The sequence below is a fragment of the Uloborus diversus genome, chromosome 6 (genome assembly GCF_026930045.1).
Source record: "Uloborus diversus isolate 005 chromosome 6, Udiv.v.3.1, whole genome shotgun sequence".
NCBI lineage: Eukaryota > Metazoa > Arthropoda > Arachnida > Araneae > Uloboridae > Uloborus > Uloborus diversus.
In genome coordinates this window covers 109,804,355-109,876,443 of record NC_072736.1, presented here as the reverse complement: position 1 = coordinate 109,876,443, position 72,089 = coordinate 109,804,355, and the positions used below count along the sequence as shown (strand labels likewise).

At 34.5% G+C, this 72,089-nt stretch overlaps 3 protein-coding genes across 3 annotated transcripts in view; all 3 read right to left on the bottom strand.

The window, feature by feature from the left end:
* Positions 1–1,022, bottom strand: part of LOC129224593 (pantetheinase-like) — a 1,555-nt gene extending 533 nt beyond the window's left edge. Inside the window, exon 1 of the mRNA XM_054859077.1 lies at positions 1–1,022. This exon is cut by the window's left edge and continues 533 nt beyond it. Coding sequence (XP_054715052.1) covers positions 1–989 — 989 coding nt within the window. The 5' untranslated portion in view covers positions 990–1,022.
* A 17,232-nt stretch (positions 1,023–18,254) lies between these two features.
* LOC129225297 (U1-hexatoxin-Iw1e-like) lies at positions 18,255–29,625 on the bottom strand. Its single transcript, XM_054859886.1, has 4 exons — positions 29,551–29,625; positions 26,827–26,935; positions 20,054–20,166; positions 18,255–18,380 (listed from the first exon to the last, which is right to left on the bottom strand). The coding sequence occupies exons 1-4, from the start codon at positions 29,593–29,595 to the stop codon at positions 18,336–18,338; spliced, it is 312 nt and encodes a 103-aa protein (XP_054715861.1). The 5' UTR covers positions 29,596–29,625; the 3' UTR covers positions 18,255–18,335.
* Positions 29,626–38,015: 8,390 nt separating this feature from the next.
* On the bottom strand, positions 38,016–51,760 carry LOC129225232 (uncharacterized). The gene is made up of 4 exons (XM_054859807.1): positions 51,650–51,760; positions 49,311–49,419; positions 44,175–44,287; positions 38,016–38,144 (listed from the first exon to the last, which is right to left on the bottom strand). Exons 1-4 carry the CDS (start codon positions 51,692–51,694, stop codon positions 38,097–38,099), a joined length of 315 nt encoding a protein of 104 aa, XP_054715782.1. The 5' UTR covers positions 51,695–51,760; the 3' UTR covers positions 38,016–38,096.
* Positions 51,761–72,089: the final 20,329 nt, after the last annotated feature.

Below are 72,089 nucleotides of genomic sequence, written 5' to 3'. Positions count from 1 at the left end.
TCAGACGTGAATCTTCCCCGCAGTTCCAAATAGCGAAACACTGTCTTGGAATTCGGTGGTAGCAACGCACAAGGTTTTTCTTCAAATGGATCACACCTTATCAGAAGACATGTTTCTTCACACCAATGGTAATAACCATAAACATTATTCATCCCACTAAAAGCTGTCAAATAAAAATCTTCCTGCATATCATCAGCTGTATATGTAAGGGAACAACAAAATTCGTTGCTGCAAGCTTCTAATTTTCCACTGGGTTTATCCAGTTTCACAAGTGTATAGTTTTCCATTTGGGACTCGAAGCATCGGTAATCTGTATACAAGTTGCCAGCTGCTCCAACAGCTTTGTCGTAGCATATTTCTGGAAAATTCATTCCTGTTTCTTGTTTTGTATTGATAGATGATTTTCCAATTACAGTAATGGAGGAATTGGTATCTACCTCCGCGCCCTCTCGTAGTTTCACGTTAGCTACCAATAATTTTGATTCACCATCTGGATCATAAGTATACACCAATGCACCATCTGTTTTGGAGAATATACCACTTCCCAATGATCCTAATCCTGGTGTCTGAGTATTAGCAGCGAGAAAGTTTACTTTATTAGCTAAAGCCCACGACTGTTGCCACTCCGGAGAGTTCAGGGGTAAAATGTCATCGAACCAAAAAGTTGGAAACAGAAGTGTATCTATGCCTTGCGCTGCTAACATGACTGATTCGTCAAAAACTGAATCGAAACACACGATCATACCAAATACACCAAAATCTGTTTTAAATGACACAAGCTCAGGTTCTTCTGGGGAATTTAAAAGTTCGAAATATGGATGTCTCTTGTGATACTTAGCCACTAAATTTCCTTCCCGATCGAAAGCCACATCTGTGTTGTACATGAATACTTCATCGGGTGGACATTTTACAGAACATCCTTCAACTTTTTCAGAATCACAGGTGCCTTCACAAGGCTGAATGTCTCCCATTTGTGCTACTACGTACATCTTGTTGTTTCTTGCTAGGCAGCTAAGAGTTTGTAAAATCGGTCGATCTTTAATCTCTTCCACGCATGGGTTGAAAACCTTTTTCTTAGGATCGGGTATGTATTCCATAAATGGGCGCATATTTTTTCTATCATCTTCCTCTATGTAGGGAATTATGCCATATTCATTGAATACAATAATATCTGTGCCCTGAAAGAAACGAAACCAAGAAGTTGTTTTAGTTTCTTATTAGAGTATTAGAGTGTTATTAATATTATTGTTTGCAAGATAAAGAGTGCATTCCAAGAAGGGAAATTCCGACTTCAAGAGCGAACATTTACGGACCGATAGAACCCTTCTAAACAATTAATTTTCGTCACGCAGGGAGTAAATTAAGAAGTAAATTACTAGGCGGCGGTTTTATTTAACGTTTATCAGACAACCATAATCCTTCAAAAAAAGAAAAGAAAGAAAGTGTGCATTTAGCATCACTTTTGTTTTTTTTTTCTCTGTAGTTTTTTTTAAATTTGTGTTTTGGTTAAACTTTTACATACATTGCCTACCAGGGGAGAAGGGGGAGATTTCCGTACCCCAAAATGTTCTTATTCCATTCTAAAGAGCATTTTTCTTTTTTTTTTTTCTTTTTTGTTTTATTTTGTTTTGTTTTTTGCGTAAAATGAAGATTGTTTCAATTTTTGCAGTTATAATCAGAACAGTAGTCATAACCTATAAGCGTTTCTAATTTAGTAAAAATCCTAGAATCCTAGTCTTAACTCCATTCAATAACTAAGTCCAGGTAAACTGTACACAATGTAGTCCTGCACATAATGTAACCAGACTATAGACCGCGAATTCCAAATAGAGTTTTCAAACGTCCCTTGCAACTCTTTACCTACATCCGCAGAGCTGCATTGCTATAGAGGTATCCTTATGGTAGCGAATTTTTTCCTTGGGGGGGGGGAGGACAAGAATAAATGCATCTCTTTTCAAGGCCTAAATGCTGATGAAGACCCTCTTGAGTTTCCGAAGGAAGCCTTGAAAGGGAAGAAAGGAGAGAAAGAGTATCCGTCACAACTTTTGGGCCAACCTTACTGTGTCGTGGTCACAACTTCACGGGTTTTGACTATTATTATTTTTTTATATTTATTCAATACGCCATCCCTTTGTACATACTCAACAGTGTTAAATTTATCAAATTATGGGATGACGTATGTGAAAATTTAGAAACAAACCACATGGGTAACATTCAATTTTGATATACACAGAAGAAAATAGTTTTGTTCAAAAAAAAAAAAAAATATATATATATACATATATTTATATATATATGCATACACCCACATACATACACACACAGATATATATATATATATATATATATAGAGAGAGAGAGAGCAGGGTTGGCAAGGTTTTGGACACTACGGTAAAAACCCTGGTTTTTACCGTCCTGTCCAAAACCCTTGAGTCCAAAACTGTCCGAAAGTGTCCAAAACTATATTTTTAGATAAATTGTATTCTGTGAGAAAACATCAAAACAGAATAAAAATTATCAAAGTAATGTTTTATATTGAACATTAATTCAATGAGAACATTCAACTTTTTTATGCAGCTGATTTATATCTAGTTACATAGAAGTTGAATTCTTGATTAAAATCAATTTGTATGCATGAGTTTATTTAGTTATTATTATTATTATTTTGATATTAGTAACCTAATTTCCCTATGTTTATGCGTGTGTGTAAATGAAAGCAGGGTTGGCAAGGTTAGGAACAAGGTTGCCATACTGTTCAAAACCCTTGTGTCCAAAAGTGTCCAAAACTACTTTTTGAGAAACTATATTTTGTAAGAAAATATAAAAACAGAACAAAATGTGTCAAAATTATTTATTTATTTATTTTTTTGACTATTTAATATATTTATTTTATGCGAATATTTAAGTATAAATAGAATATAAATATATATGCAGCTTATTTATGCAGCTGATTTTAATCTAGTTACGTAAAAATTGAATTCTTCATTAAAAATTCCTCATTTGTATGCAAGAGATTTTTTTTCCATAAACCAAATTTTTCGACATTTATGCATGTGTGCAAAAGAAAGTGTTCAAAACATAGTGCAATAATTGATTTAAATGCAATAAATTACAATTTTTTAGTTACAGAATGTACTATATTTAAAATATGAACTAAAAAAGAATAGCACAAGTTTTATAACATAAGTATTTAATCATCAATGTCTTGTTCTTTAATCTATGATTTAAAGAACAACTTTTGTTAAAACATCATGTGAAACTTATTTGCAAAAACCATTTAATTTTTTTTTTTTTGCACCTAAATATTGCATTTAATAACATTCCTTTGAGTTATAAATGGAACTGAAATTAGCTGTCTTGGTAGTGTTGTGAATTTCCTTTCATAACTCTATCAACTGTTACTAAAGGAAGTTCTTATGTAATAGTTATTGGATTTCTTTAGTAAAATACTTTTTAAATGAACATTTTTTAGAAAAATATTATCCAATACTCATTAATTAAACCTCATTAATATCTATGTTTATGCATTAAGAATATTGCAGTAAATACGACTTAACTTATTTACTTTAGCATAGTTTTGGATTAACCTAATATTTAACTTTAGCATAGTTTTGGACAGTTTAAGACAGTTTAGGACACTTTTGGACAGTTTTAGACAGTTTTGGACGGTAAAAACCACCTGTCCTGTCCTAAACCAGTTTTGGACAGTCCAAAACCCAACCCTGATATACAGTGACTCCCAAAAGTGTTCGTACACCTACGACTTTCAATGAAATTGGCCATTATCCATTGGTTAGAATTAATATTTCGGAATAATTATTTTATTGTAAGATCTATGATTTGTTTTTAACAAAACTACATGAAAATTTTTAATAAAACATTAAAACATGATTTTTAAAAAATCAAAAACCAAAGATTGCCGGAAATTTTATCTCACAAAAGTCTTCGTACACTTTGAAAAAATGTCAAAAAATAGGTAAATAACCTAACTTTTTACAAAGTTATTATTTAGTAGAATATCATGCAGTATCAGCAACAGCTTTAAAGCGTCTGGGAATAGATTTCATTGTTTTTTCCTTCTTTTTTATGCAATTTCTGAGTAAGTGTTCAGCCGCTCCTCGAGTCTTACTGTTTCTAGTTCGCTTTTCGTTTCAATGGTGTATTTTCGTAATCTAGCCGCCAGATATCTCCAAATATGTTCCATTAAGTTTAAATCTGGCGATTGAGGAGATATTTCTAAGTTTAAGGACATTTTTTGAGGCACTAAAAGCAAACGTGTACTTCTTAAAGTTATATTGATAAAAAACAAAGTTGTTTCCGATTACTAAATTTTGGTCTAATAGTTTAAAATTGTTTTTTAAAATATTTAAATGAACAGCATGATTCATTATTTCTACTAAAAATTCTAAATTTCCAAGTTCTGATGCAGTTATGCACCCTCACACAAGAACACCTTCACCGTCCTGATTAGCTGATCCAACTAAGTTCTTAAGATTAAATTCCTCATTTTTTTTCCCATTGACAGATATACAACAATTTAACCCAAAATATGAAATTTATTTTCATCTATAAGTAAGACGTTGTTCCAAAACGTTTTGAGCTTATTTATCACTGATTTTACGACGGGAAGCGTAAGCTTACTGTTTTTCGCACGAACAAGAAAATTTTTGCGTGAAGAGGTCCTCTTTAATCCAGCTAATCAGAGAACTTGGCGAACAATTTTAGGTGAAAATTAAACATAAAATGTTTCATTCAATTCTGCAGAAACTTTTTCAGCACTCAAATGTGTATTTTTCATGATTTTTTTAACTGTAAACCTCCGATCACGCTTTGTTAAGTTTGCCAGTTGACCTTTTTCTTACCTTGTTTTCGATCCGATTCTTGTCTTTAAATCATTTTATCAAGCACTTCACCATAGAATGGTATAAAATAACTAATTTAGAGACATTTTAAACCAATTTATGTCTACTGTGATGGGAAAAAACCAAATTTCGAATCGTGTTTGTTGTTTTCTACGCATACCTGCCATTAAAAAAAAAAAAGCAGAATATTAGGGAATAAATAAACAAAAAATTAAAGGCAAATGACTTTATAGTGTCATTACAATGCAAAAACAATAAAAAAACCACTTATGATAATTTTAATCATGAAATTATTCGAAAATATTTCAGTGTACGATGACTTTTGTGGTGTATTTTTTCTGTTTCTTCGTTTTTTGACCCATTTCAAAAATAAAATCTGGCAATATTTTGAAAAAAAAACCGCTGAGTTTTATTCAGAATGGCATAGGAATTACGTGAAAAAAAATTGGACTTCATATTCGAATTCAGTTTTGCGTTATTTAGGTTTTCCTACAAAATTTCAAGGTGTACGAACACTTTTGGGAGCCACTGTATATATATATAGAGAGAGAGAGAAAAAGAAATAAGAAATAAAACGAAAATAATAAAATAAAAATAAATCTCAATTTTTGTCTCTTTTAATTGCTTGTAAAATGCTTACTGACGAAATAAAAAAATATTAGAAAAGAGGTACAGTTAATTGTATTGAAATTAAAAAAAATATATATTCAAAAGTAAAATGTTCGTTATAAGTTAAAAAAGAAATAAGTTCGGTAATTTTCTTTTTTTTGCTGAAGGAAACGAATAATAATTTTTTTAAGTCTTGAGTCCCACTGCCTGAAGAACGAAGATGGAATGAGGAAGTGTGAATAAAATGTTGAATGTAATGCTGAATATTTCCGGTTGCTTTGTATCTGCAGAGATAAATATTTTTAATATGGAATCTTTTTAAGTAAAAAAGGAAAGGGCCACATGGCCAGTAAAGAAAAATACTTCATGTCTATTTAAATTCAAAGGAGTAAATTGAACTTTTGAGCGGATTTTGTAGATTTCTCTTCCTGTTAAGTCTTGATCCCAACATTCTTGCCAAGCAGTCAGTAGATCTTGTAATAATTTCTGTTTTGCCAAACTTCTTGAATATGGTAAAGATTGTTGTTTTGTTGGTATTAATTAATAATCCATTTGCTGTTTGATTTGGCAGGAACTCTGCTCTATTTTTTCCAATAGAGTTTGAATGAACTTTAATTCAAGAAATTTTTATGGAACCGTGATTTATTAGTTGATGTTGGATTTCAGCTACTTTTCACTTTTCACTCCAGAGTACCCCCTACCACTATTTGTAGCTTAACCAGTTGACTGGGACCCTGAAGACAACTCTGATTTTTTGAACCAGACCAGAAACCGAGCAATCACTTGTCTAGTACCCCCCAGTGGTATCATTTCACTTGGAGGACTTTGTGACCACGAGCATATCTAACGTCCCCCCAGTCACTATTAATGAAGACGGTGGATCTTTGATCCGGCGAGGATCGAATCCTGAACCCTCCGGTCACAAGTCCGACGCCTTACCGATCAGGCCATCACGGCCCTGATTTCAGCTACTAACGAGTTTGATGGGTTTAGATTGCTAATTGATTTAATGGCTGATTGGCTATCACTGATAACTTGATGGTAAAAAATTATGTACGACAGCATGATTTATTGCTTCTTTTATTGCAAACGCTTCTGCTTGAAAAATAGAGTTGGAGACATTTAAAATATAGGAGGTTTCCTCAGTTAGAGTTGTGTTCTTTAAAATAAGGAAAGAAGTAGTCTTAGCTTGTTTTGTTTTCGATTCATCTGTACAGTAAATGAAGTTAGGATGTTTTGTGCTAGAATTGTCCAAGTTTAGTGAGTTTATTTGTAATAATGAGGTGTTAAGGAAACAGTAGGATGGAATAAATATGTTTCAAGTTTCTTTTCAAAGGAAGATGCTCGAAGATGATTATTATTATTGCAAAATGGATGCTTGAAGGGTGAATTTTGATAACGAACAATTTAAAATTTTAATGTAAGTTGAATTTATTGCTTCGTACTGCAGCAATAAACTCTTCGTTGGTGTTGTAAATTCACGTTTGTAAAATCCTAAAACTATCCTTTTTTTTTGTTAGAAAAATATCAAGGAATTCAAACAATGGAAATTTACCGATCTTGTTTTTGATTACTGAAAACAGTATTTTGCACAATTTATGCTACTTGAAGTTAATCCTATGAGTTTTTTTTTTTTTTTTTTTGTTTCCTCGCAAAAGGCAATGTGGAGTCTCTTACTTACTTTTTCAGCAGCAACTTTAGCCGCCTTTTCGTAGAATTCGAGGTTGCTAGCAATAATGGTCTTAGGCTCCCCCGGAAATTCGCCTCTTGGTCTGTGCTCAAAAACAGCTGCGGTAAAGTAATCTTTACCGAGTGCTGCCACAGGTAGCAGGATGAAAACTGCACAGAGAATGATTTTACCTGGAAAAAAATGAGAATGTAAAACAAAGACCTGTTTCCAAAATTCCGTTTTTTTTTTTTTCAAAGCTACGACATTACTCTAACGCAGAGTCTCTTAAATTGTGTTCCACGGAACCCCAGGGCTCCATGGAGATCACTAAAGGGGGTTCCACGAAACTGTTTTTTTTTTTTTTTTTTTTTTTTTTTTTTTACAAAACGGTGTTACGTAAAAATTAGGTTTTAGGTTAATGTCTATTGAGAATTTTCTGCTGAGAAAATATCAATCGTGGATTAAAAACACTAGTCAATGTATGACCTCCAATTATGTCAGCCCTATAAAATGACTTTTTCATTGAAATGGTAAATGATCCTTCCTTGCACCAGAAATTTCAATTAATACCATCCAGTGAAATTCTGGTGCAATTTTATGGATGAATGTCCTCAATCGCCACGAAATTTTTTGTTTGCATTTTTACTACTTGCTACTAAATTTATGTTTTCAACTTATCAGTCAACCAAAACTAAAATATCACCACAGACATACTGCTGAACCTGATCTGAAAATGCAACTTTTAAGCTTTGTCAAGAAAACCTGTATCTATCAGAGTAAAAAAGGCAACTCTACTCATATCATTTAAATAAAAACTTAAAATATTTTTTTTTGAAACGAGTTGTAGATAGTATTCAGAAAAAATCGAGTTTATTTTAAATTAGTGTTTTAAGTCGAAAAATATTTTTTTTAATCAAAAAAGCTTTTTTATTGAAAATAAACCATTCCCCTAGAATGTTGCATGCAAAATATACTACCAAGGATAACACAGGGGCTCCACAAAGAAAATAAACATTCAAAAGGGTTCCACTTATCAAACAAATTAAGGAACGCTGTTCTAACGGATAGAGAAGACTGAAGTTTATCTAATACGTTAAAAAATCAATGTTTCCAATGATTTAATATATACTACATGCAAAATACCAGGCAAGCCAATTATAACATTCACTGATTGCAGTTTCGTTCTTGTTAGGACTCATCAGTTTGGAATAGTGAATAACCAAGTCGGCGCAGATGTCATCTTATTGAAGTTATGATAGTTTACTACATTTACTCACTCAAACCTTTAACATAAATCGCTTACGTTTTCTTTTATTAATTCATTCATTTACGTTCCTTCATTTAGTAATTTATATATTTATTCATTTTCATTCACTTATTTTCTTATTCATTCATTCTTTCACCCGCTCATTAATTTTTCTTCGTATTAATTGATTTATTTATTAAATTATTCGTTTATTCTTTCATTATTTCAATTATTTACTTTTTATTTTTCACTTTGCCCCATGAAAAAAAAAAAAGGAAAAAACTTCCACTTTTTTTTGAGACTCAAATTTACTGCCAAAAATAAAAAATAATGTTTCAACGCAAGTTTTATCATAAAATGCAATATTCTTTCTTTGTGTTCTGTAATTTTCAAAACAAATTTCTAATTTTTTCATTTTATAAAAACACAGCCATCTGAACCATTTCACTTTGCCCCACGTTCTCCTACTACTTTTAGTCACTGAAATTGATAGAATAAGTAAGAAAAAAATGTGGAGCGAGGAAAAAAAAAACTTTCTTTTTCCCAACGATTAGTTTTTAATTAATTTCTTAAAATGACCTGTTTTGAAAATAAGGCGCGGTCTTTCTGACGTCACAAATCATGTACTTTGGCGCATCTCCGCAGTTACAAAAAGTATTCAAATTTAGGGAATAAGATAAGTATACAGTAATATACATAAATAAACAGCATTGCCAAACCCCCCAATCATGGAAAACTACTAAAAATAATCACAAAATCCAAGTAAAAGATGTGGTATGCAATCATTATAATGGTGTTCTCTTTCTTTCTTTTTTCAATATTATTTATTACTTTTTTTTTTTGAGAAATCATATTGCTTATTGTTCTCACTTGGTCTTTGAATGGCGTTCCTATGATTTTATTTTTACGCCAGCACCTTCTGCAGCGCCAACGTCGACCGGCCCCTCCCAATGCTGCTCCTCTAGCGAAAACCGTTTCCAGGTTGCGTCCATATCCTACACACAAGCGAATACATACGCACACCTACACACACACACACGAATACATACACACACCATCACACACGCACACACACACACACTCATGCCTGCACACAGACACAAACACACACACCTACACACACAAACACACATTCGTGATTGCGAAAAACATAATTTGGATTCAAGATGTCAAAATTCAAATTATTATTATTATTTTTTTGAGCGATCAAGATTGCTTGTTGTTCTCACTTGACTGTCAGCTTTCTTTGATGTTATCGTTCCTTTTTCAGCTTGGACCAAAGCCTCTGCAGCACCAACGCAGACCGACGCGGCTTCTCTGGTCCTGAGCACTGTCCCCCATCGCCGCAGTACATTTCTGCTGGGGGTGGCGTCCATGTCCTACACACACATGCTCATAGACATACACACCCACACACGCGTGCGCCTTTACACACATACACACACACTACTGTCTGACCATCGTTTTCATGGAAAGGCTAATATCCGGTTTATAGGCGGAAATGGACGTATCTATTAGTTTATAGGGGTGTTAGTTGATTTGCTACACATATGCACTTTTGCCTCTCTATTATTTAGCTTTAGTTTTGTAAAAATAAAAATTTGCTCTCAGCAACATATTTTTAATCTAAAGTACATTCGATCTATATCCTTACGGCAAAAATTCATTGATTTATTTATTCACAACAAAGTTTTGAGTTTACCATTTTGCTTTTACGTTCCTGAACGAAATGAAAATATTTTCTTTTCTTTTTGTTGTTTCCAGGGTAACTATTTTTGTTTTCCCTTATCTTATTTTAGAGAATGCAATAAATGAATAAAGCACTAGTGATATTATAAAACTCGTGCATAAAAAAAAAGTCTTTACTTGGCAGATAGCCAAATTACATACAATCCGCGGTCAAACAGTATTAGGAGGAGGAGGGATATGCTTTGGGGGGGGGGGAGCCGTTTCTAGAAACAATAACTCAAATGAGTAGGATCTTGTCGCAACTCGTCATTGCGAAAAACATAATTTGAATTTAAGGTTTCAGAATTCAAATTAGAGTTGATTGGGGTTAGCGGTTCACAGGTCTTTTTTTTTTTATTTTGAAAGGAAAATTTTTTTGCGTGAACGAGCAAAAATCTCTAAGGGTCGATCAAAGCTTTTTGCGGATTGGTGCGGTGTCGGTTCGCCGAACCACCGGTTAAGAATCGCTGCTGTAACAGGGCTGTAGCTAACCACTGATATAGGGCAGGGCAATTGACTTGAATTGCAGGTCTCTCCGAAAAATGATATAATAATTCCACCCGAAAAAATATATATTTACCTTGTTTTTTTATGACATTTAGCCATAATGTTCGCTGATTTACATCAGCAGAAATTTGAAGAAAACTTATTTTTTCCTTATTTTTATATCTAGACGTGCAAAAAGGTATACAACATGTTTGAGGCATTATTAAAGTGATCACATTTCAAAAAAAAAAAAAAAAAAAAAAAGGAAGAAAACCGCATTAATCTTTAAAGCGCTTCGATGTATTCTAAAGAAGAAAAAAAAAAATACAAAGAGACAAAAATTTTACAAGAGATTTAATTCGAGCAAACGATTATAACCAAAAAGCAAAAGATGAAAACAATTCTAAATATCAGACAATATTTGCGAAGCAAATGTTTGAATTGCTTGGATTCATCGTCATAGCAACGCCTTCCTTGTAATTGCCGCCAGGTAGCGTTGTTTGTGTAACGGTGGAGGAACTCTTTTTGAGGAAAAGTGGTTAGGCATTTAAGAAAAATCCCTGTGATTCAGTTACGGTTCATTGATTTGCAATGTTTCCCCCTCTCCTGCAGAGCAGACACGCCTTCTTCTTTTTGAGCGCCTTGGATGGCGAATATGCGGAGAAGGCGAATTTGGGGTAGAATCCCTTTACTATTCAGAAGCCAAATAATTTAAATGCTAATCTTGTTCGTAGAAATAATTAAGTTTAACGATATTAAATGAAGATTCGATCGTGAAGAATGATAAGCCCCTATAGAGCTAAGGGGGCAGTTTCATACCATAATTACCGATGGATTTTCAATAGTATCATAATAATTTCATAATTACTTAATAATTCATAATACTCTTAATAATTTCATAATTAAGAGTAACGTCACTTACCCATGTTTGAGTTGACAAAGCAAAATGACGGTGGGCAGGAAAGGCAAACAGACTATCATATCAATCTTTGTACTTAATGATAACGACATTGATAGGAATGCCATTAAAAGCAAAAATTGATAGCACGGGTTAAAGCTCTCCGATCATCTTGAAAATTATTATTATTGTTTCAGTTTAATATTAATTTATTTTCTGAAACAGACTATTTTTAGACAGAAATTTCAGTCGATAAAGTAAGCTACTCCTGACTGAATATTTGTGTTACTGTCAAAAGTCCTATGAGACATCGGGGGGAAAGACTAAATGTTTCCAGTGAATCACCGGTGAAAGTATTCATTCTCCATCTTCAGGCTATCACGATCACATATATAAATAGTATAAGCTGCGGTTGTTTGAGGGGCAGGGGACGCTCCCCCCAACTTTTTTTTTAATGTAAATATAAATGTAAAAATAATGTGAATGTAATGTAAATTGTTTTTTAACGAACTTTTCTTTAAGTGAGTCCCACAAATCCCGAAGAAAAGTTCCCCAAAATGTGTTTTTTACTTCCTTTTACAAAAAAGGAAGTATTGTAATAAAAAAAAAATCACTCAAAAATCGACCTTAATTTCCATTTTGCTCACCCCCGAATGAATGTTGAGTTTCTTTTTTTTGATTCGACCACACGTGGATAAGTGCCTAAGAACGTATAGACACGCGAAATATCCATTTTGACGATTCCCGAGTTAATTGCAACGAGTTTTCTCGTGACGTCTGTATGTACATATGTATGGGTCATTCCATACAGATTCATCGGATGAGTGCGCTCGACCATTTTTAATTTTTTTGAAACTCATATCCCAAAAAGATGCATATGAATGATGTTTAAAACCACTTTTATTTTTTCTCTAACCTTAACCTTTGATTTTTATGGGTCATCAAAAGTGATTTTCGCAGTCAAAAATGGGACTTTTAGACTTTTGCATTTTGGACAAAATCTATTTGAATTACATTTATGGCAGTTAATTTTACGCTTTGATGTTAAAGTGCATAAGATGATAGTCTCACATGCTGAATTACGTAGCTGTAACTTAATAATTAAAATAATGGCAACAGGTTAAAATTCAAGGTCAAATGTAAAATTTTTACTCATTTCAAAGGGTCATAACTCGCTTAGGGGACGGACACACAAAATGAAATATGGCAAAAACTAATCACTGGAGTCACACTAATGGGAAAATATAGAAGTAATTGTGTGTTTGTTTAGCTTTTATAAATTACAGCCCCTCAAAGATCAGAAAATTGAGAAAAATGACATTTTTAGACCCCTGTAAACCAAAAGGGGATGGAATTAAAAATGAAATTTCTTGGCCAATTGAATATTCCATTCAAGTACTATACATGTTATATATATTGTTTTGTGTATTTGGTTTGTAAAAATGATACAGGTCTTTGAAATCGAGCAATTTTGCTAGTTAATTCACGCACTAAAACAGAAATAAAGAGTGTGAAAACTTCATTGCACCTTCTTAAATTACGCATATTGTGCCCTATATAATACATTATACTGAAAAAACGTATTGCAATTTTCAAAATAATTATTTTAATTTGATAACTTCGAAATATTTGGACATAAATCAGTAGTTCATACATGATTGACAGCTTAAGTAGTTAATTTATAGACTATCTACACACACAAATTTTCAATACATACAAACATACGCTCTGTACATTAACTTATGTAACTTGCCTAAACACGTGCAAAAGCATTATCTACATAGTTGAAAGGGAAAAAAAAGGTGCGTTTTTCATTTCTTGCTTCAGTGTAATTTTAAGAAAATGAACTCGCACAGTAGTACTATAGTTCTGGTGGTGACACAGCATGTGGCGTACTGAAATACTTTACTCAAATACGCAACAAAAATAGAAAGAACTTTCTTAATTTATGTAATCACGAAACGGGTGTCAACTTGAGAGCTGAATGGCATTTCTATGCAATATCACACGGTAGTGGACATTGTAACAGAATCAGAAGAACCGTAAAAAGAATTGATACTACTAAGACTAGCTTGCAAAGAACTACTAGACGTTACATTTTAATTCCTACAGAAATGTATACCTTCCGCATTTTTGCTACTAAACATTGCATGTATCCTTGTGAGCATTCAGTATATTAAACTAGCTGAAAAAATGCTGCAAGAAAGGTTTGACTCTGCGAATAAAATTCCCAATACAACATTTAATCACTGATTTATGCCACCGTATTTAAATATTATCGCTGTAAAATTATTGTCCCCTAGCAATAGATATGAAGAATAGTGTGTTACTAAAAAGACTATGAAAGGAAAATGCCCATTATTGTCAAGAACGTTATTACATAGCTTCTGCTGATCACTAAATTTAGAATTCCTGTCATTGTCTTGCTCCTAGAACATTTTCCAAGTATCAAATTATGAATGTGCCTTGGTAAAGCATTTTAAAACGCTACATACTTGAGTCCCCATTACAACTATAGGACTACTAGGTGAGTTCATTTTTTCAAAACTACACTCAAACAAGAAATAAAAAACGCACTTTTTAAAATTTAAATTTTGTATGTATAATGTTTTTGCATATGTTTAAGGCAATTTAGATATGTTAATGTACAGAGCATATAACTGTGTGTATTGAAAATTTGTGTGTGTAGATAGTCTGTAAATTAACCACTTAAGCTTTCAATCAAGTATGAACTACTCATTCATGTCCAAATATTTCTAAGTTATCAAATTAAAATAGTTTTTTTTTTAATACTTAAAATATGATTTTTCAGTATAATATATTATATAGGCCATTTAAGAAAGTGCAATGAAGTTTTCACACTTTTTATTTCTCATTTAGTGCGTAAATTAAATAGCAAAATTGCTCAATTTCAAAGGCCTGTATCTTTTTTACAAACCAAATACACAAAACAATATATATAACATGTATAGTACTTGAATGGAATATTCAATTATCCAAGAAATTTCATTTTTAATTCCATCCCCTTTTGGTTTACAGGGGTCTAAAAATGTCATTTTTCTCAATTTTCTGATCTTTGAGGGGCTGTAATTTGTAAAGGGTAAACAAACACACAATTACAGCTATATTTTCTCATTAGTGTGACTCCAGTGATTAGTTTTTGCCATATTTCATTTTGTGTTTCCGTCCCCTAAGCGAGTTATGACCGTTTGAAACAAGTAAAAATTTTACATTTGACCTTGAACTTTAACCTGTTGCCAATATCTCAATTATTAAGTTACAGCCACGTAACTCAGCATGTGAGATTATCATCTTATGCACTTTAACATCAAAGCGTAAAATTAACTGCCATAAATGTAATTCAAATAGATTTTGGCCAAAATGCAAAGGTCTAAAAGTCCCATTTTTGACTGCGAAAATTACTTTTTACTTTACCCCTAAAAAATCAAGTGTTAAGGTTAGAGAAAAAAAAAAAGAGGTTTTAAACATCATTCATATGCATCTTTTTGGGATATGAGTTTCAAAAAAATTAAAAATGGTCGAGCGCACTCATCCGTTGAATCTGTATGGAATGATCCGTATGTATGTGTGTATATATGTCGCATAAATCAAGAACGGTATGTCCTAGAAAATTGAAATTTGGTACGTAGACTCCTAGTGGAGTCTAATTGTGCACCTCCCCTTTTGGTTGCATTCGGGTGTTTCTAAGGGGGTCTTTTGCCCCTTTTTGCGAGGAAATCATTGTTAATTTCGATGTAAACTCAAGTGGTGTTACAATTTGGCGGACACTTGGCAATATATCGTCAGTGTTTTTTTCGCCAAGTTTTGTCGCCAACTTGGCGACGAATTTGGCGATTTTTTTTTTTAAATCTGCTTTCAATTTGGCCATTGTTGGTGATATTTAGAGAGTAAACTATTGAATCACATTAAAATTGCCAATTATGGGAAAATGACATTGAATTGGAGTAAAAGGAAGTCATGTGAGGCACACATCAGCTCGTTTTTTTTTCTCCCATTCACAACACTGCATATAAGCAAGGGTGAATTTAGCTTCTGGGCGTATAGGAATAGTTTTTCGAATTGTGAGTCCCAAACGCAGCTTTAGGCTATCTTTAGTCACTGAAGGAAGGGGGGCATGACACCCATGAACCCCCCTCCCCTTCTGGATCCGTGTCAGTTTACTATAAGCAGAGCTGCCAACTTTTTAAAATCTAAATTCGTAGCAGAGTTTTGCTTTGGGGGGGGGGCGGTCAAACGACTCGTTTCATAGCAAATGTAACAGACGTAATGAATAAGTTACGTTAGTAAGATCTAGAAGGTACCTCCTCCCCCCCCCCCCTATTTTCAAAACCAAACTGACAAATTTAAGGTGGAGAGGGGGGGGGACAGTTATCGAGATATTTTGAAAGTTGTTTTTAGTGTTAGGTTATTTCTAAGTTTTGCGACAATTTTTAAACAACGTGTTTTCCACATGACGTTAAGTTGGAGTTTGTTCATTTTAGAGTACGTTCTGAATTTGTTCGTTCCAAATAAGTTCTTTTTGTGTTGAACAATTGAACATATGAACAAAAAGAAAAGGCGCCCTAGCATCAAAATGGGCCAAGACTAAGTGAAAGGAAAGAATCCCTGGAATTGGGAAATTCTTTTTTTTTGCATGATAATTTTTTCTACGTGTGATATTGTTTGCCTTACTTTTGTTTTTTTTTTTTTTTTAGAAAAAAAATCTGCACATGGAGGGGGGGGGGGACTAAAATTCTAAAAACGTTCTGAAAAGCAGACCTGAAATTGTTTGGTTTGTATGTGTGTGCCATTTTTGAGGGAGTGGCAAATGAAGAAGTTTGGCAAAAATTACGAGGATATTGGTTTACTGAATGATCTTTCACGATAAATTTACATTAGGACAAGTTACAGTTAATTTTGAAAAAAATATTTAATTTTTAATTATTTTATCATTCGGTATGACAAATTATTTTTGTTTAAGCAAAAATTTGAACATTAGTTGGCAGAAAAGCATTATTAACTAAATAGTTACTAATGTGGACAATATCTGTATTGATGGAAAATTTTTTAGGGTTATAAAAAAAGAAGACATCTACCGAGCAAGCTAGAAATAATTTTTCACATTCTATTCAAGCATTAATGCAGCGCTGATCCATGATCCATTCCTTCCAGCTCTCCCTCAATTTTTAAGGAGATTTCTTTTAAGAGGAAACCAGTCTTTACTATATTTTCGCCGTAGATGACATTTTTTGAAGAAACAGTCCCATCAAAACCGTTATTCTGACGGGAATACCTTCCGTAACAAATTTTACACATGGATAGTTGAATTGGGTAAAAAAAAATTGAGATCCGTATCCGTATCCGCGGGTCTACTTTTTTAACGATCCGGCACATCATTAGTAGTTAGTAGAAACTACGATTCTTTCGTAGCAGTTGGCAACTCTGACTATAAGGAATGTATGGCCAACTAACTGCCTCCCCATCGAAGAAATTTTGGCTTGTTTTGACCAGTTCTCCTCCAAGGAGAAAAATCAGGCTGCGTTGTGATCACTGCCGTCTCGATACCCAATTATTCGCGCCGTGGTTGTAGGTACTATTGTTGAAATTTTAACTTATTTTTACAATATTAAAATCCTTAGCTCTTGTCTTCGAAGTAAAATATTATCTTACATCAGTGGCGGCGATTCAGGGGAGGGGGGCACCTGCACCCCTGCCCCCTTTTTATGCTTTTTTTTCTTTTTCCAATTTAGTAACCAAAACTAGAAATTATAAAACAAGCAAAAATGCCGAAATTCACATATTCAGATCATAATTATTTGTTTTACTTTATATATCTGTTTACGAAACATTATTCAGCACAAGCAGTAACTTTTAGTTTATGTATTCGTTGTTTTGATATTAGTAAATCAATTGTTTTACTTAAACAATCCATACTTGCTTAATGAAATTATTAACAAGTGTTTGTGACATCTTAAAATACTTCGGGGTAAATAATGTAAGTCTATTTCATGTCTGTGTGTTTCTTCGGATATTGTGCACTAAATTCATCAAGATTTTAAGAAAAACGTGAATTAAGCTATTGGATTTACATCAATTACCACTCATCTGCTCTCAAAACCAGCGTTAGCAAATACCATACCGACAGCTCAGTTATCTCATCCAGAGTCTGCAATTTCGTACATGTCTGATTGGGACTCTGCTGGTGAGATAAATCTAATTTAGCTACCTGTTTTTTGGCACTCTCAGCTTCAATGAGATGACATCTGCCTCCAGCTGGGTCTATTCCCTATTCCAGACTGATGAGTCCATAACAAGGACGAAACTGCAGTTTCTGGTTGGGATAACGGGATGTCGGTGTATTGCATGTAGTTCTGCCTTATAATTCCCCCCACCCCCCACCCCAATAAAGTTTGGCAAAATTACTTTTCAATTTGACAATTTATTCTCTGCTGTAGAACTTACTTTCTTCAATTCGTGAATTATGAATACAGCAACAGTGGTCTCGCAGATATTTTCTTTTAAATTTTACCACAGGCACAGCCGTGGCGGTAGTGTGTTTATAAAAATGATTAATAATCACTGTATTTGATAATAATGTGAATATCTGACAGGTTTTTGAGTCTTTGACATTTTCATCAGGTTTTTGACAGTTTTCTACTGGTTTTTGACGTCAAAAACCCAACCCTGCAAAGGATTGATTCCGTGGAAGTTCTCTGGTCAGGTTTACCATATTTTTAAATACAAAAGTTCCAAAAATGAGGTATTTATAATTTTATTATGCTTTGAAATGGTCTATACAATTGGCTGGAAGCAACATGCAGATCTATTTCAAAAACATTATTCCTCTTCACCGCTATCTTCTTGGCAAGTACCCATAAGTTTCTGAAATTAAATAAATAAATAAATGAACGTGATCATCATATTTTTAGTTATAAATCAAGGAAGGATACAAGGGAGGAGCGTGGGATCCTGCATCGGCAAATTTTCCAAATTGATGTCCTAAAACGCTAGTGTAGGCCATCTTTGACGACGTTAAGAAAATGAAAGGGGCTCGAATCTCTTTCCCGGAAACTTTTCGGATCAAAAAGAAAATTTCAGACGATCTTTGGTGATGATAGAAGGATTAGTTTGGAGGTCTTCCCTGGCATTTTGCAAAATTTAAGTCTTATTAAGTCAAATTTTATGTGTTATTAGTGGAAAGAATATGTTCGGTGACTTTCCTCCGGTAGTTTTTCAAAACTGAAGTTCCAAAAAAAAAAAAAAAGCGCAATTTAAGACGACCTTCGATCATTTTAGAGGGGGGGGGGGGGGTTCGAAACATTCCTCGGAATTACTACAAAATCGAAGTTTTAAAACACAATTTTGGAACACCTCTTTCAACGGAAAAGTGTGTTATATATAAATAATGTGGCAGCCCCCCCTCCCTCCCTATTCTTCGCAAGCAATTTACTTGCCTGTTATCCGGATGAGCAGTGGTGCTTATTAATAAGAGCTAATCTCATGAGGCGATTGAATGAATTACACTGGAAAACAACAATTTCGCTGTTTTACATCTGTAATTTGTTATGACCTCTGAGTCCAAAGTTGGTCCACAGCATTTCAAAAGTTTGAATGTTAATTGTTCAAGAAATTTACAAATGAACTTTGAGGAGGGGAGAAGTGATAGAATAGCAAATTATTTGTTTCCTACAATAGGAATGATTGCCACCGGGAACCTTTTTTTTTTTTTGTGAATGAACAATGATGGTGATTGATTGTAAATGCGTTTCAAGACATCTAAGAAAAAATAGCATAATATAAAGAAGTTATCGAGCTTGCAGCTACTGTTCAACCACGGATTGTATGGAATTGGCAAACGTCCAGTTAAAACGAGTCTATCTGAATGAGGGGGGAAAGTAAAAATTTAATGCGCGTGTTCCGCTCATTTGAATGAGACTCTGCTTAATTTAGAGACTTCCATTCATCTGTAAAAGCTGACGTCCCTAAAAACTAATAGATGCGTACATATCCGTCTATAAACCGGATGTTTGCTTCTCTATACAACCCGTGGTCAGACAATAGTCCACTATATTGTTGATAAACACTAAACAATGACATGATATGAAGGAAAAAAAAATTCTCGTTCTGAAACGTAAACCTATAACAATATGTATGTTTATGTTTTAGAAGTAATGAACAAAAGTTAAATAATGAACAAGCGTACGTTTTATATTGTCTAAGTACTTGATTTTTGTTCCTTTAAATTTTAATAGATTCATTACTTATCACTTTTTGTCAAAATTTCTAGTTTTTAATATCTTCAGCGCAAATGCGTTCACGATCATATTCACCAACCGACTCGAACCTCTGTTAGACACATAAACCGCCAAATGAAGCCTTCTGATTGGTTGAAAAAGATTTCATTCTGCAATGCGGGTGTCTCTGACTGAGGTTCAGCCCGGATGGCGAACATAAAGCAGTTGTTGGCTGAAAAAGTTTCGATTGGCGGCTGTGGTGTCTGTCGGAGGTTCGAATAGATTGGCGAATAAACCCGTAAGTAATGTTAAAGCACTTACTCCGACGAGTCCGTCCTTTGGCACACATTTAAGACCTGCTCCACATGGACACATAAATAAGTAGACGTGGTCCCTCAGCGGTAGTTTTCCGGGGTGCACTTCACATGGTTTGTCTGAAAAATAGAGAGTTTGAAATACAGAGCCTACTCTCAAACATCTTTCAATGAGTCACATTTTTTTACACTAATATAACGTGCTGGCAAGGAAAGCGACACAACTCAAAAAAAGAACAGCATCGGAGAAAACCAAGGTTTTACGCAACAGTAATATTGAGCGATTTCGTCTCAAATCCTCATTCTCATATGAATAATAATACCCAATGATCGAGTAACCCGCGAGTTTCAACAATGAAACTCGCGCCACGGCATGGTAATTTGATAATATGTTTTGGTAATGTTTAACATGCAGGGAAAGGCTTTATTGTGACAAGGCTGAATTCGATCTGGTTACTTAACTGTTTTACTGGTAAGACAGTCATTTTAGGGGAATGAAGAAACAAAAAAAAAAAAAAGGTCAACAATAAACGTTACCTACTGGAGTTTAGGGTTAATCTAAGGCTCCTATATAAGGGGAGCTGACTTATCCGACATTTTGGTTCCAAAATTGTCGGGCGAAAAAAATAGTATTTTTGCAAAAGTCTCATTTCAGAAAAGTGGTGGCAAAGCTTTAGATGTGTTACCTGATTGATGTTTGAGTATTTTATTCTGTAGATGAAGACGATTTAATTTATACAAATTAAAAACAAATAAGGTAAAAAAATGAGGTTTATTACAGTAAACATTTCTTGATACGTTTTTGTTGAATTTGTGAACTAAGTAATCTTTCTAGATTTACCTTAGGTGACATTTTACTCAACTTATCATCAATTGCTTTACGACATAGCAACCAGAGAATATTATAACGTATTTATAAATACTAGAAACGAGGTTGGATCCAATTTTGTCTTGGAACCAAAATGTCGGATAAGTCAGCCTGTCTTTTTCGAGGAGCTCTAGGTTAATCCACTGGGGTTAGGATTAAAATTTCAACGATCAAAATATCACCAAACAGGCAATGGCTTCGTTCAAATGTAGAAGAGTAGAAGCAATTTTTACCCGTCATACCATGACGGACGATTTTCTAATATATAACAGCCAATTCACTGATCCAGTAACGCTGACGTCACCAACAATGAAACTCGCGCCATAGCATGCGTGACGGCATTATTTCATTGCTGAAACAACAAAAATTCAGTAAGTTATTCGGAACTCCAGCGCTCGAATACGTTACCTTGCGGTGATTTACAAAACTGCAAATGAAACTAAAACATTGCCACGTTGCGTTCCACGTGTGTCTGTTGACGTAAACACAGGCAGTTTGTTCTGAGTATTTATTAACGCAATCGATGTGTCTTAGTTTGCTTTCAGCTAAAGAAATTAATTCGTCCCTTAGTAGTATTCTCGAGCTTCTCAAAATAATGTTAGTTTTCATTATTTCCTTAATAATTGGTGAAAGCGAAAATTCTGGATTAACAAACTTGGATAACGTTATACAAGGTAAAATTTTTTATTGTTTTGTATGAATTTGTAAGAATATGGGGTTTTTTTTAATCTTAAATTAATTAAACTTACCATATTTTACAGCAGCATTTAGTTGGAATGGACAGTATGCAAAATATTTTCTTGAATATATTATCGTAGAACAAAATGAATAACCGAGAAAGAATTTACTTTATTCCTTTTATTCTCAGCTGAAAGGTTTCGCCAAATTTGTTTAGGGTTATAGTTTTAGTATAGTGCGAGCAAAGTAGCCTTGGCGAGATTTCGCGTTTTTAGTTAAACCATTTTTAATTTTTATCATGAGTGGAATAAAATGGTAGTAAGATTACAGAATTCGATAAGTGAAAAGAAATAATGGTCAATCAACTGAAAAGAAAACTACCACCATATATCCGTGAGAAATTTGTTGATGATTTGCATAACATGACACAATTAAATCGTAACTCAGAAATTAGAAAAATCGAAACAGAAAATTTTTAAATTAACCGATTCGGGAATTCGAGAGAAATAACTCAGCTACAAATGGAAAACAATAAACGCTAGCCAAGCAAGGCAAAAAAGTATCATCTTCTTTCGATAACAATTTGTAATGTCATATTGAATTTTCTAGCATTAATTGTTATTCTTGTCAGGCCACAATTATTATTTAGTTTTATCAAGAATTGATAAATATCGAATTCAACATCGTGGAAATAGCTGCTTAGAACTACGAACTACGTAGTTTGCATTAATCTTTGACGTTTAGTAATGCTTCTTGAATTCTCATTTCTTTCTACGTGGTCCAGAATATCCACAAGACTTTGAAAATTAATTTAAAAAGAATAAAGCGAAAAAATCATACGTACGAACAAAAATCACAACACTTTTAGCATTTTCTTCGTTACCACATGCGTTTGTTTTAGTTTTTAAATCCGCCATTAGACAGTGACTTCAGTGCCCCCTATAGTTCGTTGGAGTTGCGAATTAAACTTTGATGATATTTTTTTCAATTCGCAACTCCAACGAACTATAGGGGGCACTGCAGTCACTGTCTAATGGCCGACTTAAAAACTAAAACAAACGCATGTGGTAACGAAGAAAATGCTAAAAGTGTTGTGATTTTTGTTCGTATGTATGATTTTTTCGCTTTATTCATTTGAAAAGATTTTTCAAAGTCTTTTGGTTATTCTGACCCATATAGAAAGAGATTAGAAACCAAAAAGTATTACGAAAGTAAACAATTAATGCAGAACACACAGTAAAATGTTCTGAAGCAGCCATTTTCACGATGTTGAATTCGGAATTCATAATTTTTTGGTTCGCTTCGAACGGCATTTTCATTTTGTACCGTTTTTTCTATACATTAGTACATATTAAGTTCAGTTTCGTGACATTTCCGGCATTTGTTGACATTTTTGTCACATAGTGCACATACGCGGCAGACTGTCAAGAGTAACGTTTAACACTAGATAATTTATTTCTATGACTATATGATTGGATATCCAAAGAAATCATGCATTTAATTCATTCGTCATGGAAATGATTTACCTCATATGCGAAATCTTGTCAAGATACATTATTCTTTCACACAATTTTAAAACCATAACCCTATAAACAGATTTTTGGCGAACTTTTATTTTTTATTGTTCAAATTCTTAACGTTCTATCTGGATTTTTCAATCTGTTCTGCGATAAATATTTTCAAGAAAATTTATTTGCATACTGTCTATTTCAGTAGGATACTGTAGTAACAAAGGTTATTTAAATCATTTATGTGGAATTAGGTTAAGGAAAAGTGTCCAGTCAATGTTGTTAAGTTCGTTTTCTTTTTCATCGAACTGAAAAACTGATATTTATTCAAATTCACTCAGAACAAAATAAATAAAATGTGTACTCACAGTTTATATATGGTGGTAGTTTTCTTTTCAGTTGATTGACCATTATTTCTTTTTACTTATCGAATTCTGTAATCTTATTATCATTTTAGTCCACTCATGATAAAAATTAAAAATGGTTTAACTAAAAACGCGAAATCTCGCCAAGGCTACTTTCTCGCACAATACTAACACTATAACCCTAAACAAATTTGGCGAAACCTTTCAGCTGAGAATAAAAGGAATAAAGTAAATTCTTTCTCGGTTAAACATTTTTCATTTTGTTCTACGATAATAAATTCAAGAAAATATTTTGCATACTGTCCATTCCAACTAAATGCTGCTGTAAAATATGATTAGTTAAATTAATTTAAGATTAAAAAAAACTCATGTTCTTACAAATTCATACAAAACAATAAAAAATTTTACCTGGTATAACGTTATCCAATTTTGTTAATCCAGAATTTTCTTGTTTATGCTTCCACCATTTAATACTTTTTTGAAAGAAATAAGGAAAACTAACATTATTTTGAGAAGCTCGAGAATACTACTAAGGGACGAATTAATTTCTGTAGCTGAAAGCAAACTAAGACACATCGATTGCGTTAATAAATACTCAGAACAAACTGCCTGTGTTTACGTCAACAGACACACGTGGAGCGCAACGTGGCAATGTTTTAGTTGCACTCGCAGTTTTATAAATCACCGCAAGGTAGCGTATTCGAGCGCTGGAGTTCCGAATATTTGGCATGCAGGGAAAGAGTTTATTGTGACAAGGCTGAACTGGATCCGGTAACCTAACTGTTTTACTGGTCAGACTGTCAAAGAGCATTAAATCAGTAGCTAGTACATGACAATAAATAAATAAATAAATACTTAGCAAATGACAATAAGCAACGCACAAAATTAGCAGATTACAGCAGACACGTGCTTTGGGGTTACAGGGAACCCTCTTTTCAATGCAAAATTGTGAGCTTTTGGATGTAAAAACATCCGGTTAGAGCAACGAGAATGAACAGTAGGCCGCTTAAATAGTACAAATAGCAAATTGAAAAAACCAATAAGACAAAATGGAACTCAGAGCCGAAATGTATTGCATGATTCCCGTCGAGAAAAAATGCCGTGAAGTAATAAATTTTTCCCAAACCCCCCTAATAATAAATTTAGCTGACAAAATGAAGCCACTAATGAAAAAATTAGCAATAAATGTCATGTCAGAAAAAAACTGGCGATTCAATTGTAACATTTAGCGAAAGGCAAAATAAACATAATAGAAGAAAAACCTGAAAAAATTTGGGAAAACGGCAAAACAAAATTGCAAAATATGTGTAAAATAAAACAAGGAATGGAAACTTAAAGACAAATAAACATGATTAAGAAAGACAGAACAATAACACCTGTATGACTAAAACCAAAGGAGTTTAATGAAAAGGAGGAAAAGAGAAACTATAGTTGGGGGCAAACCTAACCCGGCAGCAATGTTAAGGCTACGCAGATTCTAATTACAGCATTACAATGCTGCCAGGTTAGGTTTGCCCCAACTGTAGTTATACAAAAGGAATCCAAACTGCAGAAAAATACGGAACGGCTTTAAAATTGCTTTCTAGATTAGAACGATTCTTCAGAATGTGGAAAGACTCCCAAAAATCAAGATCTGAAGAATTTGGGTATTTCTGGATAATTTCATGAGAGTTAAAATTAATGGAGTGATTTTTAGTACGTTTCCCCCAAATTTTGAGTTGGGTTTTATTTTTCTTGCAGGACAGCCCTATGAAAAAAAAGGAAGCTTTCTGATTGGTTGAAGATGATTTTAATCCAGGCTAAAGTTAGCTGGGAAGTTTGGAAAGTTCAAAATCTAAACGGTACAATGGAACAACATTGAAGTTGCTCAGTACCCATGCTTAAAGTTAAAACTCCGATGGTGCCAAAAAATATAAATGTGCTGAAACATCAATTTCTTAAAATGTATATTCAGACATAAACAAAGTAAACTTTTAAAAAATGCTTTTAGTGGAGTACTGAAATCATGCTTTGTCTTTATTAATTTGTGGGAAAACCTTTATGTAAATGACATGGATATTTAGGTCAGATAAGATCGGGCAGAAAAAAAAGCGGCTAATTCGTTAAAAAAAATTTGCAGTTTTTTTTTTTTTTTTTAATTTGAACCTGGAGTTCTTCAGAACATTTAAGAGAGCTTCATTTCATTTCTAGTAAGACAAAATAAAGTATCATTAAAAGAATGCCTTTCACTCAAAATATTTATCTTTTGATTATTTGTGGACTTTTGTATGAAAGGAAAACAGTATGAAATAGAAATAACGAAATTTAAATTTTAATTTATGTGCTTCGAAAAATATATGTGCCGTTAATTGCTAAAAATTGTCATTTAATTCAGACACTCTTTCTTCAATGAACTAATTGTGTATATCACGGTTATCCGCCTTCAGCAACCTTATGGAGATCGGAATAATGCCATTTGATCTATGGGGTAACAAACGTAAACAAAATTTCATTTATTGACAATTAGTCTGAACAGGGGCGTAACGAACTCAAATTTTCGACAGGGCGAAAATTTCCAATTTGCCGAATGGAACTCAAATTTTCTTGAATGGGGATAAATTTGCCAAAGGGAACTACAAATTTCGCCAAATAATAATAATTTTGCTGAAAAGAACTTCAATTTTTGCCGAATGGAACTCCAAATTCCGCCAAATGATGATAGTTTTGCCGATGGAACTCCAAATCTTGCCAAATGCAACTCCAAATTTCGCCGAGTGATGATAATTTTGCCGAATGATGATAATTCTTTGGAATAATCAGACAAAATTTGCAGAGTAAGGAATTTTTTTGGAAGGTCACAATGACCTAGGGGCAGATGCAAGTGGGGGGAAGGGGGGGGGCGATCGCTCTTCCCTTGAGGTACTCTCCACCGATAATTTTTCGAAAATGAAGTTCAAAAAATGCAAATTTAGACGAGTTTCATTGATGTTGGGAAAAGATAGGTTTGGGTTTGGGATCCGATCTCGGAACTGTTTCGGAATTGAAGTCCAAAACCTTTGTGATCAATAATATTAAATTAGTCTACATAGTAAAAACTAAGTAATAAAAATCAATCGCCCCTCCCTTGAAAAATTTCTAGATCCGTCCTTGCAATGACCTCCCGTGACCTCCCATCGAGCCGCCTCTGAGTCTAAAATTTAGGTTTTTCCTATCCAGTTAATCGCGATGCATAATAATCTTGGCTACATTACACAAAATTTCATCTTTCAATTTACGAAAAAGGAAGAGAAGTATATAAATTTGAAAAATTGACATTTTGTCCCCCATCTTCCCCAAGTGAGCCCATATCAAGAGAGCAAGCCCAAATTTTACGATCACTAACCGAGCTCCTGAAGTTTTTTGCAACGACCTGCTGGTCCAAGTCTAACACAGCACTCATCCTCTGCGCACTTATCTTTGTCCATCATACATGTCAAAGCAGCGGAAGCAACCTGTAAAACAAAATGCATGTTTGGGTTATTTTCATCAAAATTGGAAGCTTGGTTCGAAAATTACAGTTGATAAAGAAAGAACATTGTATTTTGTTATAAAACTTGCATTGAAATATTATTTTTCGTCTTTGGCAATTCATTTGCATCTTCGAAAAGTGGGAAATTTTCACTTTGTTCCAAAATGAGAAACAAAAATATTTTTTGAATGAAATATTTGCTATATGATCACTAAAAATTCTTTATATCAAATGAACAAATAAATAAAGGAAATAAGAATGAATAAATTATTTAAAAATAAACAAATTAATTAATTTATGTCAGAGAAAAATGAATGAATAAGGAAATAAACGAATAACGAATGAATGAATAAACGAGTGAATTAATAAATGAATACGTAAGTTTCTTTAATAAATGAATGAATAAGGAAACGATATAAACTATTGTCCCATTCACTTTGCCCCGCTTGCACTTGACAAATGTTATTAAACACTTAAAACCAAAGCATGCCTAACCCTAACATTCAGTAAAATAAGTGCTGGACTGGAAATCTAAGGCCTCAATTAATATTTAGAATGTTAATTACAAAAAATTTATCATTTTATAACAACAAATAAGTGTTTGTAATAAACCAAAAAATATTACAATATCGGTACAAAATTTTGGAAGTGATTTCTGAAATTATATACTACGATTAGTGATTGCAATACCGGTATACCGAATACCGGTACTTCAAGCAATTTTTCAATTTCGTAATACCAGTATTTGCTGGGGTAAAATACTGGTATTTTCGGTATTAGCTGAAAATAATGAATAGTTTAAATTAAATAATTTTCAATTTAACTTTTTAAATCTGTATTCATATTTCAAATGTACATTTACTTTTCCCATGATACAGAACCAAAATCAATCTATTGATGCAAAAATTTTGCTTCAAAAGCCCGAACTAGTAGAACATCATTAAATAAATGTAGCTGAAAGATTGCAAAATGATATTTTCATTACTACTAGACGGTGATATGAATCGTATTTTCGTGCACCGTGATTTTATTTTTTTCCTTTTCATAATCACTCACTTTCCCTTTTGTGAAAGTTAATTTCGAATGTATTTTTCCTATGAGCAATTTATTCCAACCATCAATTGCAGTAACATTTTTTTAATTTCTTGTTTAACCATTTGTCTCAACTGTGCTAAATTTTGACAAAATCTTTTTCTTGTTAGCATAACAAATGATAATTTGTTGTCACCAGTACTGGTTTGACGTTCTGTCTCGCAATTTGGCTTTATACTTGGCATGATATTATTTAGAAATTAAACATTGCCTTGAAAATTTGCATAGAGGTAAAGCAAAATCAATTTAAACATATTTTCAGACATTTGCATAGTTATAATTGTAAAGAATTTTGAAAAGAAAGCGAAAACGAATAAGAGAAACTAACAAGATCAAATTTATAAAGAATAAATACCTTTGTGCTGAGAATTAAAAAGTCAGTACTCCAACGTTATTAAGCACAATTTTTATTTATTCTAATTATTTATTTATTTATTATTTATTAATTTATTTATTCTATTGCTAATTATTTTTTTATTTTTGCAATCATTTGCAAGTTTTGTGCTTAATAACGTTGGATTACTGACTTTTTAAGATCAAATTTAGCCAATTTTGTCGTAAATCTCAAACCAAAGTGCTAATAAAAAGCAACACAAAACTCTCCTGCTCAAAAGCAAACGATGTTAATATTAGAAAAGTATCATCTCTCGGAACAAAATTATAACTAGCTATAAATTAAAAAAATAATAACAAGAATACACGCAATACAAAAAAAAAAAAAAAAACACGAACTCAAGAAAAGGATTTATCCAAATATAACACGTAAGAGACTGAATTATTTGAAGATGAAGGACTTCTAGACAATTAGAGAAGATGTATTTCGCGACCTGCGTGAATTCGGAAAGAGTATTTTCAAATGTAGGAAAGTTAAGCACTTAAATGAGTCCCAGGCTTAGAAAGAATTCAATAGATTCATTATGTTTTTTACTATTATTGATTTTTTGTTATTAAATTTTTTCCTTCATTTTATATTTTTTTACGAAACGTTTTCATAAAAACCAAAATTTGTGTGCAAAATTGCTCAATATGGTATCGAAACAATATGTTTTCAAGCATTTTTTTTTTTTTAGAAATTTCAAATACTGGTATTAATACCGGTATTCCGGTATCACGTTTTAAAAATAGCGAATACCGGTACTCAATTTTTGGTGCGGTATTGGAATCCCTAACCACGATCTTAAGTGCTATTCATTTTTTAACTAGAATCAACTGTATGCTTAGGAACATAGTTAAAGTATTTATAATTAGGTGGCGCAGCAAACAATGAAAATATTTTGCCATTTCACTTTCCCCCACTTTTCCTTAAATAAAATTTCACTTGTTTATGCTTTTTTTTTCTTTTTTTTTTTTGCTGTATTCGTTCAGATTTTTTTTTTTTTTCAGTTTTTTTTTTTTTTTCTTTGCAGTGTTTTGAAATGTGAGAGGGATTTATGAATAACCCTGTATGGTATTTTCCATTCCCAAACCCAGTTTGATGGAAAAAACTGATTTAACATCTTCACTTACCGCTAGAGTGACTGCGAAAACCAAACAGGCTGCGAGGACCTTCATTGTTGCTGAAATGCTAGAAAAAACTTCAAACGCTGTAATACATAGAAAAATCTTTATATAAGAGCAGATACAGAGATAAATCAGAGGTAAACACGCAGAATTGGAGTGGACACCTGTGGTTTTCGCATCCCTGTCACCAAACGTTTTTCAAATCAGATAAACTTAACTTTCTGTTGATTCTCACGGATTTCGGAAAAAATGTCGATAGTTCCTTTTTAATGTAACCTCCGATATTTAACAGTACATGTGTTGCAGTGAACGAAGCATTGATGTAGTTTCGTAGTTGAAGCAATGCGCACAGTTTTATGCTTTGCTTATTGTTCACATCGGTAATGCATAACCTCGGCAAGTTTGCTCAACTTCGACCATGAAAAACTACAGTGAAATCCCGTTACAACAAACTTCAAAGGACAGCGAATTTTGTTCGTTTAAACAGCAATCTCAATGTAATGGAATTCAATGAATATGAAATGGAAATTAAATGTGGACTAAAACATTCATTTCGTTGAAATGGATGTTTCGTTGTACTGGTATTCGTTGTAACCGGATTTCACTGTATTTGGAAGAGCTTACTAATTAGAATTAGAGCTAACTACGAAAGTTTATTAATTCTTATCAAGTTGGATTGTTTTTAACCGCAAACGTTGAGTTGCGTCGTTAGTTGCCTTTTACTGACGACACTATGTAACACAATGGTGCCCAACCTACGGCCCGCGGCACCAATTCATGTGGTCAGCTATTATGTTCAATGTAACGAATCGAAAAATGTATTCCAGAACATTCCAAAACAACAGATAGCCTTTATTCGGTATTACGAATGATTGTTGCAAATTTGAAACCAAATCCTTAGAAATTTGTTTCTCAAAAACAGATGAAAACTTGAACAGTACAGTCAAGTACAGTACCTTAACTTGGGACATTTTGCCGAATTTTGAGGACTGGTACTTCTGTCGATATTTCACCAGTAAGAAATAAACGGTGTTACAGAATAAATGAAGAATTATCGTATGAGGCTATGTGAGTAGAACTTGGATGCATCAGTTTTATGGGATATTCGCAACTCCAATAAACTATAGGGGGCGCTGCAATCACTGTTTAATAGCAGACGAAAAAGGTAAAACAAACAAATACTGTAACCTATAACTTGCTTCGACGCTTAGTAAATGACAGTAATTTTTCATCGTGTTTGTAGGAAGCTTTCTTTTCTATTCTTCTGAAACTACATTACACCGCAAACTGTCTGAAGCCTGTAATTTGCCCCAAAGAAAACACGTGGAATGGATTGTTTTACCCTTTTCTTTAGTATTGTTAATCACCGCAAGGTAGCGTGTTCGAGATCTGGAGTTGCGAATTTTTATGATTTTGTACATTTCAAAAAAATATGCGGTTTTTAAGTTTGGAAGTAACTATGGTTACTTACGCTAACTGAGCAGCATTAGTTTGAATTTGTTTCACAAATCATCGCGGCTATGTACCTCTGCCTTATTTGGATAAATTCATTTCCACCCAACTAATTCAGTTGAACTTAGTTATTCATAAATTTGAGAAATTGCAAATACGCTCCAAACTTGGGACACTGTTCCAAGTTAGGATACTAAGGCATAAAAAGTGTCTATATAAGGAATACTGAGGAAATATAAAGTGCATAATTGTATTAACAAAAACGTATAGATACAAAATTTTATAAATTGAGGGCTATTCTGATGACAATAAATGTGTCTTACCATAACAAGACAGAACAGTTGTCATTGTTAAAAAAATGGAATCTATTGATGAGCAAAAGACGTTTTGCCAAAATATAAGAATAATTAGCTCTACTAATGAAAATAAGTATCAAAGTAAAGATGAGACTAATTTATTTGTAGTGAATTTCGTGTATTATGAAGGCATGAAAATGAATGTGAAAAGATGTGAAATAAGGAATCTGGAGAGCTAAAAATTAGCGGTGTTAATAACTATTTGAGTTCACCTAATTGCTTTTATTCTTCCAAATATAGAGGGGAAAGCGGAAATTTTACATTCAAAAAAATTAAGAAGGCTGGGGAGACATTCAATATTTTCATCATTGAACGTTTACAAGATTACATTATTTCTATCTAATGATATTTTTTTTTCTTTATTGGGTTGTAAAATAAACTTCTTTAAAATGTCCCAAAATGTGGGTCCTAAAATGCCCCCAAATGATGTCCCAAACCTCATCTATTGCTGAATACATGAAAGAAAAATAAATATAATAAGTGTCCCAAGGTAGGGAGTAAAGTCTCTAACTTGGGACAATGAACATTTTTAAGTTTTATTTTTAAAGGGACATATCTACACATCTATACCTTGTCTTGAAGTGAAGTACTAAGGCTCATCCTAAACATAGAATGCTTCGTTCGATTGGAAAACATATGATTAATATGCTACAAAAGGTAAAAGTTCAAAACTGTCCCAAGTATGGGCCTTTGACTGTATCAATAAAATAAGAATGTAGTAACGACAACAGTTCTTGATTTGTAACTTTCTTTCATTTTTCTATGAGTAATCTATGAAAAAAAAAAAAGATTGAAATACATTTTAATCTCATATTTGTTCTGAACTGTAAGAATCATCTTTGTATGAGGTGCTGTTCTCGGGTGAAAAAAGGTTGGGCCTAAATGGTATAACGAATCTAAAAAAAAATAAAAAATATATATATTAATTTGAATTTTTGGCATCTTGAATTCAAATTATGTTTTTCGCAATCACGAGCGTGTGTGTACATGAATGCACGCGTGTGTTTGTGTAGGCGCATGCGTGTGGGTGCGTGTGTGTGTATGTATGCATGTGTGTGCGTGTTGTGCATGCAGTGCTGTGTGTGCGCGCGCGTGTGTGTGTAGGTGTTCGTGTGTGTGTATGTAGGCATATGTGTTTGTGTCTGTGTGCAGGCATGAGTGTATGTATGTGTGTGTGTGTGTGTAGGAGTGTGTGTTTGTGTCTGTACGCAGGCATGAGTGTGTGTGTATATGTGTGTAGGCGTGTGTGTGTAGGGTATGGACGCAACCTGGAGACGGTTTTCGCAAGAAGAGCAGCATCGTGAGGCCGGCCGACGCGACAGTGGTGCTGGTAGAGGGTGCTGGTGGGAAAATAAAATGATAAGACGCCAAAACAGTCAAATGAGAACAATATGCAATCGTGATTGCTCAAAAAAAAAAAAAAAAAAAAGAAAACTTCTGCTTCTGGTTTGACAGTATTGGTGGCTGTTTAAATATAAGTGGACGTGATTTATGCAGTTTTCCGATACAATTTGCATTGAATATACTATTCTCTTTGCCCACTCCCCCCCCCTGAAAAAATTTGAAATGACGGGCCTATCCAAAGCGGTATTTACAGAGCAGTCAAATTGTATGGTTTGTTATTCCTTTGTTACAACATTTTTTAGTACAATTTCTTCTAATATGATATGATCTTTAAAAAAAGTTTAATCGAGCTCTTGGTCTGTGGGATAGCAGGACCACTAAAGCACACGACCATAAACAATATTGACTTCAACGTGCATTAAATTCACTTTGGAGAAGCATGATTTTATGGGAGCCATTTGTATACCCTCGGAAGGCCCTAATATACAACTTTTCCACGCAAAACTGCGACTAAGGAAACAGTTGGGCAATTTTGGAGCAGGAATTATTTGCAGCATTCAAGCACTCTGCACTATAATATGTGTTTTGAATGTCTTTAGACTCCAGGATCTGGTCTAGTTTTGCTGTGGGACTAACTAGACTGTGGGACCTGGTCTAGTTTTGCTGTGTGATACTTATACCTCCTAAAAGGAGGTATAAGTATCACTATCACTCCATAGCATCATCTCTTACTTACTCGCAAAAAAGTCTTACTTACCGAAGAAAAAGTCAAAACTGGTGATTTTGTTGGCTTCAAATCAACAAGTCATATCAAAAATCATGTTGTACCACTCGTTACAATGGGCAACAGAAGAATAACGCTTCTACAGAGGCATGATGGAATTTGATATAACCTCCGAGTCACTTTGGGCAGTGGTGGGTTAGAGGCTTCTTTTGAAAACCGTAAGGCTGAGAATTGGCTGAATTGGTTGAAACACTGATTTAAAATTACAGCACAGTGGGCTGCAGGTTATCTCTAAAAGTAAGCATGTTTGATGCCCACTTTGATAGCTTCAAAGGGAACAAGTGTGTGAATACAGAGGATCAAGGATAATGATTTTCTCAGGACATGTATCATTTTGAACATTACACAGATTTGAGACAAAAAGCTGGCTATAAATCGAGATTGTCCACTTTACTGATTAGCTTAGCTGTTGAGTCTCAAAAAAGGTAGCTAAACATGACATCATTTTGAAAAAAGTAAAAAGTGTTCCCTTTTCATTGAAACTAACCACATGAAAATTTACCAAAGTTGGAAATTAGCACTTTCAGACTTCAGTTGTATCAGTTTGTGACATTAACGTTTTTGAAGGATCAACAGTCGGGGCTCATTCAAATTTTACGGGGTTCCTTGAATCAGAAAAGAATGGGCCACGACTGTTGATCCTTCTATTCTACTTTTGAATTTATGATTTGTCTTATCTGTACGCGGTTATAAAACTATTTCAACGGTGTAGTTATTCAGTAGTATTTAATAACATTCTAAACTACTGGGCTTATACAATTTTCTTTTTAGTTTTTTTGGTTTTTACGCAGTCGGGTTTTTTGTTTTTATTTAAGAATTTTTTATTCTGATTACCATGATGGCGGTGGTTTTTAATATTCGTTTAGAGAGCGAAATTTTCGTCGTTATAGTTACAAATCGACTGGATTGCATTCATATTTTTTTCGGGGCTGAACTCAAAAGGACTTAACAACAAAAAAAGCTTTTTTTTTAATGTATAAATCACCTATATAGATGAACTTAATCAGAAAAACTTCATCCAAATACAAAATTTCCAGAATCGTAGTCCCCATTATTTAAGATTGATAAGAAAGACAAATATAACAGTATATGCTGTAAATAATCTTTATGATAAGTGTACTGGTGGATATCTGCTATACAATCTGTATTTTTATTACCTCATTCTCATCACCATTTCTATTTTTATGGATATGCCTGGTATTACCTATTCTAGAAAATCACCATAATATGATAATTTGAATTCAAGGCGTCAAAATTCAAATTATTTATTTTTTCTAACACGCTTTTATTAGCTTTACCTGCGTGTATGTATGTATGTATGTATGTATGTATCTTGTAACGGAATTTTGCAGCTCAAATTTCGCCCACTTCCTGCGATCGGATTCTTTTGAAATTTAACATGCCACCTCAGACCCGATGACAATGCAATATTCTATAATCAAATTAATAAACTCTTTTAATTGTTAGTTTCCTCCAATTTTAATCAATATTTTGGCATAAATCCAACAATGTGAAAAAGGAAAAATCTAAAAAAATACATTAAAAAATGCTCGTAAAAATTATTCAAAAATATCTATAAAAACCTTTAATTTTTCTGCATCAGACAAAATTTGTTCCAATGTTCCAAGGTAATTAGAACATGAAATATATTTGTTTTCAACTAATTTCATGCCAAAATTTAGGTGAGCCTTCAATTGGAAATTCATTGCTGATCAGACCATTGTTGAACAAAACTTTTATTCAAATGCATCTCAAATATTCAAAGTAATGTAGATATGATTTCTGCACACTTACATCGATGACTGAGATGGATTAGCTGGATTAGACATTTACTCCACAGGCAATTTATCAGCGAAGTTGAATGTTTTTAGAGCTCGACTATTACATTATAAGGGGTACAGTTGCTCTTTTTGGAGTTTGAGAGACCACGTTTCGAATGCCACCCGAGACCTTTAGTTGCTTTTTTTTGGGAAAATTTCATGAATATAAAAGATTTTGAATAATGTTGAAATGAATATTCTTTCGTAAAACAAGTTAAACTAAAAAGGGGAAAATAAAATAATAGTTTAAAAAACTAAAAAAAAACGCTTTCGTAGCAAAATGAACTAAAAAGTGAAAAATAATCTATGGATGATAGCAGTTGACCAATCACTTATTTTTAATGTAATACAAAAAAGCGTGAGGTGCTGTCGATTTACATTTTTGCTGGAACAACAAAAAGGAAGAAATTCAAGACAACTGATAAGAAGCCCCCCACGGTTTTTTGTATTACATTAAAACTAAGTGATTGGTCAACTACTGTCATCCGAAGATTATTTTTTACTTTTTAGTTCATTTTGCTACGAAAGCGTGTTTTTTTAATTTTTTAAACTATTATTTTATTTTTCTTCGTTTGCGCAAAATAGGCATCACATCAGAAATCAGTAACTGTGTTTGCTTTTCAGCTTTCAATCTGACAGAGAATGGGGTTGTTTCCTTCAGTGAAAAGTACTAATTTTAGTCACTGAAATTGATAGAATAAGCAAAATAAATAAATAAATAACATGGACCCAGAAAATACTTTTATTTTCCCAACAGTTATTTTTTAATTAATTTTTAAATAGTTCAATTTTACAAACAAGGCGTGGTCTTGATGACGTCACAAATGATGCAATTTGGCGCATCTTTCTACAGCGTTTCCACGTTATGATAATCAAGAAGCGAATTAAATATTGCGCTCTACGCTTGCTATGAACCATATCGTTGCCAATACACGTGAGTAAAGATGCGAATTAAATATTTTGCTCTGTGAATGGCAGCACTGAATGGCATTTCATCATTTGTGATGTCATCGGCAGAAGCCGTAAACAATAAAAGCACGCCGAATTAAGTAATTTTTTAAAAATATTAAACTTGAACAAATTATTTAAAAAATGGTCAGATCCTATGTTTTTAAACATGCTCTTTCAGAAAAAAATACTTTTAAAATTTTGGAAATGACCCCATTGAAACAGCTTTCTTCTTATTTCGCGCGTATGCAGTTATCGTTAAAGCTTTCGGTGCATATGTTGGAGATTTGACTTCGCGCAGTCAATGCTGTCAGAAGGGAGGTCACTGCGACCTCCCCGAAAATTTCCTTGTTCCGCAAATTTGGAAACATAATTGCAATATCGCAATTTGTTTTTTCATTGCATGTGTGCATACCCGTATTTCAACATTCGATAAAATTTGAAGCTCCATTCAGTAAATAGAGAACTTCAGCTCTATCAAAAATTAAAGTTCGGGGCGGCCCTTAACACTACAGTTCTTAGAAAGGAGACTCTCCCCGAAATATTTGGTTTGTTAGTTTAAAAGTAATGTAAATTTAAAGTAAATTTCGTTTTAAATACACCTTCATAAAAACAATAAATGTCTGTTTTTAAAATCAAAGCTTTCGAAGTTATCTAAATTGATCCTTTCCGACAATAAAAATGTGTCAATCATGATAGGGTGATTGCAGAAGTCGACCTGTCTACAGAAGTTGGCCACAGTGACATAAAACATCCCCAGGTAGCTTTCTTTTGTTTATCTTAAAATTTTTAGCAACTTAGATTAAAATTGTATAAAACTTCTGTGTATCAATAAATAGCTAGAAAAGTGACTAAAACATGAACAGTTTAAAATTCATTTCCCTCAAAACTGGAGGTTAAAATCTACAATATTAAAAAATCTTCAAATTTTACTTGAAGGGTGCAGTATCATTTGGCACTGAATTTCTCGAAAACCACTGATAATTCTGAAATGGCTTGTCCCTGCAAAATACTGTTGTGTGACTGGTAAACCGATAACACTACAATTTTCGCTAAGTATCCCTTTCATGCCCGTCAAAGTATGACGGGTGAATATTGCTTCTACATTTGAACGCAGCTATTGCCTGTTTGGTGATATTTTGATAGTTGAAACTTTAATCGGTAGATAGCGTTCATCGTTGACCACTTTTTCGTTTCTTCAGTCTCCTTAAATTACAGTTATACCAGTAAAACAGTTAAGATGCTGGATCCAGTTCAGCCTCCTCAAAGTAAAGCATTTCCCTGCACGACAAACATTACCAAAAAATATTATCAAATTATCATGCCGTAGCTCGATTTTCATTGTTGGTGACGTCAGCGTTACTCAATCATTCGCTGTTATATATTAGAGCCGCTATATAGATAGGCCGACGCATCAGCTTAAGCTCAGCCATTTTGGATCGGATCTTTCATTGTTGCACTGCTTGGGTTAACACAGCAAAGTTTTAGATTTCGTCAAATTTTCCGAAAATAATATTTTATTTTATAAACAATTCATGTGCCACTAGTAATTACTCACAGTGAACAATCACCAAACGCGATAACTCTCCAGAAAAGGCAACCACTCAAACACGCGCTCCGATCCAAAATGGCTAATCTTAAGCTGATGCGTCCGGCGCGTATATATAGGGGCCTTATTATATATATGAGGATGTTGCACCATCATGAATGTGTTAAAACTGTCCGTATGAAAAGCGGAAGAAAAATCTCAAGACTTTGTCATTAATATTTTTATTATTATTTTACACACAACTGTTACTAAATAGATGCCAAGAATGGTATTATCATTGGTGAGAATGTTTGCTTCTCTTACTCTTCCTCTCCACTGTAATCTTCTTGACATGTACCTAGCACTTTCTGTAATGAGAAAAAAAATTATTAGTGGAGTAAAATCTGATGAGATACATTTAATTTAAGTACGATAGTATCGTTATAAGAATTGGTGTTTCCCCCTCTTGGCTATAACTTCTCTTTCTGAAATTATTCCTTTTGTTAATTGAATTAAAAATTTAAATTCTCTAATGATTATACGTTTTAAATTGCCCTCTTCATTTATTTATATATTTCGTAGTAGCAATCGCAATTGAGCAGGATCAACTTTTCTGCCCAGTTGAATATTTTCTGGCCCAAAACTGAACTATACCTCTTTTTTTTAGACTAAATACAAAATTTCTTGTTAAATTTGATCAAAAAATATGTAAATAAAAATAAAAAATATTCCTCAATATATACATTTTAATGTAATATTACTATTGCTTATATGTTTAAGTTTTTCTGATATGATTAAGTTTTTCTATGACAGTATCAATAGAAATAAGATTGCTGTAGTACTTGAATTCCCAACTACGCTCAATCTTAAAAATAGAAACTCAAATCATCAAAACTATCGGTCATCAAAATAGTAAAAACACTTATGCACTGTATGAAGGAACAACAAAGTCGTAATAATAATTTAAAAAAAGAAATGTTCTGGCCCTGAGCAAAAGGAATATGCTAGACTCCAGCAGAGACGATGATCGACTCAGACTCTAGAGTCGGAGTCGATCATTTTTCCTTCAATTACTCAACTCTGTCAGGGCTACGGAGTGAGAGTCGGAATCTGTCTGATTTTGTGGTAAAGATGTCGGAGTCGAATGCTCGAAAATTCTAGGATTCGGGGCAGATCATTTTTTCTCCGACTCCGCTGCCCTGAGCATGACCCGACACAGCTCTGAAACAGCCTTCTCTCAACCCCCATTGTAGCCATGCAAATGCTTCGTTTTGTGATTAACTTCGAAGTGCTCAAGGGTTATTGGCTTGCCGAAAAACAGGGCTGGCTCTATGAAGATGTCCAACGTTTTTCTATGTCCAGCGTTCTAGATCAGGCCCATCATTTTAGCGGGACAGCTGCCCTTTGGAAAATCAGTGTATTTACATCATTTGATTGTGTTTTTTTTTTTGTTGTTGTTGTTTATAGATATAATATGCATTGATTATATACTCTTCTCCTCCCCCCCCCCCGAAAATTATAAAATGACGGGGTCCTGCTCTTGGCCCAAATTTTTATTTTTGCAACAACTTTATTTTTTACACCGACCTTGACACTTGACACACTCAGAGACCACCCTCACCTACCAATTGCTCGGTTTATCGGTTTTAAATGCTCAGCTAAATCCTGAGCCAGTGGCGTAGCTACAGTGTTTGCCGCCCGGGGCGGTTCCTCAATTTGCCGCCGTTTGGTTGTAAAAAAGCTAATACATAAAGCTGTCAAAGGTATTCAAATTAAAACTAGAAATTTAATTGAAAAAAATCTAAGACTTAATTATTTTCTATATTTTTCAAAAGAAAAACAAAGTTAAGGGGATAAGGGCCCACACTTGGAGAAAATTGCTAAACTTAAGTCAAAAACTGCAATTTTAGTAGAGTTAACAGAAAGAGCGCTTTGGTTTTGCTGCCGATTTTTTTTCAGAATTAGTCTCCTTTAGTGTTTCTTTGTTGACGTTAGGGGATCAGTGGGTCACGAAAGGAAATTTTACGAAATTTTAAAATGCAGCTTAGGCTACTTAGGAGAAGTCAAGGAAATCGGGAATGGTCGGATACTCAATGCGGCATCCGTATTCTAGTTGTAGGCATTAGGGGAGAGAGGGGTGCTGAGGTTTCTTACTGAAATGTTTTTAAAATTGAAATCAATTTTTGGGTATCTTTGGTGGTTTGGTTGAAAGGGAAGATTCGGGTTCTTTCTTTGGAAATTTTTCGGCACCGAAGTCTCGAAAACGCAATTCTATAGGCTGTCTTTGGTGACGTCGTTGAGGGGTTCCCTAATGGCATAAAAAATGTTTCGAAGCCAGGCGGCTCTCTCCTGAAAAATTTCCGTAACTGACGTCCGACTTTGGGCTTGGTTTTGTAATGTTAGGAGGAAGAGAGGACAGAGGCTGGTTTCCCTCTCAAAGTCATTTTTAAAGCTGAAGTTCATTTTAGACTTTCTGTCAGAAGGAAGGGTTAGCGAGCTCTCCTACTCACGCAAATTTCTAAGAAAGAAAATTTTCGGTTACCTTTGGGGACGTTAGGAAAAGGGGTAAAGAGTTCTTCCCTAGGAAATTTTTCAAACTTGAAATTTTCAAAACGCAGTTTTAATTTTTGGAGGCGTTAGGTGAGAGGGGAAAGGAGATTAAGAGATCTCGCTCGGAAAATTTCCCAAATTAAAGTCCTAAAAACGTATTTTAGGCTATATTTGATCACTTTAGGGGATCAAAGACACTCAGGGTTCAAATGCTGTTTTCACAAATTGATATTGAAGGATCGAAGCTTTAAAAACGGAATTTTAGGCTAGATGTTGAGACTTTAGAAGTGAGAATTTTCTCCAGGAAAGTTTTCAGAATTAAAGGCCTAAATATATACTTTTTGGCTGTGTTTGCTACGTTAGAGGAAACGGCAGAGGAATGGACTCTGTTCAGAAATTTTTCAACATTGAGGTCTAAAAACGTATTTCTAAACTATCTTTGGAGATATAAGGAAAAGCAATGAGATATTAAAGCGCTTAACCGCCTAAAAGCATTTTTGTACTATTAGACTACAGAGTGGGGTGGGGGAGTTTTCCAACCGTAATTATTTGAAACTAAATTCTTTAAAACGCATTTTGGACTATGTTTGTATAAGTAGAGGAACTAAACCAAACGGTAAAAAATGAAATTTGCTTACTTTCCATATGCAAAATTGTCGGATAGATCTACTCTCAAAAGCGAGAAAGCGAAAATCCCTTATACTTCGTTTAAAGAAGAGATTTCTTGTAAAGAGTGAAATTAAAGCAAACTCTAAAACATATAAAGTGATGAGCAATAAATTGTTTAGTGTAACATTTTACATCTCCCCCTCTTTTTCTTACTCTTGTCACCATTTTTCTGTAGTAAAAAAAAAGTTTGTTTTAGGAGTAGGCTTTCAAGAAACTCTCTTAAAATCCTATTTTAGCTTTTTCTTATGACAAAAATTGGAAAAGTTCATTGTTTTCGTCTTCCTGAAGTTAACCTCTACAACAGTTTAAGTAACAGGTTTTAAAAAAATACTATGCACTTTTCATAACACATTCAAAGAGACAAAATAACTTTTCTGGGTTAGAATGGAATATTTAAGTATTCCTTTAGTTTTCAATTCTTCCAATAAAATGACACCACAAACGAAGAAAAGTGGCTGAAGTCAAATAGAGAATTTCTTATTATTATCAAGCTTTCATTCATAAATTTGAGTGTTTAAACACGCGTATTTTTCTGGGAAAGTTTGGTTTGAAATGACTTGAGTCGCACTTTTCTTAGTTTGTGGTGTCATTTTCTTGGAATTATTGAAAACTACAGGAATACTTATACCTTAGAAAAGTTATTTTGTCCTTTTGAGTGCTTAAAGATTCTTTTTGCCTGCAGTAACAGATTAAAACCATAATTTCCTTATCTGGAAAATACATTTATTTTTTCCATATCAAGAGGGTCAATTTGCCGCCCCTAGAAAATTGCCGCCGGGGGCGGACCGCCCCCTCCGCCCCCCCCCCCCTTAGCTACGCCACTGTCCTGAGCAAGTGGGTCTCTGAGGAACTTTATTTGAATATATAAAAAATTACATTATTATCAGTTACAATTTTGGTTTGCTAATGACAAAAGTTCTGCTAATTTAACATCAATATATGTAATAAAGTAGACAAAAACACTGCATAAAAGCTTTACAATAATCCAATGAAACATAATACGACACAAGAGAGCTGTTACTTCACAGAAGATAACGTGTTGAAGTGTAGAAAAAAAAACTAAATTTAAACGATATCAACTATTGAAAATAGATAAAATATATGTATTAGTCAACGCCTTGAAACATAAAGCCTTCTTTAGCCAATAGATTGAAAATTGAGTTAAGTCTGATGCGGGTATGATGTTGTGAAAGGGCGTTTAATATGTTTTTATTGAGTGAAAGACTATGATAACGTCTGATATGCAAATGCGATGTTAGTGGACATTAGAAAATGTAATGTTCCGGAGAACCTAATTCCCTGTAAGAGCAATTAACAGAATCAGAAAGCTAAAATCTGTGAAGATATTATGGGAATGGTCCATGACCTGAAAAGAAAATTGTCTCAAACCTACTTTTAATGCGAGGAGAAAAACGAACGGTGGGGAAGAATTCAAAAACTCTGCGTCCAGTATCCGCTTCATACCACCTAAATTGCCAGTCATCTAACGTTTTTTTTTTTTTTTAATGTATGAAATTAATGAAGATTTTGGAAGAGGAATAGATAAAGAAGGAAATTGCGGGTCATCAGCTTCAGTTCTTGCTAAGCGATCAGCCTGATCGTTGCTGTCGTCTTCAGAATGCCCTTTTACCCAATGAATTGAGACAGAAGAATAATCTAATAGTGACTGTTGCATATGACAAACTGTTTTATTCCGTTGAATTTTTACACCTACTACCGTTCTTACTATAACAGAACTACTCAGCATCTGGAATACCTTAAGCAATTGGTTAACGACGCAAAGTCCCTTCTGAGGCACTGACAATTTTTTGCAATGGTAGCAGAAGCAAAGAAGGCTTTTTTATTATCGGGACTTTTATCAAACTGGACATTGGACGATGAATCAATAAAAATCACCTAAAGAAATCATGACGACTGTTCTGTCAGACGACTGTATGGATGGCTATTCAATCAGAAATGATTGCTAGTGAAGAGGCTCTCAAATTTTGTGAGTCTTTTGATCTTAAAACTTGCATTAGGGTTATGAGCAACTGTAAAAGTTCCTTCCAACATTTTGCTAAAACGCGTTGACTATACAACCAGACAAAGAATTTAAAAACTCAAGTAATTTCTGCTTATACAACATCTTCAAATGGTTACCATGACATGATGAAGCGGAGGGTAACTAAATGGCAGTTCAAAGCCGGCCAAAAAGGGCAGATTAAAATCATTACGGACTTCGGAGCCTCTTCATAGTTATGATTTTACGACTTGAAGAAAGACATCCTGCATCTTGTGACTGGAGAGCCGTTCCTGCCCACATCTCAAATTGGAGTTGCAGAAAAATCTGTACTGCCCTTTCCAAGTTTAGATGTGGCTACCTACTGGAAATGGAATTTGAAGCAGAATATAAGACCTTCCCTCCCTGCCCAAAGTGCAACTCGTCTCAGTCTACCCCTTCACATATTTTAACTGCATGAAAGTCCATAAAGACTTTTTTTTTTTTTTGCAAAAACTAATTTACTTCTTCCTTCTTTCTTCAGTGGTAGGCTTATTGTCTAGTTTTGATGATGCTATTCAACCAAGTGATACAAGCACCAACCCAACAACAACAACAGAGTTTTCTATGATGAAATTGGCGAATTTCCTATCAAACTAAGTCTTTTCCATCTAAGATACACAGTGTGATCTAAAAATTAGCGCTTTTTAGCGATAGAATAAAATAAGATTGGTAATATGTTTTTTATATAATTATTTCAGACAGGATCCATTGAACTCAATATAAAGTTTTGAATGGTCAACCGATTTATCCATAGATTTTTTGAATTAAGTTTTGGGAATGTTCTATAGCAATTGTGTCACGGGTGCTAGAATGGCTGGATCATCATCGTAAAAAGCTCCTTTCAATGCAGCTTTCAGTTACGGGAACAGGAAATAGTCACATTGAGATAGATTAGGCGAATGCGGTGGGTGATCGAGGATACAAATTTATTTTCACGAAACTTAAAACTGAAATGAAAGGATTTCTCTCCATTCTCATATCTAAGTAAATCTACTTGTGTCGTTGAGCGTAGTTTAAATTCATTACGCTTCTTAACTGATTTTTTGTTAGAATTATTACAGAGACACAATGTGCTGTGTTGAAATATGTTTACATCCAGTATGTATTTTTAGATTGGACCAATATTTTTATGACTCACCCCAATAAGTCCATCTTTAGGCAGACATTTCAGACCTTTTGCGCATTCGCACATCGCTAAATAGACATGATCTCTGAATGGCATTTTACCAGGGTGGACTTCACATGTTTGATCTGAAAATAAAAACAAAACAATCTAATAAAAAGGCAACCCAAATATTAATGATCCAAGTGAAAATATCCTCATATATATAATAGAGGCGTTATATAGATATAGGTAATGCCCCTATATATACGAGATGGCGCATCAGTTTAAGATCAGCCATTTTGGATCGGAGTGCGTGTTTGAGTGGTTGTCTTTTCTGGAGAGTTATCGCGTTTGGTGATTGTTCACTGCGAGCGATTATTAGCTGCACACACGTGAATTGTTGATTAAATAAAATATTATTTAGGGCGAATTTGGCGAAACACGAAACCTTGCTGTGGTAACCGTAGCTCCGCAACAATGAAAAATCCGATCCAAAATGGCTTAACTTAAGCTGATGCGTCGGCCTATCTATATAGCGGCTCTAGATATAGGAGCCTTAATATATAATAGCCAATGATCGAGAAACGCTGACGTCACCAAGAATGAAACTCGCGCCATAGCTTGCGAGATGGCATTATTTCATTCTTGAAGCACCAAAGTTCAGGAAGTTATTTATAATTTGATAATATTTTTTGGCAATGTTTGACATGCATAGAAACACTTTATTTTGACTAGGCTTCACTGGATCCAGTAACTGCTTTACTGGTAAGACTAATTTTATGAGAATGAAGAAACGAAAAAATGACCAACAATGAATGGAGTTTAGGGTTCATCCACTGGAGTTAGAGTTACCATTTCAATTATCAAAATATCACCAAACAGGCGATTGCTTCGCTCAAATGTAAAAGCAATTTTTACCCGTCATACCTCGACGGGCGATTTTCTAGTAGTTTAATAAGTGAATAAAACATTGAACAATTCTTGGGCTAGTTTCTCATATCGTCATAGTTAACGATTTATCAAATTGAAATTCAATGAATTTGTTAAAAGTAAACGGCAATTTATTTTACAGTCATTTCGGTTAATTTTTATTTACAAATTTTTCAATTTTTAACTTCCCCACTCATATTTTAATAGTAATGTTGTATCTAGTATAAGCATAAAACTTAAGACCATCTGCTGTGCTATCTTTGTCAAATTTGGTACATAGGTCATTTGGTGTTCAGGAATTCACATAGTGAGGGGGGGTAGGGACAAATCCACAGTATACGTCGACTCATTTCCTTTTTGGCACAGAGGTTCTCCGATGCTCAGGATTTCACATAGGAGGCGGGAAAATCCGTGAAATGTTTACATCAATAAATAACAGTGTCTGAATTTTTTTAAATTTAAAAAGAAATTGAAGAGATCTAAATATAAATTTTGAGTCATAAAATTGCTCTTGTCTACACGTTATTTCGAAATTTTACACTATTTTTATTGTCTTTTTTTAAAAACTGATTGTTGAACATTCGTAATTTGACACAATTTTAATTTTCTAGATAGACTGTGCAACGCCAGGCAACGCAGCAAGTTTATTACTAAACCTAACCTGGCAGCGTTGTGAAAGCTACTCTAATCCTAATCGCAGCATTACGGCGCTGCAAAGGTTAAGTTTTACCCCAACTACAGCTGCATTACCCGGCCTTGTACGGTCTACCTCGAAGATAAAAGTGAGTCAAGTAAAGCATGTTCAACAATCTGGCAAAACAAAACGTACTGAGAAATTTCCTGTTTGAATAATGGCAACAGTTCCAAAAAATCTCCATTAAAACTTGGATATTAGTTCCTAAACATTTCCATTCGAATATGGGAATTTTAGCTTACACTCCTATAAAAATCCCAATTCCTGCCAGATTGTGTCTGGTTCCGCGTGAGAGGCATCTCGAATGTTGCAGCAATCCCTGTCGAGTAAATAACTGAGGTACTGAGGGTAGGTGAGCCGCGTGAGACGTGTCTTTTTCTCCAGGATAAATAAGGAAAAACCTGAAGGGGTCATTGGAATAAAGGCAACAGCTCCAAAATAGCCTCAATAGGCCTTGAAAACACTCATTAAAATTAAGACTACAGTATCCAATAATTCCATTGTATAATCTCGACTTAGAGGTGCGACATCGATAGCAAAACATCGATGTTTCAGAACATCGATGTTAGAAATTAAAACATCGATGGTATTGATACATCGACCAAAAAACATCGATGTTTTAAAACATCGATCTTTTTATCAATGTATAACATACATTTTTCAATATACTACACTAATTTAAGCAATACAAAAGAATACGGATCCGACGAATATATTGAAAATACTGAACCTCAACTCATGAATATAATTTAATAAGAAAAATTTCGCCACATCTTGGTATTTTAGTAGGTCAAAAATTGATAATAAGCCAAGCTAAGATTAATACAAACTAGTTATAGTAATAATGAAATATTTTCAAACTGAATGAAACTAAAAGTAAAATTACATCAAAAAAGAATCTAACTAGTAAGAAAAATGTATCATAGTACTTACCGTCAGTTTAATGATGAGAAAAAGTTTTACTAATTATTTTAAAAATACAAAATTAATTCTAACAATTATTTTTAAGAGCAAGAAATATGTGTTGTACTGTTAGTTAATAATTAAACACAAATTGTAAGTAATAGAGTGACGACGTGTTGGAAGAAGTCGATAAGTAACCTCGAATATTGTTGCTGACAGTTTGGAGAAATAGAAGTTTGTTTACTTTGTTTCCCTGAAGCGCATTTCTCTTTTCGCAAACTATCCCACTAGTCAGAGAAAGATCTCGCTCTGATGAAACAGAAGAAGCCCTCACTATCAAATACTTTAAAGAAATTTTTGCCAACTCTGATTTTTTGAAGGTATAATATTCATCGAAGTAACGTATAGGATTTTCCTTTAGTTTAAGAACTGGAGCCTTGAAATAGACTACGTTCTGGCACCGGATTACCAGTGTCAGGTTCTTCCAGTAGCTTTGACCTTTTCCTCACTCTCTAGTTTATCTTTTACTATCTTGTAGTGATCTTCCCAAAAATCATCCTCTACACAGAAAAATTGATCTTATAAAATGGGTGCAAAAAAATGATTTTTTTTTAGCAACTCCATAAGTAAACTTAATTACCTAGCGAGAAAATTGGTAAAAACTTTATGATAATTTTCTATTCAAATGCAAAAACATCAACATCGAAACCAAAACATCGATGGTCCAAAAACATCGAAAGAAAAACATCGATGTTTCCAAAACATCGACATCGATGTCGCACCCTTAATCATGACAATTAGTCACGAAAATATTCTTACTTCGGTAAGGACAACCCTCCCTGAAAATTCCCATTAGAATAGTATAAAGACCCAAAATTTTTCTGCGAAAGAATATCACAGCAGGTACGAAATGTTCGCTATTTATTAAATCTGCTTCGCGCTGGCTTTGGCAGGAAACAGGTAGCAAAGGTACGCGTCAGAAACTAAACATCATTGAGTTCATTGCATGTCAAATGACCTCGTCGTACCTTCCCGACCATCTCCGATTTGAGCGAAATTTTAAAGATCTGCAGTTGCCTTTGAAGCTAATTTTTTAAATCTAACCTACGCAAATTTTCAGCTTCGAAGACCCAAACCTTGAGGATCTAGGATAAATAAAAAAAAAAGGCTCAAAAATAGCGGATCAGCTTCGAGAAAAGAACTGCCATGTCAAGTCAAGTCTCCCATAGAGGCTACTTTGGATTCGTTTTCTTTTTTTTTTCCTTTTGAGGTATTCTAGACCTTCAGATGGGGACTACCAGGTCACGTGACATGAAATGAATCTATGATGCTTAGTTTTGCAGCAATTTTACGCGTACCTTTGCTACCTCTTTCCTGCGCGAACCTTTCTTAACTGTGATACGCTTATGCAGAAAAATTTTGGGTCTTTATTCTATGACTAGAAAGTCGCCCGTCAAGGTGTGATGGGTAAAAATTGCTTTTACATTTTACGAAGCCATTGCCTGTTTGGTGATACTTTGATAGTTGAAATTGTAACCCCAACTCCAGTGGATTAACCCTCAACTCCAGTAGGGAGCGTTCATTAGTGCCGTTTCCATGGACACTTTCGACCCCGGAAAAAACCTGCTTTTTACCGTATTCCGGTTCTTTGCGGGGTTTATGTGGAATCTTTCTACTCCTGCTAGATTCTGGAGTGAAAGCGGTGTTTTTACCCAGAATGCATTACGCGAAACAAGTTCGTCAACTAGCCGCTAAGGATGCTGGGTAAAAACCACTTTCTCTGGCACAATAGGAGAACCTCTTTTTACATGGAAACCGGGAATTTTTCAATCGGGTTTTTTGCGGAGCCAGAGCGGGGATTTACCGGGTCGAAAAGTTCGTTATCGCGGTTAACGATGACCATTTTTTTCGTTTCTTCATTCCCCTTCTCAGTCTTACCAGTAAAACTGTCAAGTTACCGATCGAGTTCAGCCCTTGTCACAATAAACTAAAGCCTTTCCTTGCATGTTAAACATTATCAAAATATATTATAAAATTATCATGCCATGGCGCGAGTTTTATTGTTGAAACACGCGCGTTACTCGATCATCGGCTATTATTTATATAAGGATGTAGGTCTAGCACTCATAGGTTCTTGGACGATAATATTTAATCTACAGTTATGTGCGAATAGATCAACCGGTTAACCCAGGCGGCTGACATCATGACATTTGATAACATCAGTGGTTAGTGTGGCGTGAGTCCATTCAATGTTTTCATGTGCTACAGTGGAACCTATGTAAGTTGACCACTGGCGATGCACTACTTTAGTAGTCAACTTAAACAGGTGGTCAACTTACAAAGGTTGATTTATATGATAAAGGCTGATTCCGAGCCTGAAAAAAGTGGTCAACTTATATAGGTGGTCAACTTCACAGGTTTTACTGTATTGGTAAGCCGATAAGCATTACTCAGGTTAACCGGTTGCTCTATTCAAACATACCCTATGAGTGATTACAAATTAAAGGCAAAATGACGTAAGAGATCATAATTTTCGAAAATATTTCACGCGAAGCAGAATAATACTGACAAAAGTTCTGGGAAGTGAAAGAAATGTTTTTCACACTCACACGTGTGAATGCATTCTTAAGATATTAATTTACCGATTTCTCCAAGCTTCTTGCAGGTGGCAGCCAGTCCAAATTTAACGCAACACTCATCCTCTCCGCATCTGTCTTTTTCTGTCATGCATGTCCACCCCGCAGATGCTGCCTACAAAAGAAAAACAGGCAAACATTTTTTTTTTTATTTTTAATAGTTATGAGCAGTATCTCAATATTCTGGCACAGCAATATTTCCAACAAAGTACATAATCAGCAGAAAAAATAGGTTGCTTATGTAATCATGAACTGAAAGAAATAATTAAAAAAACTAGGGTATCGCGCCAATAACAGTCATGCTTAATACATCGCTTTCAGTTCAACTTAGTTTTCTGAGACTTTTAATGTATTTAGGATTTTTAAACTATTTTTCTTTCATGCAACTACATTTTACCTGACATTTGACTAGTTCTGGATCCTCTGAACTAGTTAATTATATTTTTATTTGCTCAATTTCGGAAAACGTCCAACCCCCAGTAACAGACATACATCGAAAAATCTGACGATACCCAGTAATAAACAGGATGAGGAAAGGATGAATAGTGGTCAAAATTCCCCTTTTCTCTTCAAAAGGTGCAAAAGTTCTTTATTTTTAGAACTAAATCCTAATTCAATTCAAATGAACATGGAACACAAGCAGATCTCGCGGTGTCTGTTCATAACCTTCCACCACTGCCTTGTAAATACAAACTGGCTCATAAAATTCACTTTAATAACACTAGATGGTTGCACCACGGGCCACAGCAACATCAGTTTTTAACCGACTTCAAAAAGGAGGCGGTTATCAGTTCGTACCGTATGTATGTTTTTTTTTTTTTTTTTTTTTTGTCCACTCATAGCGTCTCACCTAGTGAACCGATTTTGATGATTCTTTTTTTAATGGATAGGGGATGGCTCAACTTAGGTCCCATTACTTTGTTTGACCATATTTGTTCTTTAGAAAAAAAGTTATGGGCAAGAAACAGTACATTTTATGCAATTTCCCTATTAAATGATTAAAATGATATTGTAGCGAAGTTCGCACTTTCCATCCGTGGATAACGGTGGCTCAGTGGTAGAACCACGAGCGACCCGGGTTCAAATCCCGACTAGGACAAAGTGAATTTTACTAAAATTTCGTTTCTACTGTTTCCCGTATTTTCTCGAATGTTCTATTAATTTCTGTATCTTTCCAAGTCTGGAAAGTTCCAGCACTTTCTCAAGTTGTATATAAGGAGATGTAACGTTCATTCGTGGTTCTGAATAAAGATCTCGAGTTGAGACTAACGAGTATTCGCTTCATTTGGCTTTCACATTGTCTTCGCTATCTTCATCTACGCGACAATATGAAACTCATTGTTATAAAAGTTTGGTGCCATATAACATTAATAGTAATTGTAATGATAATTTTGAATAAATGCTGTTCTAAAGCAATACAGTGATATAGAGCCGAACTTCTTACTAGGTAACTTCTTACTTTTACTGAAATATCTACATTTACACTAAAAAGAATGAAATAAAAAAAAATTGAAAAAAAAAATAGAACCGACTTCAAAATTGCTCTAAAAAGTGAAAAATAATTTTATTCTTTAAACACCATCGATAATGCTTTTAAACATAATTTTTGAAGTTGGCGCAAAAACGAAAGATAAAATCATTCACAGTCATAACTCAACTACAACTATAAATTTAACCAGGCCCAGTTTCTTCACTATCACATAAATTATGCATTGATGATAACATATTTGAATAACGATATAAATGTTTCGTTCGTAACTTTGGATGCTTTTCTGAAAAAAATATGAACGAAGCATGGTTACACTGGATTTTACGTTTTGCTTTTGCGCCAACTTCAAAAATTATGTTTAAAAGCATTATCGATGGTGTTTAAAGAATAAAATTATTTTTCACTTTTTAGAGCAATTTTGAAGTCGGTTCTATTTTTTTTTTTTTTTTTTTTTTTCAAAATTTTTTTATACCCGCTTAAAATTCTTATTATTTAAATCCAAACGTATGATTGTCTGTTACTGGTGCCATTACCCTACTTAAGATCTAGTAATAATTCTTTTTTTTTTATTATTATTATTTTGATCCCTATCTCATCGAATATTCCCCCCCCCCCTTCTACAATATTAGCTAAAGACATGTTGGGTGGCGCTAATTCCAGAAACAGAAAGTAAAGCCTACGTAAGAAAAAACACCCAGAAGTGCAACAAGGAGGGTTTTGAGGGTCAATTCCTCTTTTCTACAATTCTTTCTATTTATTTTTTATTGGCTGAAATTTTACTTTCAAAACAGTGATACTCCGCGAATAATTAAATTATTTAAAGACAGTTAAGGAAGCTTAAATACATTTTACTTACTGCAATAACTACAGCAAAGAACACACAAATTACGAATGCTTTCATCTTCAACGGAGAATTGGGAGAAATAAAATGAGTGAAATGAAGGATTTTGTGAACTAAGATTAAAACCTTGCGTGCGATAAAATACCAAGATAAATCATAAAAGAAAACACGAAGAGAATGGCCGTGCAATACCATCTGGGATGTTCCCAACAGTGCTCGAAACTCAAGAAAATTGCATTTGCAGAAGCTGTTCTTTATATTCAAGACTTGATTGAGATTGTTAATAGTTTTGACAGGAATTTTCACTTTAAAAATTGTTTTAAATGTAATTTAATGTAATAATGCAAAATGTTCGCTCTAAATTTGTATTTTTCTCTCAGTACATTTTCATTACCTGCTGTGGCAATTGATTGGACAGCGATGCGTTCTCATTGAAAAATAAGCACGATTTTTTTTCAGTATGGTAACCTAATCCATTGCGATTTTTATGGGCGACCTCAAATGTAGCAAAATCTGCTCAGCCCGCGATTTCGGCGGTCATGTGTTTTCTTCCGAAGAGTGCGTTCCGTTTTTCTCCGTTTACCCACTGAAATAAACTACAGTAGATCCTCGTTTTACGCAAGTTCATTTTCAGCGGTTTCGATTATACGCAGTTTAAGGTTTGACAACTTTATTTTATTTTACGGGGATGAGTTTCGGTTTCACGCGGATGCGGCAATACAAACAGATACAACATTTTCCTCTCTTTCAAAGTCTAAACTCCTAAAGATTGCAGATTACACGTAATCAACTGCATTTCGGCGTGCTAATAACCGAACGTGGGTCCCTGGAGACATTTTATGCGATTGGTTCCAGAGCTCTTTACAGAAGTAAAGTTATGAAACTCACATAGTTTAGAACTCACTGGAAGAAGAGCTTTTATAAGTGACGAAGGAGACCAAAACCAAAACGAGGATACCGACTTCTGTAAAACACAAGCAAAAACGTTCACACTGAAAATTCTGAGTCATTCTTAGACAATAGAAATGATCTTTCTGATTCGTTAGTTGAAGGAGGATTCTATCATGGAAATGACGCAAGTGATCATGGATGCGTTAATGCTCTGCAAAGAATTACATAGAAAAATTCTTAATGACTGCCAAAAGACTATTATAGCCAGCTCCTCTTTATAAACAGAACACGAAATTGATTTATGTTTTCTTTAAGCATGTTGTGCATAAAAGTCGATATAAGTACACATTAAACTTATTATGCAGTTAGCAGGGCAGATCCAAAGCAAGGGGCGGCCGCAGGCAACATCATATAGTTCTTATAATCAAGCAAAATTTCTCAAGAATTTCTCACAAGATAACTTATAATAGGTAGAATAACTATGCTGATTTTTAAATTTTCAATTGCCAAAGTATGTGTCGATTTCCCGACAGCATAGCCTAGTTTAAGAAAAATAGAACGTTAGGGAACATTGTGTTGGTTCATTGTCCATTAATATCTACTCTTAACACACATGCTTCATTTGGTTGCAAAGTTTGTGACAGAACCGGTAATCAGGCATGAATACAGGGGAGGGGAAAGGCCCGCTTCTGAAGCATGAAATGGTGCCGTCTAAAAGGAGCACCGAGGGCGGTCACTAATGTTTACCCCCCAAGCTTTTATAGACCTAAACAATGAAGACATATTTTATTTATTAAAAAAAAAGCTATACCGATTAGATACTCTCGCAAGCATTTCAAACAACAAACTATGTAACAAACTCTGTGTTTAACAATCGTGGATGCGTGGAGAGAAAGTGGAAAATTGCGACTTCCTTGAGAGTAACATATATGAATGACGAACTAAAATGTTGTACTTTTCCCCCTTTACGACAATTTTTCTGATTAAAATCTTGAATGAAATGCCCGGTTTCAGATCAGGTAGGAGGACAGGGCCCTTCGGAAGTAAATTTAAATGTAGCTCCAAAACGAAGATCCAAAAGGATGCCATGACCTCCTTGACGAAACTAAAGAAGGCTTAAAATTGCGTTTCTAGGACTTTACTTTCGGAAAATTTCGCTGGTTGAACCATCGATCTTAAGGACCCAATTAAGTCTCTGATTCACCTTTTCCACCTAAACTTAATCAAACATAGCCTAAAAATGTTGGCTCCAAAATCCAAAACGTGTTTTTAGACGACAGCCCTTCCTATCATCAAACGTCATGTAAAATTGCTTTGGCATTTTTCGAAATTTCTGCAGTGGAGGACCCCGAAATCCATTCGCAAACATTACTACCAAAGACAGTCTCAATTAGCGTCCTTAGAGAAGCCCCTAATTCCACCTTCTCTTACTTAGCGTATTGAAAAACAAACTAAAATTGCGTTTTTCAAACATCAGTTTCAAGAACTTTTGGGGGAAAGACCCCGGATCCCTCTTTTCTCCAACGCAATCACTATACCTGAAAATTTCGTTTTTAGACGGTTCCGTGGAGCCACAGCTTCCTGCCTAAACTATCCTAAAATTGGCTTCAGTTTCAAAAACACAGTTCGTGAGGGCACACTGAACCCCCGCTCGCTCCTAGTCCCATCGTTACAAACAATGCTTAAAATACGATTTTGGGACTTATATTTCTAAAGAATTCCGGAGGAGAACTGCCAGGCTTATGTAACTTTTTACGGCGCTAGGGCATATCCATCAATCGTCGAGGTGAGGTGGACAAAAGTCTATAGTTATATTTTTCAGATATTAATGTTGAAAAATATCCGAAAGATCCATAGAAGCTTCCCAGTTTTGTTAACGTCACGAAGATAATATAAAATTGCGATTTTAGAAATATTCGCTTAAGAGCTCCAAAATCCTTCCTTCCCAAAAATAGCCTATAATGGATTTCAGGTCCGAAAAATATTGTTACAAATTCTGTAAATAGTAATTATTGTAGTAACGTAACCTGTAAATAGTTTCCCGTAATGAATATACAACCCCTGTACATATGGCTGAAGTATACGAGCCCCCCTATTTCTTTTTTGTTCATTGATAAAATTTGATAACGGTCTACTATTTTCCAGAAGCGTTTGGAATCTTGTGGAATATTTGAGAGATTTCTTTCGATGTTTATAAAAGCGTCCCGCGTGATAAAAAGTTTAGTTTCGATTGAGAATTTGTACTGAGAGTGTATTAGCTCTGTTTATTGCGAGGCATTTCGCTGTGTTGTTCTCGTATTTGGAAGTAAATACGTGTGTAACCGTTGAGTTTACGGTGTTGAGTGATACTTGTTTAATTGCTGATGATTAATTTAGCAGTTGTTAACGATTTCTCCTCTACATAGTGTAAGTAAAGCTCCTGTGTTTTTATCAAGAACTGTGTTGTCCTTTCAAGAAAGTTGGAAGTCTCACCGGATCCGATACAATTGGCACACAACGTGTTGCTACTTCAGGACTTCCTTGGAGTAAGTGTGACTTTGGACATTTTTTCATAAAGACTTTTTTTGAATTAAGACTTTATTTTTATGGTGATTACTCGCGCAATGGATGAACAATTAAAACAACTTCTTGACACAATCAACTCTGTGAAGAGTGATATGGCGGCTAATCAAGAACAATGAAAAAACGATATGGCGGCTAATCAAGAACAATTTAAAAGTGATTTAATGGTGCTGAAAAATGATTTAGCTTCTAACCAAGAGGAAATTAAAAACGACCTTACTTCGGTAAAGACTGATGGAAAATAAATTTAATGAGATAGAGCATCGAGTTGATGCTTTTGATGAAAAACTTGAAACAGTAGAAAACCGTATCGCAACAGTTGAAAATCATGTGGATGAGAAAATTAAAAACATGGAAAGGAGATTGGCGACCGCGGAAAGCAGCTCTGTACAGTTTGGCGTTCCCACATCGGTTGCTCGACCGTCCATTAAACTTGCCACATTTGATGGGAAAACTTCGTGGCAGGTTTACAAAACTCAATTCATGATAGTGGCGGAAGCGAACGGATGGGGCTCTGCTACCAAGGCCTGCCATCTTGCAGCATCCCTGAGAGGTGACGCAGCGGACATTCTTCAGACCCTTCCGGACAGCCAGCGCCTGGATTTCGCTGCCCTCACACTTTTCCCCCTTATTCACATAGATTCGTCTTATCTGGACGTTTGAAAATTCCATGCAATCCATGGTTGGTCAGTAATGTCTGATGTCACCAAGAAAGTAGTTTCCATGTAACTTTGACCAAACATGACAGCAAATACTACGGTTGTCCATAAAGTTGCAGAATGCTACCAACTAGAAAATCCTTAGCAAATGTACCCCTCCCTATCTACACTCTACCCGTGCTTTATGCGTCTATACATCGCATGCACGCAATTACGTACAGCTTCAAAAGATAGAAATAGTATGAACATGCCAAATTGGCGAAAAAAATTCGCATTGCTGAAATAGCTGCTACCAGGTTTGTTCCTCATGCTTTTACTTTACATTTTAATGAAACTTTTCATGCCAGTGCTTTTTTTTTTTTTCCATTTTGGCTGACTATTTTATGTTTTAACAGCTGAATTGAATTTTGAATTATTTGAGGGAGTATATTTTCATTCTAATGTAGCTTTGTTTAAAAACTAAACATTCTATTTTAAATTTTAGCAATGTTGACTTTTGGCAGCGTTTGACCGAAAACATGCCAAGTGTCACTTTTATAAAACTACATTACATCAAGTCCAAAACAAAATTCCGTGATTCACCAGTAATTTTACCAGCACTTCAGTGATGTAATTACATTATAAATAAATTGAACTAACAACGTCAGGTATTTCAAAAATAATACTGCAAATGGTGACTGAAAGTGAAATCAATGGGGTCAAATGTCATTTCGCTTAATTTCTCCATTTTCTCGGGTTTTAATTTCTCCAATGAGCTGTTTGCGAACTTAACTGCTTTCGTAGACTGACGTAGACATAACAATGTAGCAATCTCCAAGTGCTTGACAGTAAGTGTCTTTGCTCTATTCATCCTGGAAAGTGTTTTCAGTTCAGATTTAAATTTCTCCAGAACATCAATCAGCAAATTATCGATTCCTTGCAGAGTTATTCTTGATATCTTTAGGTTAGGGTTCAATCTACGATGCATCTTCCAAACATATCTTTCAAAACTGTTTTCTGGAGCTTTCTTTTTCTTTTTTCGTTCCTGAACGGTTACAGTACCATTTCCATTCACTTGCTCGATTGTTTTAGACTCAGGATTGCAGTCATTAGTACTTGAATTTTCGATCCGTAAGTCACTGGTACTGATTACAGTATTGCTTCCATCCATTCCTTTTATTTTTTCTAATTCAGCATTGAAGCCATTAAGACTTGAATTTCCAATCTGTAAGTCACTGATACTGGTTAAAGTACTGTTTTTGTCCATACATTTGATTCTTTTAGGTTCAGGATTGAAGCAATGAAGATTTGAATTTTCGATTTCTAAGTCACTATGCGACCTTTTGACGGAAGCATTTTGGTGACAGGTCTTTTGCTCCATTCTATTGAGGTGTAACCTGTTTATCTTTTGTAAAATTGATCTCAAAAAAAAAAAAAAAAAAAAATACGTACGAACTTTTTGAAAATTTCTTGGGAAATGAAAACTTTAATTTAAATAGCGAGAACAGAGGTCTCGTGAAATAACATCATTGTAGGAACCATAGAGTAAAGAAATATACAAAGAGAGGCTCCGTCTATGGTTAAAATTAGATGAAATCATAGAGTAAAGAAATGTAAGATAATAGAGTAATTTCTTTACTCTATGGATGAAATTGAAGTCGGAATGGGATATGTTATATCCGTGCCTGAGGTGTGCCGAGTGTGTTTAATTAACACGGATGCAACAAATACGAAAAATGGGTTTATTTACAAGACATAAATTATGAGCTGTTACTTTACACCCACGGATGCAATCGCCATGTTCTCGACTTCACACGGCAGTCCGGCCGTTGCCAACAGACTTTTGCTATATCCAACATCTCCCTCTTTTAGGACATGACGAAGTCCTTGTATTTTTGAGGCAGTTTTCTGGCTCTTTGTGGTCTGACTCTGTTCGGTATTGCCGATACAGATGGATCAACTCGCCCGGTGTCAGATGAAGAAGAAAACTCACTCAGGAGAGATTCATCGATTTCTGAACGGTCGGCAGTAACGAAATTGAACCACGTGTCCTGATCAGGCCGTTCGGTGATTCTGAACTCTTCAGTTAAGACATTGGAGTTAGAACGTGTTACTGTGTCGTCATACCGGAGGCGTAGCTGATTAGCATGGGAACGGATGAGTCGTACTCTGTCATTTAATTCGAGAAATAACGTTGTAAAGTACATTCCCTTTACGTTCGATTATTTTCCCTGGTTCCCATTTCCAGGTGTTATTTAGGTACACTTTAGCATACACTAAATCGCCTTCCTTGAAGTTTCTATTTTCTGCTCCATGGTGCCTGTTAAATTGAGAATTTTGCTTTTCATTGATCCTGGCTGCTGTATTTTCAGATGGACGAACCAAGTCCAAAACAGTTCTTAATTTTCTTCCCAGCATCAACTCGGCCGGTGATTTGTTTCCAATGTATTTATTTGGTGTATACCGGTAAGTGAACAAAAATGTATTTACAGCTGATTGAAGGTCTCCTCCTTGTTGAATTTTCTTAATTCCTCTTTTGAAAGTGTCAACAAATCTCTCTGCTTGTCCGTTCGATTGAGGATGATAAGGAGGTGTTGTACTTTGCTGGATACCATTTTGTTTACAAAAATGATCAAAAAGATGACTGGTGAACTGTTTACCGTTGTCAGAGACTATTGTTTTCGGTACTCCATATCTGGCACAAGTTTCTTCCATAAATTTTACAGTTGCCGGTGCAGAAATAGATTTTGTCGTGAAAATTTCTGGCCATTTGCTATGTGCATCGATAATAAGCAGGAAATAATAACCTTCTATAGGCCCTGCATAATCGACATGTACTCTTTCAAATGGTTCTTTTGCTAATGGCCAAGAATGCAGTAATGTTTTGGTGGGTGATTTTCTAGAAATTTGGCATGGATGACATCTCTTAACGTAATTTTCGATGTCTTTATCCAAAGAAGGCCAAAATACATAACTTCTAGCATATGATTTCATGCGTTCCATTCCAGGATGTCCATTATGCAGCTCTTTTAGAATTCTGCATCGGAATTTCTCTGGAATAAAGACGCGTTCACCTAACATTAGGCATCCTTTTACAACTGAGAGGGACTCTCTTCTGTTAAAATATGGTTTCAATTCCTCTGGAATTTTATTTTTCTGAGAAGGCCAACCATGTTCAAGAAATTCTATTACTCGTTGAGCTATTTTATCTTTTTTAATTTCAGCCTGAATAAGCTTGTGTGTTATGTTCACTGCTTCAACTGAGTTATCCAAAATTTGATTTACTGTTGTTTCCAAATGAACTGAAGCGATGACAATTTCTTCCTCGGGTTGAATTTTTGAATTAATTAGTCTTGATAAAATGTCCGCGTAGCCGAAAGAATCCGTGGAAATATATCTAATTTTGAAATTGTAGGCCAATAATGTGCAAGCCCATCTTTGAAGTCTGTTTGCAGTATGGGTTGGAATGCCTTTTGGTGATCCAAAGATGCGTAAGAGAGGTTGGTGGTCAGTTTCTAGGGTAAATTCTCTCCCATATATCATCTTATGGAATTTTGTTACTGCAAATATTAATGCAAGTCCTTCTTTTTCTATCTGACTGTATTTTTGTTCTGTAGCCGACAGAGTTCTTGAAGCGTGGAAAACAGCTTTTCTGGAACCGTCTGGAAATTCATGATAAATAGTAGCTCCTATTCCAGTGTATGAAGCGTCAGCTGCAACAATGATTGGAAATTCTGGGTTGTAGTGTGTTAAAAGAAGGTTACTTAGCAAAATTTTCTTTATATCTTCAAAAACTCGCTCGCATTTGTTTGTCCATTTCCACTCAACATCTTTTCGAAGCAGATTATCTAATGGTTGTCTGATTTTCTGTAGTCTGGGCACGAATTTTCCATAATAATTTATAGCTCCCAATACAGATCTCAATTCCGAAATGTTCTTTGGGGGAGGCATTTCCTTAATAGCTTGAATTTTCTTTGGATTTGGATGGAGACCGTTGCCATCAATTATGTGACCCAAAAATTCAATTTTCGGTAAAAATAGTTGACATTTTTCTGGACGAACGACAAAACCGTAATCTTGAAGCCTTCCAAAAAGTTCATTTAATTGCTTTTTATGCTCAGAAACAGATTTGCTTGCAACCATTATGTCATCAAGATAAGCACTTGTGTTTTTAAGTCCAGAAATCATTGCATCAATAATTTTCTGAAATTCTGCAGGTGCTTGTTTCACTCCTAGGGGTAATCTGTTAAACTTATAAAGTCCTCTATGAGTGTTTATAGTGAGCAATTTACCCGAATCTTCATCTACTTCAATTTGAAAATATGCTTCAGATAAATCTATCACGCTGAAAATGCAGTTTCCAGCTAAGTTTGCAAAAATATCATCTGGAACGGGTAACGGGTGCTTGTTCGTTTCCAGTGCATCATTCAGTCCTGTTGAATAATCAGCACATATTCGTATTTTCCCATTTGGCTTCTTGACGACTACGATAGGAGCTGCCCATGCTGAATAATCAATTGGCGAAATTATTCCTAACTTTTCCAACCGATCTAACTCTTCTTCAATTTTGGGAAGTGCGGCATAGGACACTGGTCTCTTGTTTCTGAATACTGGTCGAACACTTTTCTTCAATTGTAGTGTCACCTTTGTTTTTGTACAGCGACCTAATTCTGTTGAAAATACTGCAGGAAATTCCTTCATAAGTTGCGGGGTAAAATTAATGTCCGGAACTGAGCGAACACTGCAACATATACTTGAAATCGGAACGTCCCACAAATCAAACAGTTCGATCCACTGAATTCCAAATAAATTAAGATTTTGTACTTCTGTTACGAAACAAGTCCCAGTCTTCGTAGTGTCATTTATTGTTATTTGACAGTCAAATTTATGGGTTAACTTTACGAGATTTCCAGATGCACTGTTGGCGGAAAATTTTGTTTTGTTCGCCGTTGGTTTTCCTATTTGTTTCCACGTATCTTCGGAAATAATAGTAATGTCAGAAGCTGTATCGAATTGAAGTTTGACCATTTCATGATTTATTTGCACGGAAATGTATTTTCTTTTATCTTCAACCGAAATTTCATTTATGGCAAAAACTGCTTCTGTATTAGGCGAAAAATACTTCCCTTTCTTCTTCCGTCCAGCCGCAGTAGCTTGGCGTCCGCTGTTACAATATCCATCTTTATGCCCGATTCTGTGACATTTTTGGCAATGATGTTTTGAATAATTACAATTCTTTGCAAAATGCATTTCACCACAAAACCAACAAGGATATTTTGGCATAATTGGATTATCATTACGTGGATTTGGCGATGATTCACCAAGCTTTGCGCTTTTCTTTTTGTCAAACTTGGAAGCAGACGATCTTTTGTTGCGGGTTTCTTGAAATTTTTCCTCGCCAAATTTTGCTAATTTATCGTTCGAAACTTTATTAATTGATGATTTTGCTGAACTGCACTGTTGTATTATGGCTGCATCTTCTTTTAATGAAGTGAAAGTTTGGCATTCTTCTACGAGTTTGCGAATATCAACTGGTGAATTAGGGGATTGTTTATCCATTAATTGTAACAGTCTAGCACGAATTTCATAATACTTTGGTGCGTTTAGTCCACTTATGAAAATTAGGCATTTGAACTGTTCGATGTCCAGTTGATTATATTCAATATCCTCACAATTTTTATTTACAATGCCTGCATATGAGGCGAAATCATCGAAGTCTGATTTTTTTATTTGAAGACAGTTGTATCTTTTGTGAAATACTGACTGTTTAAGACTAAGAATAGATTTCAATTGACTCACTGTATCGGCAAATGTTACATCTTTGACTTTCTTTGGAAGAATGTAGTTGACATATTTATTATACGACGGTAGATCCAATTTCCTTAAAAGTAATCTAACTTTAGCGGCGTCATCCAATTTAGCTGCATCGGTATTGAAAGTTTCTTCGTACCGTGTGTACCATTTATCGAATGTTAGTCCGCGATCTGCGTCGTAAATAAAATCACTAATACCTTTCGCCAATGTTTCCATTAAAAATTCAACGTTATCAGGTCCATTGGACGCTGTAGTTGCTGATGGGCCTTGATGTTGGCGAAATGCTTCTTCCAAAAGTTCCAGCCGTTGATTTGTTGTAAATGCCAGCTGTGTTAGTTGCTTCAGTAATTCATCAGTGTTAGCCATTTTTTTTTTTATGCTTGCAGAATTCTATTCAATTTAATAGTCCATAATTCGTGAAAATCCTCGTCGCCACTTTTGTTATATCCGTGCCTGAGGTGTGCCGAGTGTGTTTAATTAACACGGATGCAACAAATACGAAAAATGGGTTTATTTACAAGACATAAATTATGAGCTGTTACTTTACACCCACGGATGCAATCGCCATGTTCTCGACTTCACACGGCAGTCCGGCCGTTGCCAACAGACTTTTGCTATATCCAACAGGATACAGCGGTGCAACGATAAGCGGGGTTATGATAACATGATCGCTAATCAAGAATAGTTTTCACCAATCTCGCAAAGAAACCGAATCAAGTAGCTGGCGGATTGGTTTGCATTTTAATTCATGTTTTAATGCAATTACAAAAAATTTGCATTAATATCTAAGTTTAAATTAACAACCAGTTGAGATTCAGTAATGGAATTTTTTGAACCAAGGTGTATCTTAAGATACTTAGCATGGAGTAAAGAAATTACATAGAGAGGCCCCGCTATACTAAGAAATTGAAGTCGGAAGTTGCACACCGCTTTATCCCAAGATCCTTAGCTTTTTGAGATACATCTTGATTCAAAACACTCCATTACTGAATCTCAATTGGTTGTTAATTTAAACTTAGATATTGTTGCAAGTTTATGAAGCACGTTTTCGAAATTGCATCAAAACATGAATTAAAATGCAATCCACCAGCTACTTTATACAGTCCCTTTGCGGGATTGGTAAAAACTATTCTCGAGAAGCGATCATGTTATCATAACCCCACTCATCATTGCACCGCTGTATCCCATAATTCCGGCTTCAATTCCATCTCCTTTTTATCATAGACGGGGCCTCTCTATGTATATTTCTTTACTCTATAATACTTAGCAAGAAACTAAGGATCTGCGATACAGCGGTGCAACTTCCGGCTTCAATTTCTTAGTATAAAGGGGCCTCTCTACGTAATTTCTTTACTCTGTGCTAGGAACTGAGTTTTAAAATTAGTAACGGTGTAAAGCCTTGAACTTTGGTTTGTAAATTTGTGTTGGCAAGGTAACAGTTGTTTTTGTTTGAAAAGCTTGTTCTGGTGATTTTTGTAACGATAGCTAGCAATGCTTGAAGCAACGCCCCTTTAATCATCACCACACTAGAGTTAGTTAAACTGAAATTTATGTAACATTACAAATTTAGAAACAAAGAGTGAACTCCTGGCTGCAATTCGTGATTGCAAAAACCTTTCAATTTGTCATAAACAAATGCTTTTCCCTCCAGATTTGGAAAAAAAAAGTTTGGAAAATTGCAAAACACATGTAAGTTTAGCGTTTTTCTTTTATTATTTTTTATTAACACAGTGTACTCCGGGTAATATTACTATAAATCATTGTTGTGTTTTGAAATTCAATTGCTATAACAATAACTTTTTTGCGCTGTTACAATTGAACACGCTGAAACATAACAATGCAGTTTTATTAGCCACAACAATTCGGGTCTTCCCATTATTGAAAAATTCGACGAATTCGTTTCATTTGTTTTAAAACTGTATAGATTGAAGCTTAGAAAGATTGCTTTCTTTTGAGTTGCGGTTTGAATTTGAATTCATTTTGGAACCATTAAAGTCTAGCTATACCTCTAAGATGACGAGGATGGTTAGTCTATTTATTACTCTTTTTCTATAGGGGAGAGAGGGGCACATCTAAACATGGGGCACATGTGAACAAACCATATTTTACCCAGATAACATGAGGAAAAAAATCTGAAAAAAATTCATGTAGATGACAGCAGTAGTACTGTATGCTGCCGGAAATTTCAAAGATCTCAACCATTTTGTTTTTTAGTTATCATAATAACTTCTGTTTTGGAAGGTGCCAATAAACTTTCATGTTCCTGTTCTCAGAGTAAAAACACATTCAACACTATCTTTATTGTGATTTGAACTTTATTAATTTTGAAGTGGGATTTATAAAATATGTTTTTGCACTCTATTTTTTTACAAAAATTTGAAAGAAATATTGTTTTTTTATCAGATTAGGCTTAAGTTGTTATATGGGGCACATGTGAACACACTATGTAGGGGCAGGTGTGAACTGTTTACACGTGCCCCATACTGTTTTTTTTTAGTTATTTCAATTTCAAAAATTGTTTAATTTTTTTTATTTGATTAGGCTAATTAAGAAACATTGAATAATTAAAAATTTTAATAATTGAAGTTAGTATCAGCTGTATCGCGACTGTGTTGGAGGCTTCAAAAGTGATCGCGGCTTGTGGAGAGAAACAAGTTGGACAAAATATTTCAGGCGGAGAGAGATGAACTTATATCATTTTGTGGTATAGTTAATGCAATGGGAAACACTGTACCTCCTGTTTTTGTATTCCCAAGAAAAAGATACAAAGATATTTTCTTAAATGGAGCACCATCAGAAAGCTTAGGGTTAGTATCCAAAACTGGATGGATGACAGCAGATATCTTCCTAGAAGTTGTAAAACACTTCCAAAAGTACTCCCGCTGTACCGCAGCAAATCCTGTTTTGCTTCTACTTGATAATCATGAAAATCATATCAGTTTGGATGTAATATTATTTTGTCGTGAGAATGGAATAGTACTCCTTACATTCCCCCCTCATTGTTCACATCGCTTACAGCCTTTGGATGTAGGTGTTTATAGCCCCTTTAAATCTGCACTGAAAACTTCTTTCAATGACTGGTTGACATTACACCAAGGAAAAAGAATAACTATATATGAAATTGATCAGTGTTCTTCACCAGCTTTCACAGTAGCCCTTACATCCAAAAATATTAAATCGGGTTTTTCTAAACCAGGAATTTGGCCGTTATCTCGGTTTGCTTTTACTGATGCTGATTTCATCCCAATTCAAATAACAAGCTTAATGCCAGTTACTGAGGATGCCTCCACCAGATGCAATGCACATTCAAGTCCTACCCCAGAATGTATGAGACCATTGCCTAGAATAGAATTTCACGATTCCACTCTAGGGAAAAGTAAGCAGCGTCAAAAAAGAAAAATCAAGAATTTTAACAGACACCCCCGAAAAAGACATTGTTGTCAAAGCTATGGAAGAAAAGACAGAGAAAATGAAAATAAAATGTGAAAGAGTTGCAAAGAAAAGAAAGTTAGAACTTGCTGAACTGTTGAAAAAGGAGCAGTCAAAGGTTGTAGTCAGTGACTCCGAGTCCGACATTAGCTTTGAAGAGAGTAGCCATCAAGAAATTTGTGCTGAAGTCAACCTTGCACCAGAAAATTTAGCTGTGAATGACTTTGTCCTCGTAGAATTCACTACAAAAAAGACAAAAACTCACTATGTTGGCCGTATCGAGAAAATGGAGACTGATGAAGCAAAAGTTAAATTCATGAGGAAGCAGAAGAAAGAAACTTTTGTATTTCCAGAAGCAGATGATACATCGATGGTAAACACTGATGATATTCTGCTAAAATCACCTCCACCTACAATTTTAGGTAGCACATATAGAGCTGCTTCTTCAGTTTCTTTTCTGTAAAACTTGAAGGCTATAATGTTCGTTGAATCAAGTTAATTTATTATGTACTCAATATTTATATTTTCATTGTGTTTATTAATGTGTAATAAAGAGTACTTAAAGATATGCTTAGGTGCATTTTACACCATTTATGTATCTGTTCACTTGTGCCCCAGGTGTGTTTACAACTGCCCCCCCCCCCCCCACCGGGGCAGATGTGAACAAAATGTAACATATTTTAGAATTAATTTTTAGGTTGGAATTTACTCTTGTAGAAGGGGGCTAACAGCATGAAAATATTAGCAAATGATAAATCAAACGATTTATCATATTTAGCACCTTTTTCTTTTTTATCTCAAATCAATAATGAAAAATATAGAAAAATGTCGTTTCTGTTCACATGTGCCCCCCTCTCCCCTATATCTACTTCGGAGCTAAACTCACCAACTATGTTGGTTACCACGATGTGTCGGGATTCTTGTACAGTGTCTTCACCTTACTCTTACTTCATTCATTGGATTGCTTGAGGAAACACCCCAAAACGCTTCACATGAAGCCTGTTAACAAAAAAAAAAAAATGTGGCCACACAAATAAGTGGACAAAAATGCCACGTTATACTTATAATATGCAAACCCATTTATAACAAAAATACTGTGGCTACTCAAACTCCGCCACCCAAACCGCCAAGAAAACCTGCGGTTAACAAAAAAAATACTTTAAAACACGCTTACGATATGTTCTGGATATTAACTTATTGGGAGTGTATATAGTGTAAATAGAATTTTGTACATATTTATTTTGAAATTAGTTGATGCCTTTGTCTATGAATTTCTTGAAAGTGATTATTTTGAAAAATATGATTATTAATGTTAATTTGAAAAAAAATGAAATGTTTGCTTAGTATGTGGATATTGATACTGTGACTTTGTGAATGTTTGATCGATCACCTAACTATTGACTATGCGAATATTTGATCGATCGCAAAAACTACTGACTATGTGAATGTTTGATCATCACCAAACAATTGACTGAATATTTGATCGATCACCAAGCAATTAACTATGTGAATATTTGACCGATCGCAAAAACTCATGACTATATGTGAATGTTTGATCCATCACCAAACTATTGACTATGTGACGATCACCACCAAAAGGTCTAATGCACCATGACTACTAACTGACTTTTACGAGACCGAAATGATGACTTTGTCACTGATAGCAACAAGGCAACTATGATGACTATTCCCTGATGATGTTCATTGATGATTATGATTACTGCGGACTAGCGATCGAAAGATTCAGAATTTACTGCTTCCGAGCCTTTTCAAAGCTCGTTTTCTCGCTGCCTTTTCCACAATAAACACAAGATTCGAGGGAAAAAATGATGAGTTAAAATCAAGATAGACTTTTCTTTATAAAGATTTGTAGAATTGAATGCGAATTCCAATCAGAAATGTGATTCCATAACCGATGAAACTCAGCCAATGTAATACAATGAATTACTCCAAATAAACAAGTTTTTGGCCTAAGATTTGTCTCTGCTGTTGCTATAATGTTGTAATATGTGACGTAGTAATAGTTACAATGAAATAATGTTAATAACTCAGTTTCAGTGTAGAATCAAGAAGGTACATAATAATTTCCCATGATAATTTCTATTAGGTTTTCAGTTCTCCAGCATGAACAAATTAACTAATCAAACCTCTTTTTTAAACACTTGCGTTACTTTGATTTTTAATCATAATTTATTTCATCTGCAAAAGAGGTTAGCTTTGTTAATGTTTAATCTGCAGCATTAAAGTTAAACACAAATAAAGCAATAAACCAGAAGTTATTCCAAAATATAAAAAGACTTCTTTCCCATTCATCATCACTGGAAGTGTAAAAATAGCCATTAGGCTCTGGTCCATGGCCGGGGGGGGGGGAAGCACGGGGGCACGTGTTCATCTGTCATAATTTTGCTAAAACCCAAAATCACACACAGCAAAAAATATCAACTAAATTCTTGGTTTCTAGATTCCAGGCTCTAAGTTTCAAGTCGATCTATCTGTTTTGAAATATATTACTTTTTATTCTCATTGTGGTTAACTGCAGGCAGAACGTAGGCCAGTACTGTGCCTCTTCTAAGTATAAAAATTACAGAAGTTTTATTGGTAGAAAAATCATCAACAAAATAGAGTAAAATGCACAAAATTCTAGTATGTTTAACTCTAAGTAATAGTAGAGGGAAACAATGCAGTATGACGCTTGACAATACTGCTCGACGCTGTGAAGACGATAAAACAGCATTGGATGCTTTCGAAGGCTTACTTCTTTTTTTGACTTAATGTGATTTTTTTCTAGAACGTATTAAAAATCAATATTTTTTGCATTAAAAAAAAGAAAAAAATAACTCGTGCAAGAAGGAAAAGTGAGCTTTCTTTCTATGTAAACTTCGTGCAAATTTCATGCGTGTGAGGAAGCTTTGCCAGAAAAGTGAGAACTGATCAAGCCCACCAAATGACCTTTTACAAATTCTCTTGCAATAGTGGAGTGAACAAGTGAACTTCCCTCAGAAAAAAACAATCCACTGTAATACTCACATAGCTGGTACATTAGAATTTGAGTGTCGCATTCTAATATATTTTGCTGTAATCCTATGAACTCTCAATCCCAGGTTACGTTAATCACGCAATCTTGGGGGAATACTTTCTTCATACTAGTAATATGTGCAGAAATATGAACTCTTTCAGTGTGAAATAAATACTAAGAGTAAATCATTCGTCTTCATCTATGAAGGTTAAAACCAAAAACACATTTAGCAGAAATTAAAATCAAAACCAAATCTAAAGGGTTAATGCAAAAGTAAGCAAGAGAGAGAGAGAGAGAGAAAAAGTACATGTATTAATGCATGCAAGAAAACACGTTTACTTCTAAAGTTGCAACACGTCAGCAGCATTTTAGGAATGACTGCTTTAATAGCCTTTTTTTCGTTGTTTTTGAACAGATATAAACTAAAAAAATAATTATAAACCTTAAACTAACAAAAGGAACTCTAAATATACTTGATAATTTAGTGGTAGCCTATAAAAATGTTGGATGGTAATAAAGCAAAATGCTGGGGACAAATTTCAACTGTGTAACAAACATGTTAATGTAAGCAATCAAACAAAAAAGAAACTGTATTCAAATAAGGATACTTGAAACACTTTAAAAATATTTTTTAAAGATACATTATTTATTTATTTATTTATTTATTTCTTGGCAGACCATTAAAGACAGAAATTCTGATTAGTAATGTTTTTTAGCACTAATATTAAGCCACCGCATAAAAAAGTATTGTTTAGCACTATTAAATGCCTGTTATTTTGTCCTTTAGAAGGTGACAAATAAATGGTAATAAAAAAATAAGAAATGACAAACGCTGTTCTATGGTTGCTATGAACCTGGGACAAGAAACTGCAACTTTTTAGAGAACTACTCATGTACGTGAAATACACCGCCAGCTCACTCATTTCCAGCCGAGGACTGTAGTTTCATGCTTATTAGCACTCATCAGCCCGGCAAAGGAAAGTGACTGAGCTGGAGATGGAAAACCTCTTAAGGAAGCCAAGAGTGCGAAACAAACTGGTAGCTAATATAGAATTAGCAGACCAGACAGGTGACCGAAGCAATGGTTCGGTTCAACTCGAAGATTGAACGCGAGGCATGGTATATCCAGTAAATTACCGCCCATTAGCCAGGGCTAAAGCAGAAATACGGTCTGCTAATTCTATATTAGCTACCAGTTTGTTTCGCACTCAGTCACTTTCCTATGCCGGGCTGATGAGTGCTAATAAGCACGAAGCTGCAGTCCTCGGCTGGAAATGACTGAGCTGGCGGTGTATTTCACGTATTTCTGCTTTAGCCCTGGCTAATGGGCGGTAATTTACTGAATAAACTACTCATGTTTCACTTTTACGCTTCGCTTTATTTTTTTTCCTTTACTATTTACACTGGATTTGTTAATATTTTTTAATATGGTTCTGCTACTTTTTTTCGAAGATTTATTTACTCATAGATATAGGTATAGTTATTGCTTATTAATGGACTTAAAAATATTGTTGGAAATAAATGATTGTAGAAATTAACGCATTAAGATTTTATTACCGAGTAGATAGTTTTGTAAATAAAATCAGTTCGCGATTTTTTTTTTTTTTTTTTTTTTTTTGAGCAATCACGATTGCTTATTGCTTTCATTTGACTGTTTTTGATGTCCTATCATTTTTCCCACCGCCACCCTCCGCACCATCACTGTCGACCGGCCGCCTCACGATGCTGCACCTATAGCGAAAACCGTCTCCAGGTTTCGTCAATATCCTACACTTACACGCATACATACACGCACCTACACACATACACAAACACATACACACACACTCACATACACACAACTACCCTCACACTCATGCCTGCACACAGACACAAACACATATGCCTACACACATACACACAACTACCCACACACTCATGCCTGCACACAGACACAAACACACATGCCTACACACAGACACAAACACATATGCCTACACACACATACCCCCCCCCCCCACACATACACACAACTACCCACACACTCATGCCTGCACACAGACACACATGCCTACACACACACACATACCCTCCACACACAAACACACACACTCGTGATTGCGAAAAACATAATTTGAATTCAAGATGACAAAATTCAAATTAATTTTTCTTCTTTTAATTTTTATTAGGTAATTTCGAAAGAACAATTAAATGGCCTGAATGTTTATGTTCGCATACTTCCAATGACAGGTGCAACAGCAGAAAGGTCTTGTTTTTTTTTTCTTTTTTCAGAAACCTTACCGGTTTGCGGGCCGAAAATGCTTGAAAAACGCTGGCTTAGGCAGCGTGTTTCTCCTTGAACAAGAAAGACGTACACGTAAACCACATGTACGGTTCTGGAGAGCGTTTTCAGCGATGTTGATGAAGGTGTGTGTGTGTGTGTGTGTGTGTGTGTGTGTGTGTGTGTGTGTGTGTGTTTTTTTTTTTCTTTTTTTTTTAATGATTTTAACGATTTTAGGTGACATTTCCCGAATATGTAAAAAGGTTTGCAATGCAATGAGTTTAAGTAATGTTTAAGGAACTTTTTATTTATTTTTTGTGCTCCCCCCCCCCTTCCCCACAAAACACAATGGAAAAGAACATCCAATTTTTTTTTTTTTTTTAAGGCAATATGAAATAGAAAAAATGCACTTAAAATCATTTTATACTCAGTAAGGTATGACATAATTTTTATTTCTTTTAAACTTTGACTTGCACATTAGTACGGTCCAACTTCACACCTGGCCAGGTGGATTGCTAGGTGGTATAACTAGGTTAGGTGGATGGGAAGAGCAGGATAGAACACGAAATGTTGTTACCTCCTTGTGGTGGTTTCGGTGTTGTTAATGTACTTGAAATAGAATTACATTTCCAACAAATAACTACATAGTACACATTTATTGTGGAGAAAATTATAACTGGACTATTAAAATAAATGTGCGATGTACAGGAAAAGATTTAAAGAAATCGATTTTTGTTTAATTTCACGAAATTTCACGACTTATGCGCGAGCTAAAATCTGCAAAGGAATGCAATTTATCATAAAAACATGCCGAAAGAGTTTTGTAAGGAATTTTGAGTGGTATTAGAACAAAACTTTTATGCATTTGTATTTTATGTATTTGTATTTGGACTTTTTGAAAGAAAACCCGGAATTACATGTAAAGTATGTTTTTCCGGTAGCTAAAATTGCTTTCCCAAAACTTGTGCTTGTACCTATCAACTCAAAATGTGTAAATACATAGGGAAAAGGAAGTTCCGAGTCGAAACTAAACATGTATTTTTATGACATAACCTACGACAGTCAAAATATAAATAAATTAAATTAGAGAAAAGCATTAGAGGCAAAAGACGCAAGAGATGGATTTATAAGAACAACTTTATTCCTATGATTATAATGCCAAAAACTAAATCACAAGTCCAACTTCAAACCCTGGTCGAAGCATTGAAATTCGTTCAAAATCGTGTTGTCAATGTAAGTCCTGTAATGACTATCCTTCTTGATTGGTGGATGGGAAGGGCAGAATGAAGCATGAAGTTCAGCCACCCCCCTTCTTGTGGTGGGTTCTCGGTTGTTAATGCTATAAAATATACTTGCATTTCCAACAAAGATATCTATAGTGCACATTTATTGTGAAAAAAATATTTCTGGACCATAAAAAGAGAAATATTGCAATGTACAAGAAATGGTAAAAAATCGATTTTTTAGTCAATTTTACGAAAATGCGCGGTTTATTCGCGCACTAAAAAAGGTAAAGGAATGTGAAAAATTACAAAGACGTGAAAAGAGTTAAAAGGAAGCATTTGACTGGTTTTTAGAACAAGAATTTTAAACATTTGTATTTTCTTAAAAATTTGTGAAAATTGGTCGTTTTGTACCTCTTTTCAAACCTTTAAATTCGTTTCCTGGTAGCTAAACCTTAATATTTTTCAAAAATAATACTTGAAATGAATTTCTAGGGAGTAAATACATTATATCCTAAATGAGTCAAAAGTTTAAAAAAAATATTTAATGACATACTCTAATCCTCAGTCTATCATTACTAACCACATGTTAATAACTTTTGCGGTGAATGGTAATAACATG

Excerpts from the sequence above, each read along its gene's own strand:
- LOC129225297 (XM_054859886.1), bottom strand. The coding sequence starts at position 29,595 with ATGAAGGTCCTCGCAGCCTGTTTGGTTTTCGCAGTCACTCTAGCG. Across the intron at positions 20,167-26,826 it reads CAAAAAACTTCAGGAGCTCG|ACAAACCATGTGAAGTGCAC; the intron begins GTTAGTGATCGT and ends TCTATTTTTCAG. Across the intron at positions 18,381-20,053 it reads CAAAGGACGGACTCGTCGGA|AAACTTATGGGTACTTGCCA; the intron begins GTAAGTGCTTTA and ends ATTTAATTTCAG.
- LOC129225232 (XM_054859807.1), bottom strand. The coding sequence starts at position 51,694 with ATGAAAGCATTCGTAATTTGTGTGTTCTTTGCTGTAGTTATTGCA. Across the intron at positions 49,420-51,649 it reads TCTTTGCTGTAGTTATTGCA|GCAGCATCTGCGGGGTGGAC; the intron begins GTAAGTAAAATG and ends TTTCTTTTGTAG. Across the intron at positions 44,288-49,310 it reads CAAGAAGCTTGGAGAAATCG|ATCAAACATGTGAAGTCCAC; the intron begins GTAAATTAATAT and ends TTTTATTTTCAG.